Here is a 60,948-nt window from a genome sequence, read left to right as displayed (position 1 = left end):
CAGCACTGGACCATGAGCAAGAGATGATGCAGCTGCTGCCCCTGTCTGCATGGTGTGATGGGGCTCTGAGCAGAACCTGCACAGGTGTGTGCACTGCACAGGCACCTGGAGGGGTGGGATGAGGTGACCTTCAGAGATTCCATCTAACAATATTTATCACAGAATGGTTTGAAAGCCCTTGTTCCCCACCACATGCCATGGGCAGGGACACCTTCCCCTGTCCCAGGCTGCTCCAAGCCCTGTCCAGCCTGGCCTTGGATACTTCCAGGGATGGGGCAGCCACAGCTGCTCTGGGTACATTAGAAGGGTCTGGGAGAGAGTCAGGGTTATAGTGATGGGAAATGTAAATGCAGAAATGGGATAGGTGAAGGGGAATGCAGAGCATAGGACTTGTAAGCTCAGCCTCAGCACAGGGGACACTGACCAGGAGCAGCTTGTCCAGCCTGGGGCCTGTGCTTCTGTGAAGAAGAAGAGCAGTGGGAGGGGGCCTGTGAGGAAGGAAGCTCTGGATGGGCTGGCAGGATAACCTGACAGTGTGCAGGCAGGCTGGGCTAGGACAGAGCCCCGGGCTGGCCTTTCCTTATGTCTGGGCTGGGGAGCAGAGCTGGGGCCAGTGAACAGTCACCTCTGTCCTTGAAGCGTGGCAAAGGCTGGGAGCACGTGAGCAGGCAGTGACAGCTTCAGAGCCAACCCCACCCTGTGCTGTGGGGCCCTTTTGCTTTTATAGGGCATTTCCTGAAAATGGTGCTTTCTTTGCCCTGCAATCATTTGCTGGTGAATCCTTCTCTGAAGGGCAGCTGGAACACAGCTAAACACCTTCAGGAAGAGTTTTGCAAGCAGACCTACAATATACTTCAGCTCAGACTTCAGGAGATGAGGGCTGAGGTTTTACTGGTTTGGTTTTTTAGTGTTCATTTTTGTTCTTTCTAAAAAAAAAATCTGCATCTCCAGAAGAAGGTAAGGCTGAGTCTAGAAAAACCTGTAAGACACCCCTGAGGTTGAGAGCAGCCTGTGCACACAAGATATCTTGTTCTTGCTTCATGTCCTGCATGAGATGCTCCTACATAGCAATGACTTGGTTTTGGGGTGTCCTCTTCCAGCCCACAGCATCCCTCCCTGGGAGCCTACAAACATCCTCTAGGCTGTTCCCCGTCCCTGTGGACCCATCCCATGGATGCTCCTGCTTTGCAGGGAAGCATCCTTCACTTGTGGGAGGCTTTCTGGAGCAAGGGAGGTGGTGACTAGCTGAGCATCTCAGTGCTGGTCCCCCTGAAGCAGCTGGGGTGTCCCCTATCCTCACTGCAAGTGGTGACAGCTCTGTGCAGCCCAGTGACAATTACAGGCAAGGAGATGGATCACGGAAAGAGGGATTTTTATTGTCCGGGGGAAGCGCACACTCTGAACATAAAAGGTAAACCCTGCCCCACCATCCCCACAGCCAGGAGCAGCCTAGGGACCCCACACTGCAGGATCTGACTCATGAACCACCTGGAAAGGGGCCATCTGGCAGCTCCCAGCCTCAGATCCTGCAGCCCACCTGGCTGGGGTTGCCCAGCAAACCCCAAGGACACAGGTGTGGCACTGCTCTGACCTCTGCTCTCACCAGCATGTCCATGACTGAGTCCCAAATGTTGGGAAGAGAGGACAGGGCCAGCACCAGCCCCCTGTGCTGCAGGGCTTGGATGAGCTTCATCACATGCTGGCTGTGGGGAGGGAGTGTGCCAGGGCTGAGTGCGGGATGTAGGGTGCAATACAAATGAAACAACACATTGCATCTGTCCCCCTCACAAAAAGCTTCCATAGGAAGAAGTAAAATACCCGCCATAGTCAGAGAATCCATCAGCACACAAGTGCTCTGCATGGAAAGCCAAGCCAGCCCTGGACAGGCTGGTTTAGCCAGGATTATTGCAGCTGAGAAATGGCTTCAACCCACCCCCCACCCCCTTGTGCCCCAACAGGCCTGGCAGGAGCAGCCCTCAGGCCACATCCCACCAGCACCTGCACTGGAGTGATGCTGAGTTTGCTGTGCCGTGGGAAGGACAGGCTGCTGTGGGTCAGGCTGGACCCTGCAGGGAGTGAGGCTCCTCTCCAGTCTCTCTCCCCTCCTGTCACCCCCCAACCCAGCCATGCTCCCAGCAGGTGTTTTTTGCAGTGAGTTCAGCCCCACAACTGAGGCTTCTGTGCTTTGAGACCATTTTGTGTACCTAACATCCTACTTCAGTAAAACAGCTCCCAAACCCATAGAAAATTGTATTTACACCAAAAGGAAACTCCCAGCCCACAGCCTGCCCCACTCCCCAGTTCATCTGCACCTCTGCACCCAGCTCAGCCTCTTGGACCAGCTCCACACATCTTTGGAGGCCACTGCTCAGCACCAGGCAAGCTCACCTGGATGAGACAGATGCTCCTGTGGAGGACAGACCACTCTCCCAGACACTGGGGTCACCAGCAGGGAGATCCTGTGCCCAGAGCCTCTGTCCCCAGCCATAGGACGCTGTGATTGCAGCTGGAAACACGGCCAGGACCCCTCCTCTGCAGGTGATCCAGCAGCCCTGGGCACTGGCAGCCAGGTGATGGCACAGCTCCTGGGTTTCTCTAGGACAGTATAAGAACAAAGAAGAGCTGTTTCTCTATCCCTCTATCATGTGCTCCCATGAGCACACTCTCCCTTTCCTCTCTGTTCTGGGGGAGGCCAGGACGATTCTGCTGGTAGAGAAACCTGAGCTTGTGGCCCTAGAAAATATGCCTGGGCTGCCTGGAGGGCTGTGCTGGATCCATGGAGTAGTGCTGGTGGCTTAAAGAGGTGGAGAGTGTCCTGCAGCACTCCAGGGCTTCTTGAGTCTCCAGGTAGAAGTCCCTGGACAACTCTCCTCCCAGCTGGGAAGGATGGTCTGAAGGCAGAGCCGGGTGCTCCTGGCACTGCCACCTTGTTTTCTGTCCCCTGGCCTCCTGCTCTTGGTGGAGGTGGACCATGAAGTCACCTTCAGGCTGGTGCAGTTCGGGAGGCCCAGGCTGGAGTGTGCTGGGAGGTGCAGGGAGCAGGGCTGTCTCTGCTGTGTGCAGTGTGTGGAGCCTGCTCAGTTCAGAGATCCCAGGAGCTCCCCAGCTGCCTGATCCAAAGGAGCTGTGTGCCATGGCAAGCCCAGCCCACTGCTCCTGGTTATTGCTGATGTGTCTGATGCCCCTGCACCTGCAGGAGCAGCTGGACCATCCTACTGGGTGAAGGGGTTGTCTCCTGTCCTGCATAGTTGTGGGGAGACCCCCAGTCCCACAGGGAAATAGCAGAATCATGATGTGTCTGCTTGGAAGGCTGCTCCCCCCTTCACCTGGGGGAAGGAAGCAGCAGGACCACCAAGGTATCTGGAATACCACGTTTCCACCAATGCTGAAATCACAGAGATGCTGGCAGGGCTCCAGCTCCTGGCGCCCCTGTTCCTGCTCACCACCCTGCAGCCCCTTTGCCAGGGTAAGTGTTAAGGAATGCCTGATGCAGCTCTGCAGAGCTTTTGGTCAGAGATGCCTCCTGGGGCCATTTGTGTTCAGCAGCTGGGATCTCATGGCCTGGATGCTGCTCAAGATCTTCTTCTGGTGGCCCATCATGGTGATGCCCAGACTCCGAACATCCCTGGAGAACAAAGACACTGTCAAAGACACCTGAGCCAGGCCCCAGGGAGACAACTGCACCCATGGAGCAGCCCAGGAGCCTGTGCCTGGCTCTGCTCCACCTGCACATCAGCACAAGGCTGGTCCTGCCGAGGCTCCATGGACATTCTCCCAGGACAGACAGACTGCCATTTTCTTGGACATGTCCTCCTGACAAGGCTGCTGTGACAGCCCTGTGGGAGCAGGAGCAGGATCAGTCCTGACAGGCTCGTAGGTGACAAGATCAATGCTGTGAAATTGGATTCAGTTTTAGTGAGATGCCCTCAGATAACCCAGTCAGAAGGATGGATGATGAGCCTTCCCCATTCAAAAGATTCTCTGATGTGCATGACAAACAAGGATCACTATCAGCTCAATCCCAGAGCAAAGGCCCCATGTACAGCTCCGATCAATACACTTGACAACTCTCTGTTTGCGTCTCTCTGCCTTCCCTTTCACTGCCACAGGAACCACTGTCCAGCAGCTCTCTGCCTTTGGAGAGGGAACAAGGCTCCTTAGAGGCTGAACAGGCTGTCACTCCTGGTAACAGCAAGGGATGAGAGATGTAAGCAGATATAAGGGCAGGAGCTGGCATAGTTGCCTTCTTTTCTGGTACTGCTTGGATGCTCCACCTTGGAAACTCCCAAGACAGGTGGGAAATCAAGTTCCTTACAGCAGGAGGGTGATGAGACACATCTTCTCCAGCTCTATCTACTTAACCCACCCTTCGTAATGTGTGAATGACCTTCCAGTGATGTCTCCCTCCTGGCTGCACTGAGCAGGGAGCCAGTCCTGTGCACAGGGGTCTGACAAAGCTCCAAGGTAATGCCCAGCTAGGATTGTTTCCCAGTGATCCTAGAGAAGCTGTGCAGAATAGCACAGCCACACTCTAGTCCAGAGGTGCCTTTTGCAGGGAAAACAAAGATGAGAAGCACAAGGAGACAGCAACCTCTTGCGTGACCCTGCTCTGACCAGGAGGCTGGGTTAGCAACCCAACCTGGAGCACCTTGCAACCTGAATTACCTCCTATGGACCTATGGTGACATTGGAGAGCCACCATAGAGCACTGGAGGTGACTTGGAGCTCACAGCCTCTCAGTACAACTCGCACACCTTCCCTCAAAGCTCAGTGAAGCCTTGGACATTGTCCCAGGTCTCACCACCATGTGCCTGGAGATACCTCTCCAGCACCAGGGACCAACCAGGCCAAGCCAGCAGAGGCAGGAGGTCACTGTTTGGGGCTGGGGGGTTGGTGTGGGCCTGGGCACACCCAGACAGCGCTGTTTGCTCCCTGATACTCACTCGAGGTTCATGTGCATCACCATGCCCAGGGAGGAGTACCCAGCCATGGCGAAGTTGTCCCGGTAGTGCCCCAGGCGGATGGAGTCCAGCCAGTCCTCCACAGTCAAGCAGCTGCTCAGGTCCAGGAGACCCCTGTCCAGGCGTGTCTGGGTGAACCTGGGAGCAGAACAGAAGGGGTTAGACAAGAAACGTTGGTCCAAGGTGAGCAGGCTGTGAGGGCCACCTGAATGCACCTATATAATCAGGAAAACATTAAGGTTGGAAAAGCCCTCTAACATCATCAACTCCAACTGTTGACTCAGCACTGCAAGGGCTACCACTAAACCATGTCCCCAAGTGCCACATCCACACCTCCAGGGCATCCATGATGACTTCACCACTGCTCAGGGCAGCCTGTGCCAGGACCTGACCACCCTTTGTGTGAAAAAAATTTCCCCAATATCAAACCTAAACCTCCTGTGGCACAACTTGAGGCCATTTTCTCTTTTCTGTCCCTCATTCCCTGGGACCAGAGGCCAGCTGCTGCCTGGCTGCCCCCTCCTGTTGGGGAGTTGTGGAGAGCCAGAAGGTCCCCCTGAGCCTCCTTTTCCCCAAGCTGAGCCCCTCCCAGCTCCCTCAGTCTGGAGCCAGGGTGCTCCCGACCCTTCCCCAGCTCTGAACACGCTCTACCCCTCCATTTTTGTCTTGTCATGAAGAACCCAGAACTGACCCCAGGATTCAAGGTGGGGCCTCACCAGTGCCCAGCACAGGGGGGAAATCACCGCCCTGGTCCTGCTGGCCACATTATTCTAGATGGCACAGCTCTCCCTTGTTCTCCTGCCCACCTGGGCACACAGCTGTGACACAGCTGATCTGCAGATCATGCAGAGCAGCACAGAGAGAGCCCTAGCAGGCAGGTAAAGGCAGGGATGCTGCTGCATGGGCACTGCTGCACTTTCTTGGCCTTGGCATAGGGATGTCGTGGTGGGAGCAAGGGGATGAAGTGCAGGAAGTTCCTCCCTACTCACCACAACCTCTGTCCACGGGCCCCGTGCACGTCCATGCTCCCAAGGGCAGCCATCGCTGCTACAGCCAGTCAGAACTGCAGCCCACATGCTCTGAGCAGTGTCAAGTCATTAGGCCCTGCTCACAGTCATTAGGCTCCCTGCTCCCTGGGAGCCCTCACCTGTTGATGGTGCCTGTGCACTTGAGGCTGTCGGGGTTGCGGATCAGCTTGTCCAGGATGCCGACAATGTGGGAGAAGCGAGGCCGCTCGCTGCGCTCCTTCTGCCAGCAGTCCAGCATCAGCTGGTGCAGGGGGCCGGGGCAGCCCATGGGGGCAGGCAGGCGGTAGCCTTCCTCCACAGAGGTGATGACCTGCAAGGAAGCCACAACTGCAGGGGGGCTGCACCCCCATCCCACTCCAGCCCCACCGATGGGAAGATCCATGGAAACTGCTGGGGCCGTGGAATGGGAAGCAGAGGGATGTGCACAAGCTCCATGCTAAACAAGTGAATGGCTGTCTGCAGGCTCTGTGCAGAGCTGGCAGTGGGCTGGACTGTAGCAGACCCCACAGAATTGTCTAAGACCCCGTGGAGGGCTGAGACTTAACAGTAGGGATTGCTGAGTCATGATGAGACAGCAAAATAAGCTCCTGTCTTCCACCTCTCAGACCCCAGCTTATCTCTGTAACCCCATAGGTCACTTTCCCCTAACCCTTACTATTGGACAAGTTTGGATCCCTCTGTACTCTATAAAAAGGGGCTGTTTTAGCCCATTCAGCAGAAGAAGAGCCGTCGCCGGAACCCTTCACAGACCCCTCAATAAACCATTGCTGTGGAACGCCAGGACCTCTCCTCCTCTCTTGTGTCTGCTTCTCCCCCTAGCCCTCTGGGACCTTAGCAAGCAAGCAAAGAGCTGAAATCATAAGAGAGCTGATAATCACTAAAGAGCTGAAATCCACTAAGCTTGCTTAAGGTAGCTGCGGCTATGAGTGGCCTGGGTATTTGGGATAACTCTGTCTCCAAGAGGGATTGAGCTATCCAGATAGGACTGCCTTGCTTGGGGACAAAGCCTGCTCTGCAGGCAGGGGAGACCTTTACTGGACATCACACACGCACAGGAAATCAGTGTTATGACAAGAGAGTTGTTTAGTGGTCCAGTGGCCTAAAATGCTGCAGCTTCCCTCCAGGAGACAAGCCATAATGGCTGCACTCACACTCAGTTTTTCTACAGCTGGGGTGTGGCACTGGTTGGCAAGGCTGGAGGAAATGCTGCTTGAAGAAATTTTGTGGAGGAGGTAGTGTAAGCCACTGCATTCATGCCCTACTGTCACCAAAGCCACCAAAAAAAAAAAAAAAAAAAAAAAAAAAAAAAAAAAAAAAATAGGAAGAGAGGGGGCTCCCAGCACAGTGGGGCATTTATAGTACTCATAGGTAAAAAAAGGAGTCCTGTTGTTCTGCAGAGCCGAAATACTAATTTTACTGCCTCCTTTTGAAAATTTTGCCCTCAGGTTGTGGTCAGGATTATAACCTACATTTCCCTTCAGATTTTATGCTACTCTTGAGGTGAGAATGGTTCCACACAACTCAGACAAGCCCAAAGCCTACAGCTGGGTGGTGCTAGCCTGAGGCTCTCAGCAGCCTCATTTGGAAGGGATGGATGCCCAGCAGTGGAACTGGCAGGCTGGTCCAGTGGGGCTGCAATGATTCTAGGAAGCCCTGACCCCTCCCAGGGACTGGAAAATGTGGCACAACATAAGCTGACTCTCTCCAGCCAGCAGAAAGGCAGGATTGTGGACAGCCACAGAGCACACAGCCAGTGTGGCAGTGATCTCCCTGCCTGCATCTGTACTGGGGACTTAAGTCAGTGTCCCCAGGAATGGGGCAGAAAGGCCAGCAGGTAAGTCCATATATGAGCTCTGGTCACTCTTGGGTGCCACAGGACTGCAAAGGCAAAGGCTGTGCAGTGCAGGGATGGAGTGCTGTCAGCACAGAGGGGACATGCACCCTGTGCAGAGCCCTGGGAGGATGTGAAGAGAGGCAAGAGCTGATCCTTGGGCCCCTGCCAGGCTGGCTGGGAGGGCAGGAGGAGGGGCAGTTGGCAGCGCTCACGTCGCGGTTGGTCATGTTCCAGTAGGGCCGCTCGCCGTAGGCCAGCACCTCCCACATGACAATCCCATAGCTCCACACGTCGCTGGCCGAGGAGAACTTGCGGTACGCGATGGCCTCGGGAGCCGTCCAGCGGATCGGGATCTTCCCCCCCTGGAAAAGGAGCGAGAGTGGAGGCTCAGAGCAGGCAGGGATCAGCATCCTGAGCTCTGCAGATGGGACAGCTCTTGGACAAGCTGGGGTGGCATCTTCTAAAAAGGACTGAGGAAGTAATCTGCCCTAAAGAAGCCCAGGGGTGTATGTGAAGGACAACTTCAAGGTGTTTCCAGCAGAGCAAGGAGAACACTGTGCTCTTTTACAAGGTCTTCATGCACAGTTTGGTTCCCCTGTGCTCAAGAGACAAGGAATTCGAAGTGATGAAGAGGAGCCCTGGGCTACCAGAGCACACAAGCACAGAGCTAACTCTGTGTGCAAGCAGAGAGCCTGACCTGAGCAGACAGGGAGAGTGATGGGATGTGCTCCCTGTCCTTCCCCGCTTTGACAGGCAAGGACTGAAAAGGCAGATGCATTCAATTAAAGGACCATGCTGACAAAAATCAATATATGGACTAAGAATGCTTTTAAGTTGGAAATGTGGTTGCCAGCCATCTGAAGAGTAAAGTTGCAGCATAGGGGACATTGGGTGGGCTTCCCAGAGCCCTGGGGCAGGAATGGTGTGCCACCACCATTCAGGGATACCTGTATAGGGAGAGCTGCCTCTACCCAGCTGAGTCCTGCCTGCTCTGGCATATCAAATGCCATGATAAGGCATATCACATGCCACGATAAGGACTGAATATGAACAATGAGTCTTTTGGGAGAGTTCCTTGGGTGAAGCAATATCCTGAGCATGTTGAAGACAACACAGGAGAAATACAAGTTTCTGAACACAAAAGAAACCGCATTTGTGGGGTACCCTGACTGAGACCTCACCAGAGATCTGACTCTGGCACTGCATCCTTGTGGTTCAGCTCTACCCACACTATGCACTATCCAATCTTCTTCCAGAGCAACCAGCTCTGGTGGGTTTCACTGCACCAAGGTACCTCAAAGCACCAGAAACCAAGCAGCAGGAACCTTGCCCAAAGTTAAATTATCTGGAATTACATGCTGTTTCTTGAGACACCAGAAGGGGCAGATTAATGCATAGACACACACACACACAGGGAGCCCCTCTGGCTCAGCTTCTCCACTTTGCTGAAGCCAAGCAAAGACCATGGAGGGCCATGTTCTTTAGGCTGGGCCATGGTGCACTCATTCCTCAGAGCTACAGCTACTCTGGGACATGCTCAGCATCAGCTACCCCAAAGGAACCTGAAGCTCTTTCTGCTTCTGTAGTTGTGGTCTTTCTGACAAATGATGCTTGGACTCCTCTGCTGCCTCCAAACTGGCCTCCATCAGGAACAGTCTGTCCACCAGATGTGTTCCAGGGGAGCACACCAATTCTTTTCATGGCTAGAGAAGAGCAAAGAGAGCTCAATTTATTTAATATATTCTATGTATTTCATGAAAATGTATTTCATTTTGCTCCTAATGACCTCCCATGGAGGAGGACATCAAGAAACAGAGCTGCCAGGTTGGCCAGAAAAATCTCAACAGGGCTTCACAGACAAAAGTGTCCTGCATGAAATAAAACCACAGGCTGCAAAATCAATTCCCACCTTTTCCACATCCATGAATGAGGCAGAGTCACGTGGAAAAACCAGTGTGTGGCCACAATGTTGAAGGGTGGACCAGAACACCCCTATGGATTGATGGCTCTAGGACAACTGCAGAGTGGATGGAGCTACACAGCCTAGGGAAGGACTCCAGTGGAGACACAGAGGCCACACACACCCATGGGAACAGATGGCTGGGGATGTTTGATAACTCCCTGTCCTGCCATCCTGCTGCTCTTTGTTCACTGCACACTCAGTTCTGGGATGTCCCCGTGTCAAGGACAACGCTTTAAGGCTCAGGAGCTCTTTGGGTTTGAACTGTTGGCTCAGATATGAGCAGGAAGTGACATCGCCATTCCTGCCCTACCTATTCTGACTTGAGAGTCTCTGACTTTTCCATGTGTCAGAGGCCTGGGGCAGCAACCAGCAGCAGGGACCAGCTCTGTGAGCCACCCACCGTGGTGGTGTAGGCAGCGTCGGGGTCGTCCTCCAGGATGCGGGAGAGGCCGAAGTCAGACACCTTGCACACCAGGTTGCTGTTGATCAGGATGTTGCGGGCAGCCAGGTCCCGGTGCACGTAGCCCAGGTCAGACAGGTACCTCATGCCTGCCCCAATGCCCCGCAGCATCCCCACCAGCTGGATGATGGTGAATTGCCCATCGTGTTTCTGGAAAGGAAATAACCCAGAGTTCGCTTGTGGTGCTCACCACCATCCTGCTGGTGCTCCTGTCATTAAACCAGCTCCCAGTGCCTTTCATCTTTGGCTTTGTACATCCTCTGACCCCACTGCCTCCTGCTTGTGCCCCTGCCCACTTCCTGCCCTCTCAGTGCCTGTGACATCTGCTCAGGCTGTTGTCCCTGCTTTTTCAGTGTCACTTCAGGGAGTCAGACACAATGCCTGGAGCCTGTGTCTGCTGGAGAGGTGAGAGCCCAGCACCCACAGCTCTCTCTAAAACAGGGGTTTCACTGGCTGTGAGGCTGAGGAGCAGGAACCAGCCCCAGGGGATGTGCAGGGAATGAAAATACAAACTCGCTCCTTACCCTGAGGAAGGTGTCTAGCGAGCCGTTCTCCATGTATTCAGTAACAATCATTACCAATTTGCCTGCAGAAAACAAGGGAGGTCAAGTTAGCAGAGAAGTCACCTTCCTCCAGGAAGCCCAGTGCCAGGTTTTCACTGGGAGAGACATGAATTCAGGTCTGTGGGTCTTCTGCAGCCCCTCAGACTGGTGTCACCCCTGCACTGGGCAGGACTGGCCCAATGATGGGGATGTGGCAACAACCCAGACAGGTATCCCTCCCTCCAGGTGCTATTGACATGGCTAGGTCAGTTTTGTTACCCTGCTGGAATTTGCATGCCATTAGTGTGAGGCTTTGCATCAGAATGTGCCTTTTTGGAGGAAGACTTCAAATTATGATTCAGTACAGGCAGCCTTTAAAATAAATGCCTTTGAGTAGGACATCTCCCAAACCAACAATGATCTGGAGCATGCTGCAAAGCACGATGTGGAACTGCCATGGGGAACTTTGTTCTGGAAGAGAAGGCAAGGGGATGGCTGTCCCAGGTAAATGCAGAAATCTGAAAAGCCACTGGGGCAGTGAAGGATGGAGTGCACCCAAAGTGAGCCCTGACCCACATCTCCCAGGTTGCCCGCAGGGAGATGCATCCCAGCTCTGCTCTGCCATACACTCCCTCCCCTGCCAGCCACGTACTCCTGGTGACCACCCCCTCCAGGTGGATGACGTTGGGATGGTCGAACTGTGCCATGATGCTGGCCTCACTCAGGAAGTCCCGCCTCTGCTTCTCTGTGTAGCCTGCCTTCAGTGCTTTGATGGCCACGGGAATCTCCCTCTTCCCTGGCAGCTTCAGGCGGCCGTAGCACACCTCTCCAGATTCCCCTGCAAGGCAAGGGAAAGTGGGAGCATGGAGAGCTCCTCAGCTTCTTGTGCTCACCCACCAACACCATGAGTCATCCAGTCTATCAGCATACTCACAGCATGCCTCAGTCCCTCTGGGTTTCAGCCTGGATTTCGATCCCCTCCAACCCCTCCACAATTTAATCCTCTGAAAGGATTGATCAGCTCTTGTTTCTAGTTCAGAAAGGGTGGGAACATATGAAACCACCTCTCTCTGGTGCCTGTCACTGAAGGCAATGGGCCAAGGGCAGTGATTACAATGGCATCATTCCTCTGGGTTCGGTGTCAGGCAGCAGCTGGTGAAGTTCCAGCTCCAGCTCTGCACTGTCCTTCTCCAAAAGTCCCTGTTCCTATGCAAAATTCCCTTTTGTTCTGAAAATGTGCCATTTTGCTTGCAATTTCATTTGCATCTTGTCACCCAGGTTTTTTCATGGGTGCATGTTGGGACACCCATGGGGACAGGCTGAGCCATCTGCTGTGTCAGCCTGAGCCACCAGTCCCACACCTGCTGACAAGCAACCCCCTGCACCAGGCTGCTCCAAAGGGTTTATTTCACTCCCCCAAACCCCCACTCTGTCCAAGGTTTTGATCTCACAAGGCTCAAGAGCAGATGAAGCCCCGCTGAGCACGGCTCTGATCCCAGCAGGCCAGGGGCATGGCTCAACCTCAGAGTATGGATTTCCCTGAACAGACACCAAGCCAAGGGGCAGCTGGGCACCAGCACTCACCAGACCCGATGACCTTCTCAATCTTGATCCGGGAGGCCTCTATTTCACGGGTGAACTCATGCACAGCTTGGCAGGGGTCCTCGTATGTGTGGGGGTCCACATAGAACTTGGACTCAGGGAACTTCACTGCCGGGTTGCAAAGTGGAGAGAGGAGATCAGCACTCTCAGGCAGCCCTGCTGGGAGGAGGGACACCAGCCACAGGGCAGAGGGTGGGCAGGGGCAGGACAGGCTGAGGAGCCATTGAGATGCAGCACAAGGAACCCTAAGTCACGCTTTGGTGCAGCAGGGTCCTCAGAGCAGTTCAGGACCTGGCTGCCCAGGTGTTCTCCACATGATTGTCCCACTCCCCCACTCCTGCCCCTGGCCTGCTGCTCTCTGGCATGATCCTGCTGCACTCTCAGTGCACAGTGTTCAACATTCAACCCCGTTACCAGGATGCCCCTGAGATCAGATCGCCCACTCAAGTCTCCTAAGACACGTTCCCAGAAGGAGGCAAGATACAAAGACCTTCCCCCTGGAAACCACAGCACTGTCAGGGGGTAACAGTCCATCTCTGTCCATCCATGGGGCTGGAGTTCTTCCCAGAGAGTGTCCTACCTTGCCCATTCTGATAATGCATCTTCTCCTCATCAGAGTCCTGGAAAGCCTTGCTGTACCCACAGTGCCTGCCACAAGAGGACAAGGGTCAGAATAGAAGCCCCCATCCCTCACTCCCACAAGCATTCCAAAAGCAGGGTAGAAGGCAGTGCATGCTGGGGCTGTGGGCAGGCAGAGAAAACACTTGGCTGCATCATCAGCTGCATCCCTGCATCTCACTGGACTGACACTTTGGTACTCTCCAGGTGCTCTCCAAGGCTTGGCAGTGCTAAAAGCATGTGAGCTCCACGTGCCTGGTTCAGCATGCTCATACAAAGCACACAGTCTCCCTTGGATCTGTCTGCTGTAGAAAAGATCTCTCCACCCCTGACCTGCCCACCGGTCCATCCAGTCACCTCTTGTACTGGTAGTGGTTCTGGTACTGGTATTGCTATTGCTCATGCTACTGATATTCCGTATATCATATATTATAATATACACACTGATTTATTACTATTCAGCCTGCTGGCATGAGGGGAAGATCTGGAGACTGGCTCTGCCTCAGGGAAAGTGGTGACCCTTAAAAGAAGTCCCTTGGCTGCTTATTAACCCTGGACCTATAGATGCTCTGGACAAACTGAAAGGAGAAAAGTTGTGCTCAAGTTCTCCCCTCCCTCCTTTCCCTGCTGGAGACCTCCAGGAAACCTCACTATCCTCAACAAAACTCTTACCTCTTCTTGCAGATCAGAACCACCAGCAAGGTGACAAGGCCAGTGATGAGTGACAGGCAGATCCAGACAATTGTCATCGTGTGGTACCGGAGAGACACTGGAAAAAGCGGGGTAGGAAGGGGCTGAGCTGGAATTCACTGCTGAGCTCAGGCACATACCCACCCCATGGTCGTCAAAGACAAAGTCTTGGGCTGACAATGCAGTAATGGCCTTCAAAGATGAAGCACTGTCCCACCTATTCCCAGTTTTGAGCCTCTCCCAGTGTACAGGGACTATTTACATGTGGGGAAGTCAAGGAGAGATCTGAGAAAGCCATAGTGACACAGCAAACGGGTACAGAGAGGAGACTGGAGCCTCAGGACCTCTGCAGGTCTTCCCTGGCCTAACTGCTGCATCCTTCCTCCCTTTTCTTTCTAATGTATAAGCATAGAATCACAGAATCATTAAGGTTGGAAAAGACCTCTAAGATCATTGAGTCCAACGATTAACTCAACATGGCCAAGGCCATCACTTAAACATATCCCCAGGTGCCATATCAACAGATTAATCGAGCACTTCCAGGCACTGTCTCTCTACCACTGTCCTGGGCAGACTGTTCCAGTATCTTCTTTCAGTGAAGAAATATTTCCTATTATCCAACCTGAACCCTGTTTCAACTTGAGTCTGTTTCCTCTTGTTCCAAACATGTCAGGAATGCAACCTCAAGCAGTCCCTGCAGGCTGAAACACTGGGGGGATGTGCCTTCAGGTCCCCTCCCTGTGTGGCAGAGGAACAGTGGCCATGGAGAAGGGCATCACCAGCCCCAGGCTCCCTGCCCCACACTTCCCACACCCACACCTGCACACACTCACCTGGCTTCCCCGTTTCCACCTCCACGGTCTGACTGAACCTCCCGCAGCCGGCAGAGGTGCGAGCCCGCACCTGGAAAATGTAGCGAGTTGCAGGCTTGAGCCCAGAGATGGTGGCAGTGGTGCTCTTGGATTTCAGAGTTGAGTAGCTCTGCATTTCCTTGTCCTGGGGAAAATCAACAACAAAACCTTCTCTGCATTAGCACGGCAACCACACGGTCTTCCAAAGAAGCCCCTTGTGCAAGGCTGGCTGATAGCAGGGGCTTTCTGAGAAACAAGCTCAGTGTTACCTTCTCATAGTACTTGATCTCATACTCCAGGATGATGCCGTTGGGCTGGTCCGGCTCTTGCCACAGCAAGGTGACACTGTTCTGGCCTGTGCTCTCCTGATGCACCACCACCACCTGTGATGGGGCTGGGGACCAGACAGGGGGTTAGGTGCCTGCTGAGGGGGGGCAGCAGGAGACAGCAACAGAGAAGGGTGGAACCAGAGGCCCAGACAGGACTCCTGACTTAAACCAGGTTTCTGGTTTAATTGAAGCCATGTGGAGATGAGTGCTGTGATGGGGATTGCAAACAGGCTTTTCCTTGTTTTGGCTGCATCAGTCTCTTTCCCATGGAGTAAGGAAGCTCTGAGAAGATGAGAGAGGAGGGCCCTGTCCCAGCACAGGCAGGAGGGGACACAGGTGATTAGCTGTGATCTGGAGCCAGAAAGGAGAAGGACCAGTGTGGTTGCAGGTCATGGAGAGTGTGGAGGCTGGTGGGCCGACACAAAAAGGGTCCATTACAGTTCCTTGGATGGACAGACCCTAAGTTGGAAAAATCTCTGCTGTACAAGGCAACTGAGCAAAGCCTCTTCCAGGATGCTTTGCTGTGTATGCAAATGTACCCCAGTTCTACCTCCCTGGTTGGCCTGTTGGCCTCTCCGCCCCTTTTTCCTTATATGTATATGCCCTAGAATGTTCTCCATCCCTGCTTTACCCATTGGCCCCATATGGCCACAGTGTCCAGCCCCCTTTACCCTATTGGCTGCCACCCCTTGTCCTGCCTCCGTACTGCCCTGAGCCCTCAGCCCATTGGCCCTGATGCTCTGTTTTGCCCTCTTTGTCCCCCATATTTAAACCTGGACCCTCCACTGTTCTTTTATCTTTGTTCCTGGACCCCTTCATGCATGGCTGGAATAAATCTCCTCCTCAGAGCTCCATGCAAAGACCCTTTCCACTTCTTTGTCATTGGTGTTTCTAGAATAGCTATGTGAAGTGTGTGCTGGAGTGATGGTGTGTGTGTGTGTGTGTGCTGGAGTGATGGTGTGTGTTTGTGTGTGCTGCAGTTACTGTGTGTGCTGGAGTGATGGTGTGTGTTTGTGTGTGCTGCAGTTACTGTGTGTGCTGAAGTGATGGTGTGTGTTTGTGTGTGCTGCAGTTACTGTGTGTGCTGAAGTGATGGTGTGTGTGTGTGTGTGTGCTGGAGTGATGGCGTGTGTTTGTGTGTGCTGCAGTTACTGTGTGTGTGTGCTGGAGTGACTGTGCGTGTGTGCTGGAGTGACAGTGCATGTATGTGTGTGCCTGTGCCACCAAGCGAGCAGCTCCGTTACTGGAGACGTTTCTGGAAGGTCGGGCACCACTGCCGCTCGTGCCGGTGCCAATGGGCCAGCGGCTCACAACAGGAGATCCCTACTGCACAAGAAGTCCCTTCTTGTTCTACCTGTGGTAAAGGGAGAAGGGCAGGGGAGGAGGGAAAGGGGAGATGATGAGCATGGTCAGGGTCTGAGCAGCAGTCTAAAAGTGCCTGGGGGTGCTCTACTGCCCTGGGATATTTGTCATCTTCCCAGTTCTGAGCTGGGAGCCTGTGAATCTGTTCTTGTACCTGTAGGCATACCTGAACTGTAGCTGTCACAGCTGAAGGAACCAACTCACCAGCCTCTTTTCCTACTGGGAAAATATCCACTTGGACTTCCCCAGAGTGTAGTGGGTGCTGTGATGGCCAGGTGCAGCCATAAGGTCTGACTCATGAGAAGGTTTTGGGCCCCACTTGTGAGCTTCATTGTCAGGTGAAAAATGGGACGTGGCAGCTCTGGGGAAGACAGAGCTGCAGTGGCCATGGCTGCAGTGCAGGGGTGTCGCCAGAGCAGCACAGAGACCAAAAGAGGCCACAGGGACTGCAGCAGCAATTTTAGCTCTTTGGGGCTGGCTCCTCTGAGAAGCAGAAAATGCTGCTGGTACAGAGCACCCTGCACCAGATGGGGAGATGGGACAGGGTGGGATGGTGGGAATCAGTTAAACTGCATGAGCATGGGCAATGCCTTTTCTCCAAACAGCCCAGGGAATCTGTGCTGCAGCTGCCTCAGCCATTGGGGCTGGGGGGACAAGGGTGACAGCAGCCAGGAGGTCCCCCCATGCAGTGTTGGGGTCCCTCAGCCCCCTGGAGGGCAGGGGGCTCTGCCACATGCAGCAGCTGGAGCACAGAAGCTGAACTACTAAATTCCCAACCCCACTGCTTTCACAGCACCTGCTCAGAATCCATTTTGCAACTGAATGGTCAAAATAGGAATACTCAGCACTTCCTGAGAGCATATCCGTCTGAGACATCAGGATGAGGCAGCTCATCAGCACTTGGAGGGATTGTGAGGGATCAAGCCAGCAGGACTGAGCCATTTCCACATGCTGCAGAAGTGCTACAGGCTGGCATTAGTGACGAAGGGACTTGTTCTCATGCCAGCCATGAACTAATCAGCAAGGCTCCCAAGTTTCTCCCACTGGTACCTCTGCCACAAGACCAGAAGGGGCTCAGCATCATGGGAAGTTCTTGTGGGCTCATTCAAACTGGGAGGACTGACAACGAAGGTCAGTCCCTGCCCTGATCTCTCTGCTGACAGTGTGCTCCACTGAAAAATGCTATGGAACAAAGTCCTGTCCTACCTGGGCTAGAGCACTGCTCAGAGGAATTTCCTGAGGAAAGATCATTTTGCAGTGAGGGATTTGCAAAGGTGAGACGTGCATAAGAGAGACTTTTCCCAGCAAACATTGCTGTCATTTGCCAGGGCCTGGCACTGGTGTGAGATAAGAGCAGAGTATGAACTGCTGCCTGGCCCTTGGGAAGGGACAAAAGGCTGGAGGATCAGCCTGAAATATTCATACTCTCCTTAGTGTTCCTGTCAATAAACAAGTATTCTCTGTGTCCCCTGTCTCTTGCAGAAAAGGAGCCTCCAACAGTGTCTGCAAGCTGAAGTGAAGGGAATGGAGAAGGGAAAAGGACCCCATGAAGCAGAAGCAGAGTAGGGTAAGAGTTACCTTGGGCAGCAATTTATCCCCATCCCATTCCAGTTCCCTGAACCCACCTCCAGCACAATAGAGGACATGGGACCCATTTCTTGGCTGTCCCAAGCCCATCACCAAATCAGCCCCTCACTGCTAGAGCAGGTTCTGGCTCCTGCAGACACCCCCTGGAGCAATGATGGAGCAACATCAGCATCACCCCGCAGGCCAAGTTTGGAGGTGGGTCTGCTCCTCCTACCTGCCTGGTTTGTCGTGATGTTGGCCACCGCGGCTCTCCTGGACTCCAGGCTGAGGTCGGAGACGCCGTTGACGGCCTCCACCCAGAAGGAGTAGTTGGTGTGTGCCAGCAGGTTGGTGACGGTCAGTGCTCCCTGCACCAGGCTCATCTGCTGCGGCACGAAGCGGATGCCGCTGCCGCAGGCCTCGCACGGCCCCGCGGCGCCCGCGCAGCGCCGGCACCGCACGTTGTACACGACATCTGCACGGCCGCCCTTGTCCAGCGGCGGGCCCCACTCCAGCGTCACCGAGGTGCCGTTCACACTGGAGATCAGGTTCACCGGAGCAGAGGGGGGCCCTGCAAGAGAGGCGGGGATTCAGGCAGAGCAAGGGCTGCTGGAGTATTGAAATGGTGGAATGTGGGACCAATGGATGTCGGAATCCAGGACATTCCTCTGGCTACCCTGGAGAACTCGAGACCCTGGCAGGGGCCTCAGAGACCTTGGCATGGGGTCAAAAACACCTGTGCCTTTGATTTTAGCCCATGGAAAAAGCTACCAACTTTGTATGAAGATGTATAAGCCACAAGAGTTTGAGTAGAATGATAGTGAATTTTCCACAGGGTGGAAAAGTAGAATTTTGGGGTTTTTAGAATGGGGGTTCACGAGGAAAGATGGAGGAATCTGGGCGTGTTCTGTCTTTCTCCTTCTTCTTCTTAGCCTCCATCTTCTGCTGTGATGGTGGCACTTTTGGATTGGTTTAGAGTAGAGACAGACTGTCTAACATAGGGGATAGGTATTGGAAAATTATTGTAAATAAAGTACATGTAGTTTTTAGTATAAAAAGATAACACCACCCTGAGGCGGTCAGTGTGCCACAAACTGACCTGCCAGACAAATCTCAGCAGGTCAGAGAAAGAATGTTATAGATAAGGAAAAAGAAACAACCTTGAGAACGAGAGCCAAGGAATCCCGTCTTCTTCTTTGGTCTCGGGGCTGGGAAAAAGAGACTTTCTAACACCTTGGGGTCATCTCGACACCAGAGACCACATCAAATGGAGATGTGCCTTGGGCAGCAGGACCTGAGCTCACAAACACTGCTGCAAGGGACACAGAACTGCCCAGAGCAGCGAATGTGCTGGACACGAGACAGCAAAGACACAGGCAGGGCACAGGGTGAAATGCCCTGGAGGTAAAACCATCAGGATCAGGATGCCAAATGCCAGACAGCAAGAGCTGGTGTTAGTTCTGGGGGAAGCAGGAAGCAATGGTGAGGCATGAAGATTTGTGGGGAGAGCCACAGTGGATGAGCTGGATATGCTCACCTAAAGGGAAAGGTGAACTCACATTTCCTTGCCAGACTAATAAACTTGGGTGGATATTCCTTAGGGAAATACAAGTCAAGTGCTGCTTATCCCTCCTTCACTCTGGCCTCAGCTAGCAATGCCACACCTGTCTGTCCTCCTGGACCAACTGCAGAAAGGAGGACACTCCCTGGGATGTCCTTGTCCTCTTTTAATAGCACTGGGCCCCTCAAAGCAGCATATTGCAAAGCTGAGCTGAGACCATATGACAAACCCTGGTGTCACCCACAGAGGAGAGCACAGCAACACTTGCACTGACCCCATGGCTTCCTAGGGGTGTTTGACCACCCAGTGCACTTCTAGGAAAAGAAAGCTGGGGTGGGAGTCAATCACTTCTCCCAGGTAACAAGTGACAGGATAAGAGGAAATGGCCTCAGGCTGTACCACAAGAGGGTTAGATTGGGTATTAGAGAAAATTGCCTCAAAGAAAGGACGGTCAGGCTTTGGAACAGGCTGTCCAGGGAAATGGTGGAGTTACCATCCCTGGAAGTGTTCAAACAAATGTGTGGATGTGGCACTTGGGGGCATGGTTTAGAGGTGAGATGGTGGTGGTGCTGGGCTGATATATGGACTTGACAAACACAGAGACTTTTCCAACCTTAACGATTCTGTGACTCTCTGACCCTGGTCAGCGGCGTTTGGAGAGCAGCAGGATGGGGCTGACACAGAGGCAGTGAGGGAGTGCAGCTAAGGAGGGCTCTCAGCTCACATGCCAGACAGATACTTGGGGTTGTAGGGCTGGTGGAGCACCTTGGGCAGCAGGTACAGGGCCTGGGGAGAGTGCTGGGCTCAGGCAGGAGCAGCAGCTGCGTCCGAGGATGTGACACTGCCCCAGTGCAGCACAGTGGGCACAGGACAGCCAGGGTCACTTAGGGGGTACTCAGAGGCTACTCAGGGGGCACTCAGGGGATACTCAGGGGGTACTCAGGGGGTACTCAGGGGGCACTCAGGGGATACCCAGGGGGCACTCAGGGGATATTCAGGGGATACCCAGGGGGCACTCAGGGGATATTCAGGGGATACTCAGGGGGCACTCAGGGGGCACTCAGGGGGTACTCAGGGGGTACTCAGGGGATACTCGGAGGCACTCAGGGGATACTCGGGGGCACTCAGGGGATACCCAGGGGGCACTCAGGGGATACTCAGGGGGCACTCAGGGGATACTCAGGGGGTACTCAGGGGGCACTCAGGGGATACTCAGGGGGTACTCACGTGTGCAGGCAGCCGAGGGGGGGTCCTGCACGGCGCGGTAGAAGCTGCTGTCACAGTGGCACACACGAGCTGCCCGGCTCTCCGAGTGGCTGTGCAGGGGACATTTGGCACACAGCTGGTCCCCAGGGGCTGATTTGTAAAATCCCAGCTGGCAGGCTGCAGGGAGAAGGGCACAGGTCAGAGGGATGTGCCTGGATGAGGATCATCCCACAGCTCAGCAGATCCCACCAGCACAAAGCTCATCTCTGCTCTCATATAGTGCACAGCAAACCAGCCTTTCTCCCCTGCACCTGGGTGAGTCCCCCCCAGCTGCTTGTCTGGAAACTGGGCTCTGTGGAAGCTTCTGTTCCCCCAGCTGCACTTACTGCCATCCTGACACCCGTTCCCCTCTGCTTCACAAACAAACTTGGGTGCCTCTGCTGTTCAGGAGCTGCCTGCAAAGCTCCAGGTATTCTTGCCCCTGTGCCTGCTGTCCAGCACTGTCTGCCCTCAGGACAGAGAGCATTGCAAGGATCAAACTGTGGAAGCACTGGAAATCTATTGGCAACTATTCCAAAATACCATTTATGGGGCAAATTTACAACACAATCCTCACTTCATGGTGATTGCCACAAACACTGGCTATGCCCAGGTTCCCAAAAGCATCTATGTGGGAAGTTTCAGAAATTAAATTTTCCACATCTGGAACGTGGTACATGTCCCTCTGTAAGACCCTGGGGTGCTGCCACACAGAGCAATAAGTTTTCTTACACAAAAGGATAGGGAAAGAGCCTCTCTGGTTGCATAGTACAGCAAAAAGGCACTGCACGCCTGCTGCCCTCCCTCTGGAGGCAGAGGGAAATTCAGGCCAAATGAGACAGCCTTGGAAAAAAGTTTTTTTCTGACAATACAACCTGCCTGCAGTTCCTCTGCCTCCTCCTGATACAGGAGCTCATCTCACACCCATTGCTCTGCTTCATCCTACCCCTTCTCCCAGCAGCCCCTCAGGTAGATCATTTGTCACACAAACAAACAGCTTGTCTCTCGTTAAAAATCGATTTCTTCAAGAGGGACATGTGGCACGTCAGGTATCTGTCTGGGGGTGGAAGGATCTGCCCTCTCCTGCAGACTTAGATTCCAAATAAGGGAAAGCAGGCTCTGTCTGGGTCCCTGTGCTCATGAGGTACTTTTAGGACCAGTTCTAGTGATTCAAGGATTATTCCTGACTCTGACTCATCTCTGTTTTTCCCACTGAGGTAGTAATACCTTCATTTTCTCATCTTTACCTCCAGTGGCCAGATTTGCGTACAGCCTCAATCTTTGCTTTCAGGCATGTAAAAGGGTTTTTTGTGATCCAGCATCCTCAGTGGGCTGTGTGCCTCCATGCTGTTTGTTCTGTTTCAAGGTGCTGATTTGTTTTCTTATTAATAACACTCCTTTCCTTGCCACAGATCTCCCTGGACTGATGCTACCAGCATATTCCACCTCTCACACACTGTACAGTGACACAAGGGCCTTTTTATAACTGAGCCACTCTAGTAATGGCAGCTGAAGGCAGTGCTCCAGTCACGTATCCCTGGTGTGGGGAGCACTTGCTGGTCCCTCTCTGGGCTCTGTCACCAGTTTCTGTGGCACTTTTACACCAAATGCTCTGTTAACAGCAGCAGTGATACCACTGGCAGGATGCACGTGCTGGATGTGCCAGAGGTGGTGGCACAGGCTGGTGTCACACCTTGGTTCAGCAAAGACCAGCAGTTCCAGACTTTGTTCCTAAATTTCTGCTTCTGCACTCCCCAAAGGGCATCAGGGCAAGGAGTAGAAATGCCCAAAATTGGAGATGCAAGGGAAGGCAGATGTGAAATTGCAGCAGCTTGGGGCTGGTTTTGTTCCTCAGCTCTTCTGGCACCTTTCACGTCCTCAAGTGCATCAGGAGAGGAGACAACACGGGGGATGCAGATTTTCAGGGGATTTCATGTCCTCCCAAGGATAGCCGGAGACATTTGGCAGGCTCTGGTGCTGACTGGTCCTGAGGATACCAAGAAATTCAGGACTCTGCCCTTGCCAAGTGGCCCCTGATGCAGCACCCTCCAGTCTGCATCATGTGAGCGCAGATACACCCTATTCTCATGTGGGGACAAATCTGGGGGGCAGCCAGATGGTGGGAAAAAACTGAACCAAATTCCCAAAATAAATCATAAAAAAGAAAATTTCCCAGTTTTCCTGTGTGGGAAGGGATGAAGACACTGCATGAGCACGGATGGGAGCTGAGCAATGGGACAGCCCCAGTCAGTGCTGGGCAGGTGCAGGACAGGAACTGCTGCCTTTAACTTGTGTGAATGTCCCTTGGACCTGCAAACCATCATCTCTACCCATGCAGCAACCAGCCACTCGTGGCTCCAGAGGAACTGGAGTGCTTCCCTCCACTGCTATTTAATTAAGGGCAGAGAAATCAGTGCTACCTCAGGTAGGAAAAGACAGGCAGCAGGAAGGATGGGAACACAAAGCACAGCAGATTTGCACGGAGCAATTGTAATCACTTAGCATTTAATGCTGTAAAAAACCCATTAATTACCTGTAGCAATGAGTCACAATTATTTTAGATGCACTCAAGGGGAAAATTATACTAAATGACAAATTACAGGTGAATTTGTGCACCAGGGCAGAGCCATCAGGAGCCAGCTCCCAGCACATGGACAGCATGAGCACGCAGGGAGGGCTGGGGAGCACCTGGTGCTGGGACAGGCACTGCTCAGGGGGTCATGCACCTCTGAGTGTCTCAGTGCCCACTTTTGAGGGAAGCAGGACATGTGCAAAGCCTTCAGGGGAGAGGGCACCAGCTCCAACCTGCACATAGTATGAGACACCTTCAGTACAGGATGCCAGGCATGTCCTGCTCTGGACTGAGCTCTCTCATGCCATGACAGTGACATGTGAAAGGCCAGGACCTCTCAGGTTAGCTCTGGGAAGAGCAAACAGCAGAGCCGTGACCAGTAGGAAAAATTCAATCAAATGCACCAGGTCTAAAACACACTGGGCTCCACAGCCGTGGTTGTGACACACACAGAAGCCTCCCAAGTCTGCAGCCATCCAGCAGAGAGGTGCAGAGTAGTTGTTCTGCTGTTTTCACGGCAGTCAACTATGGCCACCTGCCAGAAGTGCCCTCCCTGGAGCCCTGGGGAAGGTGAGGGTTTCTTTTACTCCTATTATTTTATGTGATAGACTCCTTTGCTCTGAATCTGAGGATCTCAGGTCCTGCCTCTTTGTGAGCCACCAGAAGTGCTGCAATGTCCCAGTGCCAGCCCCAGCTGCCCGTCCCTGCAGTTTGATCTCACATGCACGGTGGGACAGGAGCAGCCCTTCACCTGCCACTCAGCCCAAGACTTGTACACCTGCATTCTTCCTGCAGCCCAGGCACCCGGGTGATCCTGGTGTCACCAGCAGAGCCTACAAACCCCAGTGTTGAACCTGTGCTGGGCAGAGCACATCTCTAGCCCTGTATTGCACAGGTGAGTGCCCTGTGATCACTCCAGACCTGTCTGGGTCTATCCCGTGGGGCTTGCACTGATCCCCCCACCCTGCACTGCACACCTTGCCTGTTTTCCCAGCCCACCAGCCCCACTGTCATGTGTCACCTGCCCAAAGGACCCTGCAGCAGCAGGTTTGTCTCAGGAACAGTGAACGTGGAGGGCCCTGCCAGCCATCTGGAGTTCGGTCCATTTGTTTCACTCCCCCTCCATCCTCTGGGGACAGGACAACATCTGCTAATAAGCTGGCAGAGCTCAGGAGATGATGGATGGACCTGTCAAGGATCCGCTAGCAGGGAATGAGCTGCTCCTCTCCCTCTCAAGTGCTGCCTGGAAGCAGAGCTCTGCAGGTGGCCCTGGTGGGACCACCAAGGGCTGCTCCAGCAGGGCTGCAAATGCGAGCACTGCCCTCATGTCAGTCTCTCCTGGCTCTGTCCTCTGCCCAGGAGGTCTGGGCAGGGTGAGGGCATGGCTGAGGGTGACATGGGGCAGCTCTGTGACACTGGTGCCACCCTTCCTGACCCTTCAACAGATCTGGGCATCTGCAAGCAGCAGAAGAGCAGCCATGTATCTCCCTTTGGCCATGCTGGGAAGAGATAGAGATGGAAATAAAGGTGTCGCAGCCACTGTGACAGCCAGAGACAGGCACCAGTCCCAGAGCCCCCCAGGCTGCACAAGCCAGCACAGAAAATCCCAGCCTCCTTTCAATCCAGTTTCAGCATGATGCCTCAAATCTCAGCTCCCATATGACACAGACACTGAAACAGAAGCCAGTTATTCTCAGTCATGTCTTAAAATGACACATTGGCCTCATTGCCCAAAATCTTCTGTTTTAGCAGGGCTGTGCTCCCCTTTCCCTGCAATCCCAGGTCAGCCCAGGCTCTGTGGCCTGGAGGGAGTTTGGGGGCCTGGCTGGGCTGGTGCTCTCAAGTCATCTCCTGGTCCAGAGGTCATGCCTTGCCCTAGGGCCTGCTGGTGCTCACATACCCTCCTTGTGCTGCTTGTCTCCACTCTGCCTCAGCCCTGGTCACCTGTGGTCCCTGGGCACCACATTAGCCTGTCCACAGCCCCACTACCACCTTGCAGCCCCTTTGCACAGTTCACAGATCTTCCCATCCCCAATACAACCCATCTCACCACTACACACCCCTGAACTTGTCTCCTATTGCCCCAGACTCCACCTCATATCACTTCCCCACTTCTTGGCCCTTCTTCCCACAATTAACCCACTTCACACCCCATTGTACCCCCGAGTCTTTCAGAGGGGGAAACAAGAGGAATTTTTTACCTATGAAAGCTTTGCAAAGCCAGAAAGACCCTGTGCTTGGGGCTCCCAGCAAATGGCACACACAGCAAAGGACACCCTGCATCCTTCTTGGTGATACCCAGATTTCACTGCCACCAGAACAAGTTATATTTAGGAGGGTCCTGGCCTTCCAAGTGGAGTAATTCCACTTGTAGTGCTGGGAAAACTAGAACTGCAGTTGCACAGACTGGCTGCATCCCAAACTGGAAATCTGCATGATGCTGCCATAGAAAAATCAGCAGGTCTTAGAGTCAGAATCACTTAGAACCACACCTCTAGCATAGAATTCCAGAATCCCAGAGCGGTTTGGTTTGGAAGGAACCTCAAAAACCATCATGCTCCCCTGCCCTGCCATGGGCAGGGACACCTTCCACTAGACCAGATTGCTCACATCCCCATTCAGCCTGATTTTAGTACTGTTGGACACACACCTGACACTCTTCTCTTTCCTACATCTTAAAAAAATGAAAAATAAAAGCAGGAAACACCCAAGTCCCAGTTTGCTATGAGTGCTGCTCTGCTGCCTGGTGCAGACATCCCTCTGTGGGAGTGGAGGTGAGGCTGTGAAGACTTGTGTAGGTGAGACACCCTGACATGCTCAGAGCAAAGGCTTTTTTATAAAGCTTACCCAGGGAAAGGCTACAGCTTGCTGGAGTAGGATGGAAACAGGCAGCCTAGTGCCAGAATTAGAAAAAAGCTGTTTCCCAAACTCAGTCTTGTCAAAGAGTTTTAGACAGAAGTATCCAAAGCTTCTGAAAAAACCCCACAGATTTCACCAGACCAGAAGCAAACCCAGAAAACGCTGTCTAGAGGAAGGGGTGTCACGCCTGAAGGGTGACAGTGCTGGAGGTAACTCTGTGTCCATTGCAAGGCATGAAAGAGGAAAGGACACACAGGACACCAAGAGCTTCATCCCATCTCTGGCAGGAGCTGGAGTGCAGTTTGGGGGGCATGTGAGCCCTTTCAGCACATCCATATGGCTGTGGATGTGTAGAGGGGCTCAGCTGTAAAATGAGGGTGCCCAGACATGCCAGGGCCAGCACAGCCCTTGGTCCCCTCTGCTGAGCTCCACCAGCCTTTGGATCTTTCTCCTTCCTGCAGAAGTGGCAGCAGCAGCAGCAGTTTTCAGAAGGGGAAGAAGCCCTGACACAAACAGTGTCATAAGTGGCATCTGGAGGTCCTGCCAAGGGCAGAACAAGTTTCTGGCAGGGCCCTCCTGCTCTGTGGGATGAGGAGAATCTTCTCCATGCAAGGCCATCTCACCAAACCTCTGAATGTGCCAGTGGGGAATTTGAGGTCCTTGCCCCGTACTGTGCTACACTATCTCCAGTGTAAGGACTGGTGCAAAATTCCAGGTCTTTCTTGTGTTCTGTGTCCTGACTCCCCAACAACAGCTTCCCAGGCACGTGCACACTGGAAATCCAGAGGAACAGCCTGTGTTCACCACCCAAAGGCAGCCAAGTTTTATGGAAGAGTTCAAAATAAAAATCCTCTGAAAAAAACCCACATTCCCAAACTGGTGAATGTCCTCATCCATCATAGCCCAGCTGCTCCTCCCCACTTCTCAGAGGGACACAGAGACCTGCTAAGCACAAATAAAATTTGATTAATCCCCATCACTACCCTGAACTCCAGCTCACTATCATTCTCACCCTTCATTTCTGTCAGCACTGAAACACAGAAAACTCAGAGGAAAAGTGGCACACAAAATATTCAGCCAAGGACAAACCCTATATTGTTGTGTTGGTGAGATACAGTGGTGCTCTGCAGGCAGCTCCATCCTTTTTGTTTGTTCCTTAGCAGAAAAATAAGTGAACGGGTTCAGGTTCTGCTGGGGTTCTGCTTTGTTTTGTTTTCCAAGCAAATGCAATTAGCCACTGCATTTTAGAGGTGGGAGTGATGCTGGAGATCCTGGGATCACTCTGTCCTGCCTCCTGCCTTCTCCAGTGATCTCACTGGGCTGAATTAGCTACACACACACAGCCCAGCATCCCTGGGCTCCAAGCCTGAAGCCAGGTCTGTGACAGTGAGCTGGAGATCCTGGTACGAGACAAGTGTGAATCCAAGGGTCCCACCCCAAGGCTGGATAAGCCTCTACAGGAAAAAGTCTTTCCTAATGAAAAAAAGAAAGAGAGCAGGTTTAAATGGTATATTGGGAGAAATTCTTCCCTGTGAGGGTGGGCAGGCCCTGGCACAGGGTGCCCAGAGCAGCTGTGGCTGCCCCATCCCTGGAAGTGTCCCAGGCCAGGCTTGACAGGGCTTGGAGCAGCCTGGGACAGTGGAAGGTGTCCCTGCCAATGGCAGGGGCTTGGAAGGAGATGAGCTTTAATGTTCCTTCCACCCCAAACCTTTCTATGATTCTGTGCTCCTAGATAGTCACAGCTTATGCATCTTGGAAGACAAACTGGCTTCTTTCTTTCTTTCTTGGGAGGATGCAGAGCTTTGGGATAACCAGGAGGTGACATGATCTCACCAGCAAGTATTCCCTGTATTTTACAGAGCACCTGATGGCCTTGCAAACCACAATGAAAATCTTATAAGTCACCAACTTTTTTTGATTCTGTTGCCTGGAATCACAGAAAGGACTTTTGCATAACTCCCATAGCACCACTTTGGAACTGTTTCTGCTCCTTGCATTGGAAGCTTTGTCTTGGTACACTCATGGCAGAGACCCTCTGTGTGGGACACCTGGGGCATTGGTGCCACCAGCTCTGGGTACCAGGTGCAGCCTGGTACCAGACAGCAGGCAGAGGATGCTGCAGGCAGGTAAGGCTGTGGCTTGGGCCTACCATGTGTGTGCTGGGACTTGCACAGAAATTCCTCTTGAAATCCACTCCATGAAAACTGAGACATCTTCCAAGATGTTTGCTTGGAGCTGCCATAACAGGATATTCTCATAGAATCATGGAATCACCAAATGGTTTGGATTGGAAGGGACCTTAAAGCCCATTTCATTCCACCTATGGCTGGGACACCTTCCAGTAGACCAGGCTGCTCCAATCCCCATCCAGTGCCTTCTCCTGGCATGTTTCTCCTCAGGTGTTTCCAGGGCTTTCCCTGCTCCTGTTCCAGGCTTTGCCCCCAGCACAGAACATGGGGTGCAGCTGGATAGGGTTTCCCCTCCTTTCACACAGATCTGCTCCCCCCTTGCCCACCAGCTGTGGGACTTCCTTCATAAATGTCCATGGATACAAAACTGTATTCACAAGCACATAATTACCAAGCTGGGTATTTTCTCCTCTTAATTAGCAATGCTGTGGTGCTTTAATTGCTCGATTAAAGTTGCCCACAAGGAAGTTTTAAGGTACATTAAATCTGCTGATTGGTTCATCAGCATGAATCCCACCAACTGGAAAAAATTAACTGGCTTCCAGATTGCTAACCAGACTCTCCAGATCCATTTCCACCAGCTGTGTACCACAGGAGGCACGAGAGAGCTCAGCAGTCCTTCGTCTGTTCCCACCTATCCTTCATTTTGGGGGCTGGAGGGGAAAGGGTCCCAGCAGTGGCAGTGTCCCTCTCCTTTGCCCAGAGGAAAAAGGCCATTTTCGTGCTGAAGCAGAGCTGGGTAAAATCTAACCCAGGGCCAGATCCTTGTTCAGCCACACACATCAGACCTGTGTTTGGTGGCTGTTCTCACTCAGGCTACAAACGCCCATCTTCATGTACAAATGGGCTGCTGGAGCAGGAATTAGGAATTGCTCAGTTCCTGCTCCCTCATCACCATTTTCCATCTAAAGGGAACAGCCAAACTGAAGGTCCCAAGAATGGAGGGAAAGCAGCCAGAGCAACCAGAATACCCAGAGGATAAGATGCCTGTTTCCAAACTTCAGACAGAAATGTCTGAACAGCTCCTGAAAGCCCTGGATATTCAACAAAGAAGCTCTTTGAGAGTGGCATTTCTGCCAAAGGCTCATCCACCCACTCTGACAACAGGAAAGAGGGCCTGCCCTCTTTTCTACTTGATTATTAACAAAAACCCTTCCTGGGAGATTCTGTGCTCCTGGGGGTCCCCCATGGCTGGATGCTGGATGGGTTTGTGTCAACTCCCAGAGAGCAGAACCATGATCTGTAGCCATGGCACTGCTGCTGATGCTGCAAACAAACTCCCTCTGCATGTACAACCTGTGAGCAGCTGAACAGATTTTAGCCCAACTTGAAGTTTTGCTCACTGATGCCTGGTGAGAGACGCAGCCCAAGAAATAATCAGGACTTGGCTCAAAAAGGGGACCCTCATGCAAGGACCATGGATTTACATGGTCCAAGGACCAAGGTCTATCCACCAAGGACCACCACCAAAACCCAAGGTCTTGGTGGCTCAGGAGCCTGACAGCCCTCCCCAAAGAGGGTAGGAGGGATGTGGTTGAAGAGCCACTGCCCCCACCTGTCTGACCCTCCATGTCCACCTCTCCATCCATCCACACACAGGACAGGGTACCAATGCTCCAGCTCTCAGCCTTTGGCGAAGTGGATTATGTGCCCTTCCCTGCCCACAGAAGCACAACCAGGCTCCCCTTTCCCATCCCTCTAATTGCACTGACTTTATTGAAATGGGTATCTATGTGTCCTGCACAGCAGTTGCATATCAATAAGGTGAATTATGCTGATTGTCTCCTTATCTGATAAATTGCTGGGACAGATCCCTTTCCCTCCTGCTCTTGCTTATTCTGCTGTTTAGGCAGAGCAGTTGCTATTTGCAGTGTGTAAGAGATGTTAATGTGTTCTGTGTGGACTGTTGCATTTCAAGGAGCAAAGAGCAGTCCGAGGCTGTGGGTTAGGGGGTGAGGGAAGAAAAGTCCTTCAGAACCTTGAAAACAGAGGGAAAAACAAGTGGGCCGTGCTGTGCCAGGAGGAGTTTTATCCTTGTGGTGGCTGTGGCACAAGATACTGTGGGGCTAAATGTTGGGAATGTTAGGAGCTGGCAGACCCCAGGATGTCATCAACAGATGTAGGAATTCCAGCTCAAATCCCATATCTGTCCAGTAAGGTACTGTAGCACATGTGCCCAGTCCCAGCTGGAGAAGGGGGTTCTCTGGAGAGGAATCTGGCCAAGGCATTAGGCACAGATTTAGGGACAAATGTCTGGTGTGTGGGGGTTGTGACACACTCAGTGCCAAGCCAGCTGGCATCCTCAGACAATCCTGATCCCAGTGACCCTGGGCTGAGATCTGCCCCCCTCAATCCTGTGGAAACTGCCCTTCACATCCTTATTGCAAACAGCAGGACATCAAAGCAAGGCAAAATGTGGATCCTGCTGGGATGAGTGCAGGAGTCAGAGACCCCAGCCACCATCCCCCTGCCCCAAAAAAGGGCAGTGAAGGATCCAACATGATAGATGACAGCAAAGCCCCATCCCTGCAAGGCCAGGCTGGACAGGGCTTGGAGCAACCTGGTCAAGTGGAAGATGTCCCTGCCCATGAGAGATGGTGGAATAGGATAAGCTTTAAGATCCCTTTCAACCCAAACCAGTCTGGGATTCTACAACTCTGTAATGGGGATGAAAGGCAAAGAAGTTCCGAATGTTCCTATACATCTTTCACCATGTCCCACCTCACCCCTTCCTCCCCAGGTCTGTGGCACTGCCTTACTTCTCCTCTGAAGGGCTGGGAACAGCCCTGGCTATGGTCTGGTTTCCTGAACTGTCTTCCATCACTCTGGCAGGCCCTTAGGAAAATGAATGTTAAAGAGGAGAGGAAGAAACCTCCACTATTCAAATATCTTTAGCTTTGACAAATAAGGCGTCTGGCTGTGAAAGGCAGAAGGAAATTAATTTGGAATCAGATTTTAAACACTGCCATAGAGGCAAAGTATCTTCTCTAATTTCTCCCCCTCCACACCTCCTCTCCCCAAGCAAAAAATGAATTTCCCTGATATTTATAGAAAGATTATTAGGGCCACAAGGAGTGATTTATACCATCTCATCCCTGTGACCAAGAATGAAAAATTGCTGGGGGGACAGCCACTGGAATCCTGCTTTTATCCGCCTGACAATTAAAATGGCTAATTTCCAGCTCCAACAGATCTGCTGGGCTTATAAATCATCCCCAAAAGGCACTTTTCAGCCTGAAAAATGAACTCTGCCCCAATCAGGCACAAGATGAGACATTTGCATCTGTTTGCCTTCATGTGTAAATATATGTCGTGCTGCCCCACCAAAGGAGATGCAGGAAAGGAGGTGCTGCCCCTGTTCCTTCGATGTTGGGTCATCAAACTGTGCTGGAGCCAGAAAAATGGTACAGGGAAGGCAGGAGGGTGAGACAACACTGATGTCAGAGAAAGTCCAGTGACATTTCTGTCTGTTTCTGATGCCACAAGGCTTGGAGAGTTTTACCAGAGAGCATTGCTGGGTCTGAGCTGTCTGTGGAGCCACCTGGGGACACATGCTGGACCATACTTCCTCCTGTGCCATGCCTGTGGTAGGAGCAATCCCACCAGAAACAGACAGGAGGGCAGAGAAGGGGCGCTGCCATAGCTTCACTGCCAGGAGAGAGCAAACCTATCCAAGGAATCACATGAAAATGAGGCAGGCAGAGCCCAGCACCAATGCCACAGCCTTGCTCAGCCTCCTACCTTTGGGGTGGGGATGTCCTGGGGCAGAGTGTGCCGTACAGGACTGCTGGAGGGGAACAAGAGGAAGGGCTGTTCTGTCTGTCTGAGCCAACTTGCAGCTCCTTGTAGTGGTGGGGCTAGCACAGCCAACCAGGAGGCCCATGCCAGTGCCCTCTCCTGCAGTAGCACACACCTGGCCCCACATACATCTTGCACCCACTCTTTAACATGATGGAAGACCTTTTCTGAGTTATTAGATCTATCCCAGGACAACTTTCAAATCGACTGTCACAGACAGAAGGAGTTTGACACAAAAGCATTTATTCTGCCCATCCTTCCCACTCTGTAACTGGAGACCTGCAGGAGCCAACGTGGGTCCCAGCAGCCCCTGGATCCATTCCCCAGTGTGGTGTTGGACGTCCTGACCTTGAGCCAAGCCTCCCTAACTTGACGTTACCATGAAACTCAAACAAAGGCCCCGCACTCATATTTGTGCTGCTCCCCCTCAACACATCCCATGAAGAAACAGAGAGCAAACAAATCTGTGTGGAGGGCTCTCCCGGGGAGCCCGTGCTCTGTATGCACACATCCCTGTGCTGATGCTGGTCACCCCACTTCCTTATCACAGTTTGTTCAGTTGGCAGCTCAAAGCTGCCCAGTGGCACTGAGGGCCCCTGGGAAGGCTCCCCACACCCCTGCATGAGGGGCTCTGCAGCAGCCCTGGGAGGTGAGAGATGGAGGCAATGACCTTGTTCCATGAAAGCTCAGTGTTTTCCTTTTTGCTTTTCTCCCTTTTAAACCCATTCCAGCAGTGGGTGTTTTGGAGAGGCCAAGTAGTGCCTTGCTGGAGCACACCAGAGATCTCAGCAGCAGTCAGAGCTGCTGGGGGCACTGAGCTGGGATCTCTGGGCCAGTGATCCATGGTACAGAAAGATGGAACCAGAGCAGCCCCTGTCCTGATGCCAGCCAGTCCCCATCTCAAAGCCCTGCCCTGTGCACCAGGACCTGTCAGAGCCACAGGAACTCCCAGGGAGTTTGTCAGTCACACCAGCCACATATTTTGGAAGGATCAAGCCAGCCAGCAAAGGCATGGACAGCCCTGGGCCTCCACAGAGACTGGCTGTCCCAGTTTCTGTGAGCAGGCTTCTGTCTTCAGCCCTTCCCCAAAGAGGCAAGAGCCCCTTGCAGCCACCCCTTCCCTTGCAGGCACTGCAGGTACTCACCCATGCAGGAATCCCGCTGCTCTTCATAGCCAGCACTGCACACACACTTCCCGATGGGCACCAGCCACTCTCCCTCGGCACTGCAGTACATTTTGGGGGTGTCCCTCTCCTCGGAATGGCCCACGCACTCTCCCCGCACTTCCACCAAGGAGGACGAGTCTGCCCCGGTCACAGCCTCGGAGAAGGACGCCAAGTTCCTCACGGTGGCCGGGCACTTCTTGTAGTACACGCGCACCGAGACGATGGCAATGCAGGCCCCGATGTCCTGGAAGGCCAGGTAGAAGCCCCTCTTGCTCAGCGGCCCCACGCCCCGCACCTCCGTGTTCAGCTTCAGGCGCCGCACGCCCAGGTCCACGTTGGTGAAGCTCTCGTCTGCTGCGATCGTGTCGATCTTCAGGAACTGGCTCTCGCGGGTGCTGGTGCCCAGGTCCCGGTCAGACTCCATGTAGTAAAGGTTGAAGGTCTCCTTGCAGGTGCCCAGCACACCTGGCATGCTGTTACAGTCCCTCAGCGTGAATTTGATCTCTGCGTACACCCGCCGCGCCCCGTCCCGCTGCACCCAGTTGGTCCGGAGCCAGTTGTTCTGGTTGGGGGTCATGACGTTACAGACCTGGTAGGTGTGGATGGGGCTGAAAAACTCATCCATTTCATTGATCGAATCCCACTGCAGGATAGAGAAAATGGGTCATTCCAGATGTTCCCAACTCCTGGGGGAGCAGGGAGCATGCAGGGATGTGTGCCATCTCTGCTCCTGTGTCTGGATGGGAGGTCACTGCTGCCACAGAGCAAAGGGAAATGAGGAGCACTCATTAGCTGCACTAATTTGGGTGGTCATTTCCAGCAGCAGCAGGAACCACCTGCCTTGTGCTCACCTGGATCTCCACTGGCTCATGCACTGCCCATGCACAAACCAAACTGGGTGCTTTCCATCTGGAGAAGGAGTTTCTGGGTGGATACCAGAGGGTGAAGGGGAAGCATGTACTGAGCACAGGACTGTCAGCAAGAAATGTGGACTCATGGGGGCTCAGAGGTCTCTTCTTCCCTGCAAGGTGGTGCCAGTGTGGCTCCTCAGTGTGAGCCCACAGTGCCCAACCCAGCTGAAAGGCTGGATCAGGGCTGGCTCTGGGAACCAGAATGTTCATGGCTTGACAGCTCAGGGGTGAAAATTCCATATACTTGTGGCTGCAGGGCAAACCTGGGGAAGAGATACTGGCAAAAGCAGGTTGCAGCAAGCAGGATTGCAATGGAAGGTGGTCTGGATGAGTTCGGAGGGACAGGGCGTCACACAAGGGAGGGAGCTAAATGGGTTTAAGTGATAGGAAGTGAGAAGAAGTAGTGATATTTTGGATATGAGTTCCATGGGTGAGGAACAAGTAGAACTTAGCTGTTGGGAGCTACATGACGCTTCTGGGGGCTCACTCTTGCCTGGCATCTCCCTCTCCACTCTCACCAAATGCCTCACCAGGACACACAGACTTTTGCTGCACTGGGGGCTTCTCACCACCTCTTTAGCTCACATTTCTGCTCAAACCAGGTACTCCAATCATACCCCCATGGACGGATGTGGGACCCCTGAATTCTTAGGAGAGAAAGGGAGGAGAAAGAGGAGCAGAGGAGAACTTCAAACCATCTGGCTTTTCCCCAAACATAGAAACAGGCTTTGAAGTCCCACCCCCATGCCCAATCCAGCTGTAAGGGACGGCCTCAGATGCAATGCTGCAGAAACTGGGGAAGGCTCTGGCACTCCTGCTCCTTTGCCTTCCAAATGATCACCACCTTTCTACCCCCAGCCTCAGCATCCTCCTCCAACACCTTCCTGGGGTCCTGGCTCTGCCTGGAAGCTGGAAGGGAGCAGCCCCCATCTCGGCACCCGTGTGTACCCAGCTATCCCAGGTAAATCAGGGATTTACCTGGGGGAGCCAGGTAAATCCCCAGCCATGCTGCACAGAGCAGGAAAACAAATCTTTTAGGCAGCATTTTAAGTACTTTAAAATAAACCTCTAGGCTTGCTCTGACAGGGCAAAAATGGTGTTTTCTTATGCAAGTGGTGACTTTGTTTCATTAGACACAAACCAGCAGTCCCAAGAGAAGGATGCTCTGCTCAAAGGAGGTGAGCCTGCAGCCTTCACCCCGGTGATGTGGGAGCTGACAAGGATGCAGATCCCTGGGACCTGCACCTGCCAGCCTCGCTGGGTGGCTGCCAGCAGTGCAGGGAGAGGGCTAGGAGAGGGCAGCACGCCTCCAGAACATAAGAGATACAGGAAAGAGGTCTCAGTGATACCTGTAAAACAGTCACTCCCTTCTCTCCTCTCAGATGGGAATGTCCTTCCTTGTTTGACCTCCCTGACCTGCTACTTCTGGGGACGTGTTATCATGTCTTCTGCTCATGTGAGGGTGATCAAAACACTCACTCCAGTCATGTACCTCTTCAGTTTTCTCCAGCATCTCCAGTTTTCTCCTGCATTTAGGAGAAAACTCTGCTTCTCTGTCCTAAAGAGATTAAAGCAACCTGGAAAAGGCAGCAGCTCCAGGTGCAAACTACAATGGAAGCTCATTTTAAGGGGAACATGCTGGCAAAGGGGGTCAAAATCAAACCATTCCCAGGGAAGAAATATGTTTTGTGATGCATTTAAAAAAATTGTGTTCTGAATTCCCAGAAATGCCCAGGTTTGTCCTGGGATCACTGGGAACATGCCCTGCACTCCAGTACTCAGGTGGACAACATGGAAAGGGGCCAGGCTACAGGTCTGCTTGGCCAGAGGGATGAGGGCAGCAGCCCTCAGCGTCCCAAGCCCAGGGACGAGCCTGTCAAAGGTGCTGTGACACCCAGGAGCCTGCCCTGCTGCTTGGCCGGGGGGCACAGGGGTACTGGCAGTGTGTGCCAGCCGCTGGCAGTGCTGCAGAGCAGAGCAGTCCCCAGTCCCACACCCACTGGCGCTCAGGCTGCTGCGGTGCTTCCGAGGGGGTGGAAGCTGCTGTCGAAATTAATTGAGCACAAATTAACACAACATCTGTTTCCTGTCTTTTCCCTGCTGAGTTTCCCAGGGAAAGGGAAGCAGAGCTGTGCACGGAAGGAGCCACACAGTGTGAGGGCAGAGCTGTGGGGGTGAGCAGGGATGTCGCCACAATGCACAGCCATCTCCCCTCAGCACTGCCTGGGCGGGCAGGGCTCTCTACGAGGGTCGGGCAAGGGAAAGATGAGGTCATTGTGAGCACCAAAATGCTTTGGATCCAGCTCATCTGGTTGGTTTTGGTCTCCAGACATTCTCTCCTAAATCTGGCAGAGGAGATGGAGCTTACTACTGCCACGTCCCCACATGGCAGTCCCCATGTGGCAGTCCCAGAGCTGGCAGCATCCTCCCTGTTGACAGAGCAGGAGATAAATGCCCATCTCTAAGTACCAGCAACAGTCAGTATCAGCCACACCTCCACCCTCTGAGGTGAATTTGGAGAGTTTGCATATGCACCATCACTCTTTCAAACTTAGTGCTGTTTTGCCCAGCAGCTGCACTGTCAGTTCTGTCCCACAGTCCCTTGGGATCCCAGTCTGAGACCAGCCCAAAATGCCACACTTGGCCTGCAGGGAAAGTGCACTAAGAATGGGGCAGGCAGGCTACCTGAGCTCATGGCTCACATGCCACAGATTCATCTTCCCAGCGTGTCACAGGTCAACCAAGGTCCCATAGGCCCTGCCAGGTCCCAGGAGTTACAGGGCCTTTGGGATCACAGAATCCAAGAAATTATTTGGATTGGAAGTGACCATCTTGTTCCAACCCCCTGCCATGGGCAGGGACACCTTCCACCATCCCAGGCTGCTCCAAGCCCTGCCCAGCCTGGCATTGGACACTTCCAGGGATGGGCCAGCCTGGGCACCCTGTGCTAGGGCCTGACCACCCTCACAGGGAAGAATTTTTTCCCAATATCCAATCCAAACGTACCCTCCCTCAGCTTAAAGCCACTATCCCTTATTCTATCACTGCTTAACCTTGCAAGAAGTCCCTCTCCAACCTTCCTGTAGGCCCTTTTAGGTACCAGAAGGGAGATGAAAGGACCTGCTTCAGGAATCCCCATGACTGGAGGGGTTTTTCTGTTTCACCTTAGTTCCAGGCTCTGTGGGCAGGAGGGGACCTCTGTGACACTGGGTACCACTGGTTCAGGAATGCAGGCAGCTTGCATGCCTCAGGCACTGCTGGCTCTCAGTTCATGGGCTGAGGTGGTTTTCTGAACCAAAGATCAGCTGGGCCCCAGCAGTGTGATAAGATCCCCCAGCGAGATGGAAATGAGGACATCATAATTAACGTGGTGAGCGCACGCGCTGGGGAGGATGTGATTGCATCTGCATTCAGGAGTTTGCCTAATAGTTTAAATTAAAGTCAACACCAGTTATAAAATATTTGCCAGATTATGAAAGGCAAGAGATGCAAACACCAGATATCTGGGCAGCTGAGTAAGGTCTTATAAGTCTCCCAGGGCCTGTGTGGCACAGCAGAGGAGAAGGAGGAGGAGCAGAGGAGAGACTGTGTCCCCCTGGCAGCAGCTCAGCCTCCCTCCATCCTTAGAGTGCAAAGGAACGAGTGTCCCCAGCCCTGGGACAGCTTCCAGGAGGGATGCCAGGTCTGCCTGGCATAGAAAGGCTTTTGTGGCCACTGAGACATCCAGCGCTTTCCTTCCCAGCACGCCATGGCACCTTCTCACACCATTGTCACTGGGAGAGGAAAAAAAGAGAAGGCTGTTATTGAAGCTATAAATCATTAGATGGGAGGACTTAATGGAGATAATCCCCATGAAATCAGTCACTGCTGTGCCTAAGGAGGGATTTTTCAGGCAGTTAACTACCCTGAGCTTCACTGCAGGTGATTAACTACTGGTAGTGACCAGCATCTGGGGAATTAGCAATAACCCAGGATTTACTGAACAAGCACTGGGAGATGAGCTTTTATCTCAATTACCAGTCTAAATCTTTATTTTCCAATGTTCCTTTCCTACACTTTTTTTTCTTTCCTCAAAGAAAATTAATTTCACCACAGCTTGAGCTGTAACTTGCTGGTACTTCTGGACCCAGGTAGAGGCTCCAGCTTGGAAGAGAAACCCAAGAAATACAACAGGGACATCAAAGTGAAGGAGAGCACAGACATGGCCTAGGCACGTGGGAGAGCCCCAATATCTCTTGGTGGTCTGAGAAGAAGAGATGAACCTGAAGGGGGCTGGAATAGCAAGGACACAGCACAGCTCACACTGGGGATGGGATTTTACAGAGTGAGCTTGGGGCAAAGGGAGACCCTGCTTCATGACAGATGAGGCTCATCCCAGCCATGAACTGGCTGTTGGCTGCAGGATCAGACCCAGGTAAAAAACGTCCCCTGGTGTGTAGGGACAGCTCTGCAAATATCTCAGTCCCAGGGCTGAAATCCCCATTCTTAATGCACAAATACTGCTGGGAGACCATCCTGTGGCCATGTCTGTGCTTTCAGCTGAGGGTTTCAGCAGATCTGGTGCCTTTCTGACAATGTTCTCTCTGGGTACTGTAGGATGAAGGAGGAACACCCTTGTGCCCAGGGGCTTCAGGATACATCCCTTTCTGAGGAGCAAAGGGGCAGGGATAGGGAGATCCAAAGCCCTCTGAAGTTCTTTCCTGATTCCCATCAGCAAAGCCAACATGGAGCATGCCAGGTGGGATTGCTGGGGATTGTACAGGGCCAGGAGTTGGACTTGATGGCCCTTGTGGCCCCTTCCAGCTCAGGACAGTCCATGACTCTGTGACAGATGACGGGGCAGCTGCCTGGGTGGCAATGCCCAGCGGCTCTCTGGGCTGACCCCAGCCCCTGCTGCAAGAGGGAAACTGTGGGGCCACCACAGAAGGTGCTGGTGGGGGTGGATGGGGAGGTCATGGGCAGTATGGGGGGCCTTCCTCCAGCACTCAAGGTGCTCCCATTCTAATTACCTTTTGCAAGGCATCATTCAAGCTCCTTAGATGCCCTGTGTCTGAACAAAATAATTTCCTGTTTGACTTTGTAAATCAAAGTAGACGATACAATAATTATTAATAATATGTTGACTTATCTCATCAGTGTTTTAATTAGTCAGTAGAAAGGCAATTTGCAAAGGGGCCGATCAGCTCCCTCTGATCCAGCAGGTCACGTGCCCAGCAAGGAGAAGGGAGAGAAGGGCACTGGGGCACTGGGGCGTTTTGCTGGGCAGAACTGGGATACAGGAGGCATGGCAAGGGAAGGGGTTGACCACACTGATAAGAGTTTAATTTTCAATGCAAAGGGAATTGTTCTGGGAAAGGAGCGAGCTGCAAAGCTCCTGGGAGCCCTTTGAAGTTATAATTGAGAGGAACCGCAGCCTGCGGGACAGGGATGCTCCCGGTGACCCTTCTGCTTCCTGCACGTGTCTCTGGGGTGGAGGTGAGGGGGGGGATGCAATTAAACCCCTGAGCAGCAATTACAGCCAATTACCCCTCAGTTAATTGTCTGTCAAGAGAAAATGTCAAAACAGGCCAGGCATGGCTCCCTGATGGCCTGACATTCCCCAGGGCCCACGGCACTGCTGACCCTCACTGTGCCCATTGCTCCCAGCTCCTGTTCCTCTGCTCTTGCTGGCCCTGGCAAAGCCAGAGAGGGAAGTAACCTCCCAGAGAGGCAAGTTCACCTTGCCCACAGGTGTGATGAAGTGGCACCCGTCCAGTTTTGCCTTGGCTGTGCAGGTAGCTCTGGGATCTCCCAGTCAGAGGATGAAGCCTCTGAAGCTGCTGCCTTTCCTCTGGATCCCCAGGTGTGACAGGACCTGCAAGTGCCACAGGGCGAGCCATAGGGCACTAGACAGTGACCTAGCAGACACAAGTCCTCTTCAGAAGCTCCTCAGGCTGGGGGACCAAGGCTCTGTGCTGCTTAGTGCCATGAAAAGACCCAGGCAGAGCTACCCACCTCCTACTGTCTGTCACCCATGTGGTGGCCCTGGGGGGAATGGAGATCTGGGTAAAGCAAAACAAACATGACTTCAGCCAGCAGTGCTGGACCCTTGGCAGGAGGATGCTGTCTGTGTCTGCCCACAGATGGAGCTGACAGGCTGTGGGGAAATCCTGCACTCTGGCCCAGGTAGGACAGCTGGGAGGTAGCAGGAATGAGGGGCCACTGCCACCAATCTTTCAGCTAGAGTATCTAAATTAAGGAAATGGCAGCAAAAATAAACGACCTCCATGAAAATCTGGCTTCACAGTACAATGCCTCTATACAACCCCAGCCCAAAGCTACAGCATGGGGCAGGGGCAGGGACAGCCCCAGGGACACCCAAAGCACTGGGCACAGATGGTGACCAGCAAAGGGAGTTCCTTTCTTGGTGCAGGGATCACACCAGATCTCTCCCACCTAAGCCTGAACTGCACTGTGGAGGCTGCTTGAGAGGCATCTGCTCAGAGCCAAAGCATTGGCACTGCCAGCGAGGATTCTACCCCAGCCTCGCTGAGACACCAGCACCCTAATGCAGCTCCTGGTGACAGCAAACAGATCCCAGAGCAAATTTCCTACTCAGAAAGGGCCTGGAGGTGAAGGACCAGCAGGGAGGGAAAGGAGTGAGATGTACTTTCCAGATTAGTGATGCAATGGCCCATGGAGGAAGAACCATGGTCCAGACCAGTGTTCAGAGGAGCCATTAAAACGTCCAGCTGGAAAAATATATGAAAAGTTGAGGATATTCAAGACAGTTTCCACACAGGTATGTGGTCATCCTGTTGGTAATAGGGCCAAAATTTGGGCAAAAGCACAGGGTAAGTGCACAGTGGAGTTACCCCACGCCTGACTAAGGTCCTGTAGGACTCAGCAGCATGGCCAAGAAGTGGCTCTGATGTTGGGTGGTATACAACATTTAATGTTGTGAGCCTTTTTGGTTTTCTTTTACTTTTTTGGCATCCAGTATTATAATTTTGTTTTATTATTTGTTATATTTATTTACTCTTTTAAAAATTTACTTACTCTTTAATTTATTATATATTATTTAATTTATTATATAGATTATTCATTCTATTATTATTTATTGTTAATAAACATCACCAATAAGATGGAGAACTCAGATGTACTAGTGTTCAAGAGCTGCTGGTGAAGGACTGCTGGGCATCTGCTGTAGAGAGCCCTGAGACTCAGCCCCAGCCCCTGTGGTCACCTTGCAGTCACAGCTGACAGTCCAAATGGGGTGGGGCTCTGGATTCATCCCTGGATTTGTCAATGTCCAGTACAGGATACTCCACCTTAGCTGGCCAAGGAAGTCCCTGGTGTGCTGAGAATGAGGCTCCTGTAGGCTCAATCCTTTTGTCTGCTTTGGGAGTGCAAGGACCTGCCCAGCACAACCTGCCCAGGTGGATTCATCCTCACCCAAGTCACCTCAGTGATGCAATGGATTCCACCTGCACCCCTGACAGGGACCAAGGGCCTGGGCACAGGGACACCCAGAAGGATAATCTTGGGCAGTCTGCAAGCAGCAGGTGGTCTGACTGTGGGGAGGAATTGCCTGGGGAGGGGTTAAGGACAGATGTGAACAATGGAAAACAGCCCTGTCTCCCTGAAAATCCCAAAAACATTCTCCCTTGCAGGAGAGCAGAGGAAGCCCTGAATGTGTGTCAGGCTCCTCCAGGATGCCACAATCTGGCAGCAGGGCTGGGATGAGATGACAGCTGATTAGTGACAGGACAGCAGTGACAGCCAAGGGCAGCCATGAGGAGGACAGCATCTGCCTCACCCAGGCAGAGGCAGAGGAAGGTCCCTGGCTGCAGACCAGAGGCAGGCAAACCCTCGGAGCGATCGCTTTTAACAGGGGCGCGTTAACAGCATCACCACAGGACCTGGAGCATTTACCATCACCAGCAATTTTGCAGCCAAGGATGTTTTTTCCTCAAAGCTGGGCTGCTTTGAGAGCTGAATGAATTGACAGGTCTGAAGGCCCGTATTTATGCAGGAGATCACATCACATTAGTTCCACAGTCCCCTCTGACCTTGTACCTCTCAATCTCTTACATTCCCAGGATACTCATCATTGCAACAACTAACTGCTAAAATTAGACTTGAGTTAACAATTTAATATATTTACATGTATGATAAAGTCTGATAGAAATCTGATCATTGGTATTATTATGAATTCACTGTTCTGATCACTCCTGCTCAAGCAGTGCGGGGACTGAAAGTCGCAAGCAACAGATCAATGAAAATTATTAGAGACCTGGGAAGATTTCTGTGGGAGGTGGAATTGAAAAGATTAGGACCATTTAGTTCAGAGAGAGGATAAAAAGAATGGACATGAAAAATCAACACAGCAGCAACAGCCAGGTAGGCACCCCAATTTTGCACGTTTTGTGCCTGCAGAAAGCCCCACTGTGCCTTGCAGTTGGTCCTGTGGGTATTTATGGGATTGTTTCTGTTCACTAAATGAATGAGCAAAATCCTTCCAGCCAGGTCACCCTGACATCTGAAACTTACTATTTCCAGAAAGCTACTGTGTCAGGAAAACCTGGGCATGGAAATGCAAGTGAAGGGAGAGTGTGGAAAGGATCCAGCTGGTGGAGATGGCAGGCTCACGTGGGGGTCACCATGCCACCATCCCTCCTGGACATGCCACAGGGCTGTGAGTCTGCACTCCCATTCCTGTAAGATGCAATCCACAGGGGAGGCTCCCCTGCCCCTCGTTCCCAGTGCTCACAGAAATTCCTTGGATTCCAGGTGGTTGGGAGCTTCCTGGTCATTTGGGGCTGTTCCCCCTGATGCTCACCCAGTGCAGTGAGGAATGAGACACTTCTTAGCATGGCCCAGCTCTTGAGTCCCTTCAGAGTTCAGGACCTGGTGACAGCCTGGTCCTTACCAGGGGACATGGAGGGTTAAATGCCATTTTCAAAACAGCTGTATCCCTCTGCCAGTCTATCAGGCTGGCATTTTCCCAACAGACATGGTCTGTTTGCCTCATCAGCACTGACTTGGGGCTGAGATGTCCATTCCCTACTCATGCCCTGACCCCTGACCCGGTGACCCATGGTGACCCATCCCACTGGGGTCCCCCTCTGCCAACAGTCACCTCATACTTACCCCATGTGAGGGATAAGTCATCCAGCCCCAGTCTCCCAGGATTGTTGACGTGTCTAGCAAGTTCACTGGAAAACACAGGAGCAAAAGCTGTGTTAGAAAGCTTTGTCCCCATCCCTAAGGAACAGAGCCACCATGAAGAAGCCCTCTTCACTTGCCATTTCCTTGAAAATGCCCCCCATCCATCAATCTTTCTTCAGGGACTGCCTGGCTGGATATGAGGCAGGTATGGAGTTTGGGGATGGCAATAAGGGATGCTCTCCAGAGCTGGTGGTTCAGGATAGAGTTGAGTCCTGGCCCCAGCACTGAGAGCAGTGTGACCTTTGAGGGGGGAGGAAGCTGCAAAGAGCAGGTTGGAGGGAATGCAAAGCAAGGAAGGTTGTGGAAACAAATTCCCAGCATCAGGTTGTCCACCAGTCCCACCGTGGGCCAAGACTGATGCATCATTTCTCAGCTGGACACTTCTCTTCTGGAAGCCCTTTAGGCTCAGCTCCCTCTCAGCATCACTGGTTTGAAGTCTGCACTCCAGCAGCTGCTGTAATTGCACGCTGCAGTGCCCAGCTCCAGCACAAAGAGACTCCCCATGGTCCTGGCTGACACCCCACTGGAGAAGTCCATCAAAGCCAACCCCTCCAAATCCCTGCCATCACCAGGAGCCCAACTTAAAGAGGAGACAGAGGCAAACTGCAGGAAGAGGGGAGCAGATTGCGTGGTAGGAGAGGTGAGGATGCCTTCCAAGGTGCTCAGAAGCTTCCTGTGGAAACCTGTGCAGTGGCAGCAGTGGAGGAAAGCAGGATGCCATGGAACTGCTGCCTCTGAGCCATCTGAGCCCCACGCTCAGATCCCACAGCATCAAGCAGAGGAGAGCCTTGCCTTGCCTGATAAGCTCGAGTTGCTCAGCACCTGGGGAAGGAGCCCCAGCCCCAGCTCCATGGTGCAGACCCAGAGGGATGGAGGCTTGGGGGAGGCTGCCAGCAAGGTGCCTTGACCCTTGGTGCAGTGGGCACCAGGACCCTGATGCCTCAACACCCCCCCAAGAGCACCAGACTCCCACAGGGACCCCCAGTGCCTCCAGCTTTCCCCATTCCCTTTATTCTGAAGCCACCCAGTGAGGTCAATGCCGCAGGAAGCTTCATCCTTGCTGGCTGCCTTTCCTCACCCTTGAGGAGCACCAAACTGGACCTGGAAACACCTTGTCACAGCATCCCTCTGCAGCAACAGGGCTGGGCTGGTCCCTGGGCTCAGGAGGGATGGTGGTCTTGTTGCCAGGACCAGCTTGTCACAGCAGGGACAGGGCATATCAGGACAGTGGCTCCAGTCCCTGCAGAGCCTGGGCTCAGCATGAGGCTGCTCTCTGTAGCCTGAGGAACGGGTGCCACTTTCATTTACTATTACCAGGCAGGGAAGGAGAGGGGAGGAGAGAGGAGCAGAGACGTGAGCTGGCTGTGAAACACCCAGACGTCATGCTCCTGACAGAGCAGATTAGGAGCTTTTGAGGCATTTATTAATGTTAGCAGAACAATTTGAAAGAATTTCCAGGATTTCTTGTGTGGTTCCATTGGCCCAACAGCAGGCCAAGCCCCTCCACTCCCTGTGCAGCACTGCTCCCACTGCTAAAGAGGCCCCTTGCCCTCAGCACAGAGTAATTACCTCAGAGATCTCAAATCCATTTTTATTTGTTATTGTTAATCTGAAGATTTTCTGCCTATTTTCCCTGGGTAATTCACCCAGCAGGAGCCCAGGCTTGGGAGTTTCCCTGTTGGCAGTGCAGGACCACAGTCCTGGTGACCCTCAGCAGGCAGGTTGCAGGGAGGAGACAGCTTTTGCAGACCCTCTCTCCCCCCCACCGTGGTCTCTGCACCCTCTTTCCCACGGTGGGATGCTCAGCAATGGATGTGGCTGCCTCCCACTGCTCTGCAAGCAGGATGAGGAGCCTGCATGAACTGGGGTCCAGCGGGATCATCGCATTATGAGGGACAATGCTGAGAGCATATAGTGGGGTGTACCCCAGACTTGTCTGCCAACAGTGTGTGGGACCTGGAGCCAGCTTGCTACACCCCATCCCACCACCCTGACCATGTGGTCATCACCCAGTCTCACAGAGATGTTGTCATGACCTGAAGGAGTCTTCTCCTTTCAGTTGCTTTGGTTCCCAGACAACCTATGTCAGTTTGCATCCCACCCATCGTCAGATTCCCCTTTGCAGGAAGAGGGATAAGTTTCTTCTACTCCCTCACTTCAGCCAAGTGCACAGAGCCCTGCATTTTAAGCCCACACAGCAAACTGCACAAACACAAAGGCACTGTGTGTCCTAGAGCTCCTGTTAACTCATGAATAGCACACCCCCTGTGGATACCAGTGTCCATCCAGCAGCACTGCGACATGCTCCTATATGGGGACACCAACGCTCTCCCAAAACCCAGCTGGTTACAGCCCAGGTTACGGCCCAGCTCAAGGGAAGCTGCCACCCCTGCTGTGGCCAGTGCCCGCTCAGCCCTGTGCAGTGAGCTCCTGGCCGCGCTGCCTCTCGGGGGTGATGCTCAGCGCCCGCCTTCGAAGCCGCAGAGTGAGCAAGACCACCACAAAGGACCCCTTTCAGCTCAAACATTTTTTCAGAAAATGTGCTGGTTTGGGAGACCTCTCTCCTACAGCTGGGCAATTCTCTTTGATGCTATGGACTGTCTGCACGTATCAGTCTCAAACCGTGAGCTCCATTTTGTTTTCCTCAGCACCATTTTGTCATTTCCCTATTCTGTGCCTTGGCCTTGCCTCGGCATATTGAGCCAAAACACCAGGAGGTGTCAGGGGAAATTCTCGCCCTGGTGGAAAAGCTGTCAAGTCTGATTGCCCATTCAAATGTAAGCACCTAGGAGAGAGCAGGTCGTTTCCCAGCACAACTGGGGTCTGCAGACAGAGCCTCACGTAGGGCAGACCCTCATGCTGCATAAAGTTGCATCGTGCAATGGTGCATGAGTAGTGGACATTGCAGCCTCATAGATACAGACTAGGCAGGAGTCAAAGTGTGCAAGTCAGTATATGATGTATGTATATATTGTATTTATACCTATATCTCTACTGTTGGATCTATATCTGTATCCATTTCCATACCCGTATCAACCAAATTCTATATCCTGCTTGGGATAAGTGAGGGACCTGAGACTGGGACTAGTATCCAGAGGATTTGAGTTTTACTTGGGACCATATATCTCGTGCCATATATCTGTATCTATATCTATTTCTATCTGTATCTGTATCTGTATCTGTATCTGTATCTATATCTATATCTGTATCTATAACATACGTATATCTCTATATTATCTATATATTTATATCCATATCTATATTTATATCTGTATCATATATATCTATATCACGTATAAAGAGTGAGTGCTTATATACCCTTCCCAACACTTTCACTGCTGGCCACAGCTCCTGCAGGGATGTATTGCATCCCTACAAACAGGTGTGGGAGCACATCGGAATCTCACATCCAAGCATCCTGGGCTCAGGAATGGGCTTGTGGTATCTAGGGGAGCTTGTGCATCCTCAGCCCACCCCGTGTTCATGGTGGGGTGGTAGAACAAGTCTGTTGTGACACACGGTGGATGTGTGACACACACAGTGGATGTGCTGAGTCCCAGCCTCTGGAAAAACAGTGGGGGACCAAAGAGGGCTCTGAGCACCCTCACTAATTGTTAACCCACTGTGGTCCTCCCTCTAATTACTCCACCATCTCCCTCTTAGGCAGGGGCTTTGTAGCGCAGGCGTGGGGAGGAAGGGTCACTGGGAGCAGCCCTGTTCCCTTGGGCTTCAGTTCCTCTCCATCACAACTTCAAAGGCCTCCCAAGATTCACAGCAAGGCTCCCCCCCCCCCCCCCATGCAACAATGCCTTTTGCATCGATAATTAAACTCTTACCAGCACAGCTTGGCTGCTCCCCACTACCCAAAGACCAGCAGGCTCAGCTCCACAACTCCAAGCAGGTCTGCACAGCCCATAGCAGCCCCACAGCCCCAGCCCCTCTTCATGGGGGAATGACACAGGGAGGGTTATCCGCATGGGAAGAGAGGCAGCAAAAGGCTTCCTGAGAGGAGGGGAACAACAGCCAGTGGCAATCATTTCTTGTAATCTGGGGCAAAACTTGGAAGAGGCAGGTGGGGCCAGGGTGGGTCAGCTGTTTGTGTCCCGCCATTTAATGCAGAGGCCAGCTGAATAGGCAGCTGTGACCTTTCCAAATCAGGAGGCAAAGCTGAGACACAAAGTCAAGTCTTACTGGCCTTGGAATATGGCAAGAGGACAGGATGGGAAGCTTTGCTTTCAGCCTCCTGATCCCTGGGACAGTATTTATCTTTAAGGAATGAAAAATAGCCATTTATTCCCCAAGACATGAGGCCAACGGGTAGGGCTCAGAGGGAGGAGCAGCCTACCTGGAGGGCAGGTCAGCTCCCCCCTTTCGGGAGCTGTGTGCAGGGATGTTCCCCACAGATCCAGGTCAGCAGTGGGTTGCTGCTCTGCCAGACCAGCAGCCAGATTCAGGCAGGATTTTTCCTGCAGCTGCTCATCCACAAGGCTGCACATAGTAAGGACACAGTGGGGATGGGGCTACACTCGGCACCCACTGGCCTCGGCTGCCCAGAGAAGGAGTTTAGAAAAGCATTGCGGGTAGATCCAGGAAATATGAAATCTGGCAGGAATTTTGGATTTCCACACTTCTGGAAATGCCAGAATCAAGCTGGAAAACAAAACAAAACAAAACAAAACAAAAAAAGGAAAAGAAAAAAAAAAAAACAGAGAAGAAAAATACCAAACAAACCAAAGGAAAAAAACAACAAAACAAAACAAAAAAAACACCAAAAACCAACCCACCAAGCTAAAAAGAAATATTTTCAAATGAAAGCAGTACTGCTTTTTGGCTGTGCCCTAATTCCCATTTCAGGATTTCTTCTCAGACCTCCAGATTTTTGCTGTGAACTTTCTGCATTTAATTTTATATCATTTTGTAATGCATCAGGAGCGGCAATGCCCATAAGGACTGCCCAGAGGGTCACCCCTTTTCACTATACCCAGAGCAGGAGATACTTTGATGTAGGAAGAAAGCTTGTTTGTTCAATCAGTGCTAACAAAAAGCCTCAGTTCAGGTTTTAAAAATAAAATTATCAACCTGATCCTTCCAGCCCCTGCATGATATCATGTAAGATAATGTGCAGTGCAAGAGCACCTTACCTACCCATGGTAGGACTGAGGTGTTGTGAAATAATGCAAAAAATGAAACAAAACAAAACACCCTGAATAAAGTATTTCTAAGGCTAAAACCCTTGAAATTATAGGGCAGGTTTTTTCTTCCCAGAAAAAAAAAAAAGCACATCAAAAGCCGAACAACAAAAAGATGTTCCCTCTCAAAACTACAGGTGAGAAAATAGAGATGTAAAATGGTCATGTATCCTCCTCGCTTAGAGACTCCCAATGCTTGTGTGCAGGGGGACAGACAGGGAGAACTGGGCATGCTGGTGTAGGAGACCCAAATTAAACACACTACCCACCACTGGGCAGGGTGTTACAGTACAGGTGTGCATCCCCAGTACAGGTGTGCAGCCATCCCCAGTACAGGTGTGTACCCATCCCCAGTACAGGTGTGCAGCCTGGCACTGTGGCACTCATTGGTTCCAGTGCAAGCTGAAACTGGAAATGTCAGGACGCCCTGGGCTGTCCAGGGCTCGAGGATGAGTGTGCAGGGCTGGACAGGGTTCCAAGTGAGGGTGACCCCACACTTCTGTGTCCCTGGTCCCGGAGTCAGGGAAAGGAACTATTTCAGGCTCCAGGGGTGACTGAGCTCGTTGTAATTCAGGGCAGAAGCCAGAGGAGGAGGTGGGAAGGCCCTGGGGATAGGGGTATGAGAAAGGTCAGGGATTCAAGAAATTCCACGGAAACAACAAAAGTGAGCAGGGGAAGAAGCAAGACTGCAGTGAGGCTGGGGATGGAGCACTGGGGTCCCTGTGGCCATGGAGGAGGCACAACTGGTGCCCTCAGGTCTGGATTTGGCCATCTGGGAGTCACACATGTCTTTTCTTCCACAACGTCCCCAGCCTGAGGGACAGCACAACGACATGGCCCTGTCCATCAGCAGAGAGGAGCCAATGCCTGGCACAGCCACCCCTTGATATCTCATCTGGCTAAAGCCCTGTGAGAACAGATCTATTCAACTCCCACACCACCAAAGAGTGGCTCCTGGCATCCTTGACCAAAGCCAGAAGCTTGAGGAACAGGTAATGGACCTGCGCCCAAATGGGGACTTCCCTCTGAGCTGCAGTTCAGGTACAGGGACAGCCTAAACACCTCATGGTACCAGTAATGCAATATTGTGACAGCCTTTAAAAATTACACAGGAGTTTTCTAACACAAGATAAATGTCTTCTGCTTGCAGTCAGCAACACCTCTGTCGTACAGATTCCAAGAAAGGGGAGCTGTGTCCAGAGGGGTTTGTCCCAGTGTCCTCACACTAGTCCTGACTCCTTCTTCTCTTTTCTCACATCTGTTTGGTATAATAAAATAGACACAAATGCATTTTCAGCTTTAGTCACTGAGTTTTCCAACCTCTGCTGCATTTTTTGGACATTGAAGCTCATGCCACGTATGCTGCTAACACTGTCCCAAGTCCTTTTCCCAGACTATCTCACTCCCCACACACAAGCTGCGTGCCCCCTCAGTTATCTCCTGCCTGTTTGGGGTCTGGAAGATTTCTTATGCCATACTGCCACTTCTTCCCATGCCACCCACTTTGACTCAGGCAAACCTGGCACTGGAGATCTGTGCCTGTATCAGAGCCAGGGCAAACCTTGCAGCACCCTGAAAATGCCATTCTGCCCTTCCCACCGGTCCCTGTGTCCCTGCAGTCCTGGTAAAGCTTTGAGTGTTATCCTCTCTGGAATCCTCACTAGGGAAACGTGGGTTTTACAAATGTGCTCGCTTATCTGGATTATCTGGAGGGGCTTTGCATGGCAGTTTTTCAGGCTATCATATGCTTTTTCCCTAATTTCTCTGAGGACATTTTTGCTCTCGCACCAGTTGGCCACCCTAAACTGTGCTGAGCTGTTTGTACCCCAATGACATTTTAAAAGCAAGATAATTTCTTTTAAAGGCTTTTGCCTTTGCTCTCTTAAAAATAGCTTTCTAAAATGGAACATTTTCACAGACAAAAATACCAATACTAACTGCCTTTGAGGGGACAGGCTGAATATCTCATACCACTGGTAATTAAATATCACAAAAGTCTTTAATAATTGCATGGAAGGTGCATAACACAGAAGGTATTTCATCCAAGGAAAGACCCTGGAACTTGCGGCATCATTGATGCTGAGATGGAGCTGGGATGGATTCATCTATCCAGCTGCAGCCAGCACTGTTGTCACTCACTGGTGTGGTTAAATAAGCATTTTAAATATGAGAAACTGGACATAAAGCAGAAGATACCATAGGCACAACTATGATAACCAGGGCTGGAGGTAAAGAAAAATCACAGAAGGGAACCTGCAGAGCTCAATCTGTTCATGCCCACAAGGGCTGCGAGGTGCACAGGTTGAGTTTACCACTTTCACCGCCGAAAAAGATGGGCTCTTTAATCCTGCAGGAAAAGCCTAACAAGAACAAATGGCTGGAAGGTGAAGCCAGGGAAATTTGTATCAGGGAAAGAGGGACCTGATTTTTAAAGGCTGGGGCTGACGAGCCCTTGGAAGGGATTATTAAAAGCAGCACTGCCTTTGCCGATTGTTTTTAGATAAACAGTGAATACTTTTCTGGCCACTATCCCTGGGCCAAATACACCTCATTAGGCTTTATTGGTGTGCCTGGATCTGATCCATTAAGGAGTTACATACTTAGGCTTTATTGGTGTGCCTGGATCTGATCCATCAAGGAGTTCCATCCTGTACACAGCTGTTTATGACACTGAGTATCACGCACCGACACGGGTTTTGTTTCGTTTTGAAGGTAATACAAGTGCATTATCTAACCACTGCCTTTGGGACTAGTAAGGCTGAAGGGGTTAATCGCCTCTGTGACAGAGGAATCATTTTGAGTGTTGGCCAGGCAAACAGGCTGGGTTAGAAGAATGAACTATCAAAAACTGTCAGGGTATGAATAGAGTTATCATATGAATGGATGTGCCCCTGGAGATAAAGGCAGCACCGAAGACTGCCAGCGAGGCCAGCAGGGACAGGCAGAACACAGGACCCGAGCAGAACAAAGAGCGGAGGTGGCGGGATGTCTCCAGAAAACCAGCGCTCCCCAAGCCCTGCCGCCGGCACCCAGCACTGACCTGGGATGTGTGGGATGAGCTTCCACCCTTCCTGAGCATCTTTGGGGCTGGGGTTTGCTGCTGGCTTGTTGAGGGTTTTTTTGAATAAAATATTTTGCTAACCACTTTTCAGCAATCGAAAAAATAAGGAATTTTTTCCTCCCCAAAGCAATTCATCAGGTTTTCAGCTGTACTTAAATTTGGCTTCATCAGATGCATTTCCACCATCACCAAAATGGGTGCTCATTTATTGTCACTGGAAACAACCCCTTGCAATTTCAGGAAACGAGAATTCAAGGAGAATGAAAAACCTGCCAAAGTAGGTGTGTTTTGTACACAGGTGTGTTATTTTTCTGCAAATTTTGGAGGTTGATTTTCCAGAAGTTTTATAAGCTATTAATACAAGAGGGATGGAAATGAAGATGGCACCAGAAACATATCCCTGTAAGCCTACCTAAAATTATGCAAATATTTGCTTTATATCAGCATTTTGGGAGCAATCAAAAAATTAAACACCCCCAGATTTTTTTTTCACTAATGTAGCCTAAACCAGCTCCCTGTTTTAAACCAATGTTTCTCCATCCTCCATCATCAAAAGTCCATAAGCTTAAACACTCTTGTTTCCTTTCCTCAGAGACACAGACCCCCACAACCTTTTTAAAACGGAAAAGGCGATTTCCTCTCCCTTTCAATGTCTTACTTTTCCCACAGCCTCGACTTCGGCATTGCTGCAGAGAAGTAGGAAAGAAGCATTGAATAAACATGCAGATTAGTTTTTACCTTTTTTTCTGTTTGAGCAGAGGGGCAATTAATGAGATTACAATGAGAGATTAGCAGGAGAGACCCCCATGAACCCTTCCTGTGGCCCCCGTTTCTGCGGCGCAGCAAGCGGCTGGGCTTTCCCAAGGATTCTGGTGCTTTCCCGCACCCCATCCCTGTTGAGTGGAGGAACAAAACCCCATCACTGTGGTACAAGGAAAAGATGAGCATCCTCTCCTCGGCTCAGCATCCTCCCCTATATGTCACCCCATCCCCATCACCTGCTGTTTGGCTCAGCCAGCCCTATGTGCCCCAAAAAGCTGGGGGAAATGTCCCCAAATCCCTCTCCCCTGCTTCACCAGGTCCCCACATGGAGCTCTCCAAGCTCACCCACGGGCCATGGGGTCCATGTTGTGATGGGGAGGAAAGTCACCCGTCTCATGGACGGAGGGCAGAGCTGAGCTGGGGGCACCACCTGGGAGGGAGTAGACCCCCAGCAGCAGCATTTGAAGTGCCATTTTTTGACAGAAAATACAATTTTGTTACCCCCCACCCAAGTTCCAAATGTGGTGATTTCTGCTTGTCTGATTTTCTTTCAATTTAATGAAAATATTTTGTATTTTATTATTTAACTTCAATTTGTGCTATAATATAAAATACCCGCTTTCATATTTTCACATATGCAACTCCATCTGCAATAGTGTAAATATTTTTAGTCTCTCATACTTCATATTATTGAAATATCTTATATTGAAATATTATATATATCGAAAATAATTTTTCTACCTCCCTGCTCTAAAGCAATTTAATAATTTCAGACAATTCTTTTTTCAGTACTCCAAATAAAAATCTTCCACATCCTGCAAATTTTTACCCCTCTTTAAAAAAAATCTGAGTTTTGGCTTTCAATGCATTTCGCAATGGCTGCCGTGCTGAAATGGGGGATTTCCCATGGAATAGCGATTCCCTTTTCCTCTTATTTCTCAGACACGCCTGCACACAAGACTGAAAGGAATAAAAAATATAAGCTTAAAACTTCTTGGAACAAATATTTCAGGAAAGAGAAAGGCACTGGGAGCTCTTGGCAAGAAAAAAAACTAGGGTTGAAGCTGGTTTTTTAAACAGGTTAATACATGTTTTTATACACCAACTGCCTCCCAATACATGCATGCAGAGTGTAGCACACCGTGGCCTGAAATTTGCTTTGTGGTTGTAATTTTCTACCTTGTAGTTCCCAAACCAGCACTGGGTTTGCTCAGCAGCACAGCCAGAAATGCAGGGCACGGAGAGGCTGTGGGAGCAGGCAGAGATGATGGGCAGCCAGGCTACACCCTCACACCGTGCCCGTAGCCTCCACACGCTCTGGGATGGGCAGCCAAGCCTGGCACAACTGGAGGGTGGCATGCACCAAGGTTGGGCTCTACTCTGCAGCATCTCCCACATTTCCAGTCCCATCCCATGCCAGGGTGCTCAACAACCGCCACCACAGCCGATCTAGTGCGGACGCTGCTCCCAGCCCTTCCCAACACTGGCGCACTGGGGACTGGCAGAGCCCACAGCCACATCCCAGCTCCACTGCTTATGTTGCAGACCTGGCTGGCACTGAGTGCCCCATGCCAGGGCACAGCAGAGCCCCAGGATCCGTGCGGCCACGAGCATCATTGTGGTGGTGGATGGAGCACCAGTCGATTTCTGCAGGCTCCCACACCTTTTCTTGATGCCATTCAGTGCCTCCTGTCTGGTCTAATTGAGATCCAGACTGCTTGGTCTGCCCCAGAGCCCAGCATATCCCCAGCCCTGTGCAACCTCCTGACCAAGGCTGTGATTGAGGATAGCTTTCTTTTCCAACAAATCTTGTGGGAAAGCCAGGTCTGTCCCAGCTGGCGACAGGCAGACAGCAGTGCAGGGCCTGGCTGTCCATGCAGACACCATAAAGCCCAACTCAGCATCCAGCGATCTCCTCCATAGAGTACAGCAAGGAGCCCCTTGCCTCACTTGCCAGTGCCCAGCATGCGCCAAGTCCAGGCAGGGCTGTTTGGCTTTGCGGGGCTGCAGCACTGAGAGCCTGGCGCTGCACAGGCAGCATCCTGCACCACTCCCTGCCCGGGGCATGGGGCAAAGGGCAGCTGTTGCATCCCAGAGCAAAGACCAAGCAAAGGCTAGGAGAGTCGGGGTGCTGGGGCCCCATTCTGCACCGTCACAGCCCATCCCCAGTAGTGAGACCCCAATGCATCCCCCTGTGTGGGCAGCAAAGCAGATGGGAAAAGGAGCAGGAAGAAGGCCAGGAAGTAGGCATTTGGCAGAAAACAGAGTTAGGACCAGCAAATAGCTGGAAATTGGGGAAAAAGCGAGGAAAATGCTAGTGGGTGTTGGATGATGGCAGTAAGCACAAGGACCCAACCCAGCAGGGTTCTTCAAAGTGCACGAGGCACAGGGGTGGCAGCCCTTGGGCCCCGGTGTGCTGGAAGGATGGCAGAGATGCAGGGGCAGGAGAAGGGAGAGATCCCACCACCTCCATGGGGCAGGGACACCGGCCCCAGGGCTCACTGCAGAGCCTGTGCCGTGCTGGCCGTGGTTCTCAAGCACAGCAGAAGGGAGGAAGGATGCTGCTGCCGGTGCCAAGGACATGCTCGGGAGCGGGAACAGCAGATCCCTGGCGATGAAGATCAGCAGACCTGGGAAGCAGCCGTGCCGCCGCTGCCAGCACAGAGGGAGACAGGCGAGCGGGTGGGTGGCAGGAGCAGCACTGCCGAAACCCAGGGGGGCCTGGAATACTGGAGCAGGGACACGGACGAGGGCTGGGGATGAGGGCAGCCGGCAGCTGGGTAGAGTGGCTGGCTGGGGAGAGCAGGCCTGACGTGGCTGACACCAAGATGTCGGGAGAGGATCCTCAGCTGCGTCCCTGCTTCCTACTTCAGAAGTTTCCAGCCCTTTCTCTCACGAGAAGTTTCCCACCTGAATGCTCTTTCCAGCTCCCCTCATCCTCCACACACCTTCCTGTGCCCACCCACTCGCTCCATCACAGCCCATGCTGCTCAGCCAACACGCCCGGCCCCGCACTGCTGCCAGCTCCAGTGATGGGGATCGCCATGGCTGAGCTGGTGCCGGTGTCCCTGTCCTCTCTGCAGCCACCCCTGCATGCTGCAGCAGAGCCTGGGCAGAGGAGGGAGGCAGAGCTGCCGGCATTGCTGCAGAGTCGGGTTCTCCTGACCAGCTCCGAAGTTTTGCCTCTGGTGCAAAAGCTCCAGGATTAGCAAACTCAGGGAGGCAGGAACCTGGAGCTGCACTCCCCTGGGAGCACAGAGAAGCCAAGCTCGGCAGGGCTGAGCCCATGTGGGTGCATCCAAACAGCCACAGCGATCCCGCGAGTGCCCCTAACGCTGCCCCGTCACGCCAGGGCCACCCCGGTTCCTACCTTCGCTGCTGGTGGCCGAGAGGCAGGCAGCCAAGGTTATGACGATGGAGAGCGAGGATGTCAGATCCTCCTGTGCCCATGCCATGGTCCGGCGGGGGCCACCAGCGCAGGGCCACCTCGGTTGTCCCAGCACCTCTGCGAGCGAGCTACCTCTGCCCAGAGCTCCGGCAGTGGCCGGTAATGCAAAGGCACTTTGCGCACATTGCTCGCAGCCACACGGGCGGGCGGCAGGGAGGGAGCAGCCTGCCCGTCACCGCTCGCAAGCCAATGGGCTGGGTGGGCTCTGCAGCGAGCCCCCCTCTCCGCGCCACACGCGCTCGCTGTGCCCAGAGCCAGCGCCTGGCCTCGGGCTCCCGCTCCCCGCTGTCCCGCACCCCCCGCCCTCGGGGAGCTCCGACAGCCCCCGCTGCACCTTGTGCCCCCCATCCCGCTCCGCTCTCCTCACCGGCCGCGGCCAGAGACAAACTTGCAGCGCTGAGGGGAGCCCTGCACTCGGCCGGGGTCAGGTGTGAAGGGGATGGGGTTACACGTCCCTCCCGGTGTGCAAGGAGAGGAAAACCCCTTGTAACTGCTGCCCTTGCTTGTCTGTAGGAGACAGGTAGGACGCCCCCATCCCGATGCTTTCCGTGCCACATCATTCTGGGACAGACACTGCTCACAATTGACCTGTGGCAGTGGGAGCAGGGGACAGCACACGGGGCTCACAACGCACTGTTTACTGTCACCTGACGGAGGGTCAACCCTCTCCAAAGCAGTTTGGGAAGACACAGCAATTGTGCCAAGGCAGAAAGGCTGGGCACTGGGCAAGGGTGTCCTGGGACAGGCTCCTGGGATTACCTAGGAAACACAAAGCATCCTTCCACAGCCTCTGCATCCCTCTTGCTTGGAGCCACCAGAATTGCCAAGCCAGGTGAGTACCTTGCTCAGCATTAGACACTCGACATCTGTCAACAGACCCCCTACAGCCACTACTGCTTCCCCATCTAAATGCTGAACAATCATTAATATCTGCCCGTGGTAACCACAGATGCTGACTCCCATCTACGCCACATGCAGTGACTTATTTGCTCCTTCATGCACTCGTGGCCAGTGCATTGTGACTGCAGCTCTGCCCTGCCCCAGGAACTACCCGTGGGCAAGGCACACAGGGCAGGATAGGCATCTCTTCTGTTGTCTGTCAGGCCATCCCTTGGAAATGGAGATTTGCTCAGTGGGGACAGGGAAGGAGAGGGGCTGTTGCACACCCTCCATTCCACTCTGTGTACCCTGTATGTTCCCTGGAGATGCTAGACCCCATGCTGGGGCACCCCATGGTGCTACCAGCAGCTTTCTGCCTGGAGGAGTGAGAAGAGCTCCCTGCCCGCCTCCCAGCGTGTAGTGGTAACAATTTCTCATTCAGAATGGATGAGGGCTGTTACCTGCAGGGATGTGTCTGCACCACTCATCACCAGGACCTGGGAACAGCACAGAACCTCAGGTCCCTCCAGGTTGTGTACCCTGCCTGCCTGGGAAGCAGTCAGTGCAGAGACAGTGCTGGAGAGATCCTGTCATCAGCAGTATCACAGGATGGGCTCGCAGAGTGGCTCAGGCAGGGACACAGCTGTGCCTCAGAGGACACCAGACACTCCCAGGGCAGCCGGCAGAGGCCGAGTGGGGCTGTCAGGTGACAGGTACAGCTACACAGGGGACTTTGCAGTGGACCTTGGAGCAGAGGTGAGGGCTGATGGCCTCCAAAATCACAGCAAGCCACCAGGAAACCCCTCATGATGCCACAGTAGTTGCACCCCTGCAGCTGGTGGGAAAGCAAATTTTCTGCCAGCTATCACATTGCTACTCTGACCCAGACATTTCCATTTGCTGAAAGGGCTTGTCACAGCTCAGTGCTGGATCATTCAGCTCTCTGTCCCACAGTGCCCAAGCAGAGCCAGGCATTCCAGAGGGATGATATTCACACTGCCACCATCTGCCTGGCTCTTTTGAAACCCCCCTGCAGAGTTACGTCCAACTCTGGTGCTCATCTGGAGAAGAGAAGGCTCTGGGGAGTCCTTTTAGCCCCTTCCAGGGCCTAAAGGGGCTCCAGAAAATGGACTTTGGACAAGGGATGGAGGTATAAGGGGAAATGGCTTCACACTTATACAGGGCAGGGATGGATGGGATGTTGGGAAGAAAATCCTCCCTGTGAGGGTGGTGAGGCCCTGGCGCAGGGTGCCCAGAGAAGCTGTGGCTGTCCCATCCCTGGGAGTGTTCAAGGCCAGGCTGGGTAGGGCTTGGAGCAACATGGTCTGTTGGATATGGGGTGGAATGAGATGGTCTTTAAGGTCCCTTCCAACACAAAGAATTCTATGATTCTGTGATCTCAGTCCCAAACTCTGGAAAAAGCTCTGGGGAGGCAGAAGCCAGCTTTGGCCTTCCAGCACTGAGTGATTCCACTCCCAGTGCCATGCCCCTAACCCTGCAGACCTTCAGCACATCCCAGCTACCCACATGGGCTCTCTAGTCCCCTGGTGCCCTCCCAGCCCCATGTGTGACAGGACTGTGGGTCCTCTGGGTCTTGCAAAGGGGCCAAGAGCCAGCAGCCATTGCACGTCCCCCCAGGTTTGGGTTTGCTGTGCTCCAGGACTGCAAAGAAGCTGTGCTGGCTGTTATACACTGTAAAGCAGCTTTGCAGGAGCCAAGACACAGCCACACCAGAAATGCCCTGAAATCCCTGCCAGGGAATGGGAGGCCTCTCAGATACACTGTCAGCTCTGGGGAGAGGGGATGGGTGTAATGGGATGCCTGCAAGCAGAGGTGGGTGCAGCAGGGAGTGGGGGTCAGTGTGAACTCTGTACCACAACACAGTGCACACACACTGGGCACAGAAGGGCTGTAGGGGTAGGGGCAGACATTTTGCTTTCCTTAGACACTTGGTTTCATGGTCAGGATGTGCCCTGAGTGTGTAATCAATGCATGTGCATTGAGGCTGGGCACTGTCAGGGGTGCTGGAGCTGGTACAGGATCAAACACTTTTGGGATGCTCCTGGCTGGGAATGCAGACCCCTTCCACACCAGGATGCATGTGCAGCCACAAGGGGTGGTCACAAGGCATCCCAGGAACCCCAAAGAGAGCAGGAAACAGAAGCATGGAGGGCATCACACCAGGATCCCTGTCCCTCTCCCCACCTGCAGCTCTCCCCAGGCTCCCATTCAGCTATCTCTGGCCTGAGCCCAGCTGCCTCCCCCTTCTTGCTGAGTGCTGCTGCCTCCTCTCCTTGATGAGTCTCTTGCCACGTCCCTCAGCCATGGTCCTGCACCTGGCTGTCACTGAGATGGGGAGGATATTTATAGATGCAGCAGAGAGAGGAGAGTGCAGCTCAGACAGACAGATCAGCAAAGGAGGGAAGCAAGCCTGGGTTTACCCCTTTTAGCAGCACCCAGCTCACTGTGCATTTACCAGGGAAGCCACAGCCTCCTTGTTAACTCGGTAGCTCTAACCTGAGTGGTTGTTGCCCTTTGCATCCAGCTTTGCACCCAGGGATTGCCCATTGCAGCCCTGAAAGAGCAAATCTGTGCCTGGACTAAGGAGAGCAGCCCTGTCTCTGGTGTTCCAGCACTTCTCCAGCACGTCCAGGCACTTCTGCTCTCCTGTAGCATCTGCAGGGCCACGTGCCTTAGGGTCAAGGCTGGTGGAGGCACTACTGGCAGTCCTCAAGGGAATGGGACCATCCCCACACCCATGTCACTCTGTGCTGGAACACCAGCAGAGCCAGGACTCTCTGCTCCAACCCCTGTGGAGAAGGAGATGCTTAGCACAGGGACAGAGCCATGGTGCAGGTCTCCATAACCCCTGACACCTCTTCATCCATCTGTCCCCCGCTGTACATCCCTTTCTGAGAAGGAGGAGACAGGATGGGACGTGGTGCCCTCACCCAAACCCAGTGCTCTTCCCGCTCATCAGGTGTCTGCAGAAGGACAAGGATGAGCTGTGTATGTCCCTGAGCAGTAACAACACTGCACAGAGGTCCAGGATCTTCCCAGAAAAGCACTGATCATTGTTGGTAGGGGGACAGGACTCCTGGGGGACTTTCTCCACCCAAATAGCCTTAAAGTATGTTCCATCCACATCTTGACCAGGCAACAGCCCTGAATCCAAGGAGCTTTAAAACCTGAGGTTTAAGAAGTCAGATTCCTACTGCCTTCCCCCCCTATCCTGAGCCCTCCATTCTGGCTCTACAGCAGAGCCCCAGAGGTCACAGGACAGAAGGAGGGTGCTGGACCCATGCAGGTGGGACATACCCCTCTACACTTCTGGTGGCTGTGGCATCCCCCAGTAAAGTTTACATTTGATGCCCCAGCCTGAGCTGTCAGCAGGAATTCTCAGGGAGCTCCAGTGTGGCCCATGTAAGGATGCCAATGGACAGCCCTTTAAACGGGCATCTGCTGCATAAACATGTTGACAAGTTCTCTACATGCATATAACAATTCATCTGAAGCAATCTGGGTGTTAAATCACTGTAATTCCTTGTGCTGTGTCAAGGCTGGGACAGATTGCTCAGCTGCAAGGCTGAGGATCACAGAGACCATGTCTCACCTCCTCCCTGCCTCCTGGGCAGACTCTGGCTTTTTTCCCTTTCCAGTGCCTAGGGGTTGTACTTTTCCTAATGTGCCAAGATCCTTTTTCAGCCAGGTGCCTTCCCTGCTTGCCCAGTCCTCCCTGGGGTTCACGAGTACTCCCATCATTGCCTGGCCTCCTACCCAGGGAAGCAGCCATTCAGCCAGGACCTTTCATGAGATGCCATGGCTGAAGATCGCCTCCAGTCCTTCAGCACAGCCAGGTGGAGGGTGCTGCTCCCTCCTCATTATCACAAGCAGGTGCCCAGGTTGTTCCATTAATGCCAGCAGAGAGGGCCAGCCCTTGGCATCACTTGTGATGAGGTACGACTGTGGGAACCACTGGCCAGCTGAGCAATCAGCACACAATTAATTCAGGTCAAGGCTGGGGAGGCTGGGCATGCCTCTCCTTGTCATTATCAGAAATGCTGGGCATTAATATCCTTTATATTAAAAAAAATAATCTCATCATAATTTTTCCTCATTGAAAGAGACAGTTTGGAACTGGAATTGAGACAAACACAAGCCAGGAGAACCAGCTGCAGAAGGGGAGAGTTTAAGAAAGGTCTTTTGGTAATATCCATCGTTCCCTTATCAGTGAGGATATTAAATGTATTGAAATGCTAAGCAGCTCTTTAAGGGCTGTCTCTGATTTTCAT

At 52.6% G+C, this 60,948-nt stretch overlaps 1 protein-coding gene across 1 annotated transcript; it reads right to left on the bottom strand.

The window, feature by feature from the left end:
- Positions 1–1,351: 1,351 nt before the first annotated feature.
- EPHA8 (EPH receptor A8) lies at positions 1,352–55,807 on the bottom strand. Its single transcript, XM_066563794.1, has 17 exons — positions 55,700–55,807; positions 43,240–43,304; positions 33,176–33,839; positions 20,595–20,750; positions 18,042–18,377; positions 14,819–14,943; positions 14,532–14,694; positions 13,681–13,777; positions 12,971–13,038; positions 12,373–12,498; positions 11,441–11,626; positions 10,771–10,832; positions 10,187–10,396; positions 8,036–8,185; positions 6,109–6,299; positions 4,944–5,099; positions 1,352–3,625 (listed from the first exon to the last, which is right to left on the bottom strand). Exons 1-17 carry the CDS (start codon positions 55,782–55,784, stop codon positions 3,511–3,513), a joined length of 2,955 nt encoding a protein of 984 aa, XP_066419891.1. The 5' UTR covers positions 55,785–55,807; the 3' UTR covers positions 1,352–3,510.
- Between the last annotated feature and the right edge of the window lie 5,141 nt (positions 55,808–60,948).

This window comes from Molothrus aeneus, chromosome 21, assembly GCF_037042795.1.
Source record: "Molothrus aeneus isolate 106 chromosome 21, BPBGC_Maene_1.0, whole genome shotgun sequence".
In the NCBI taxonomy this organism is placed as follows: domain Eukaryota; kingdom Metazoa; phylum Chordata; class Aves; order Passeriformes; family Icteridae; genus Molothrus; species Molothrus aeneus.
Note: the sequence above shows the minus strand (reverse complement) of the source record. Positions and strands in the feature narration are given on the sequence as shown.

What these genes read in the sequence shown, in the direction of transcription:
- EPHA8 (XM_066563794.1), bottom strand. Translation starts at nt 55,784, where the DNA reads ATGGCATGGGCACAGGAGGATCTGACATCCTCGCTCTCCATCGTCATA. An exon ending in TGACTTATCCCTCACATGGG is followed by an intron (nt 33,840 to 43,239) that starts GTAAGTATGAGG and finishes TCTATCCTGCAG; the next exon opens with TGGGATTCGATCAATGAAAT. An exon ending in GGAACATGACCAACCGCGAC is followed by an intron (nt 6,300 to 8,035) that starts GTGAGCGCTGCC and finishes GCTTCCTTGCAG; the next exon opens with GTCATCACCTCTGTGGAGGA.